The sequence below is a fragment of the Lolium rigidum genome, chromosome 2 (genome assembly GCF_022539505.1).
Source record: "Lolium rigidum isolate FL_2022 chromosome 2, APGP_CSIRO_Lrig_0.1, whole genome shotgun sequence".
Classification (NCBI taxonomy): Eukaryota; Viridiplantae; Streptophyta; class Magnoliopsida; order Poales; family Poaceae; genus Lolium; species Lolium rigidum.
The window spans coordinates 289,932,489-290,004,577 of record NC_061509.1 but is presented as its reverse complement, the minus strand read 5'-3'; the positions used below and the strand labels follow the sequence as shown (position 1 = coordinate 290,004,577).

Genomic DNA, 72,089 nt, shown 5'->3' with positions numbered 1-72,089 from the left:
CTTATAAGCAGCTTGAGGAGCTGGGATAGGCATCGCTGTTGCATCGATCAAGCGCCACGATAGGGCGCTACGTGTGAGTTGGTAGGCGGAAAGCCTGTGACTGCTGACTCGCCCACGACGAGAAGCCGGGCGTGTGCAGATAGTCGGCGCGTCGGACGAAGTCGCCACGTCTCGGCTCCTTCTGGAAGCATGGACAGGTGACCGATAGCTCGCATGCATCGATTATCCAATACAAGACTGATATTCGTCCATCGTCTGTTAAACTAGCACGGTGGCGAGATGGGCAATATTCTATATATCAGTTTTGATAATTTTAAGTATCGGAACTTTTAACAAGTATTAGTTGACTTTGTAGCCATTGGATTTGTCTCTTGATTCATGTTAATCTTACACAGTTACTCAGAAAATTTTCATCCAGTACAAAATAATTTTTCATTCAATACAGAACAATTGTTTATGGGTAAAAATGTTTATCTACTAGTACAAAACTTATTTTGTTCACACCCCATTGCCCATCTCACAAAGAATTCACGTCCCACAAATACTAGGATGAGTGGGTGACATCCTGACATCAGCATGTGCGTCCATTATATTATGCCGTCTATCATTACGGGAAAAAAGCTCAATGCCGTGCCGGGCTCTTTGCCGTGTGCTGTCAGCGCCCTTTGCCATGCAAAACTTCTTTCCCGTGTGTCTCGTGCACGGCAATGAATTCTTTGCCGTACAGCTCTGGGACGACGCACGGCAAACAATACGCGCACGGCAAAGCGCCAGCTCAGCGCTCGGCAAAGGCAGCATCCCACGGCAAAGAAATAAAAGGCACACGGCAAAGAACGCTTCACGGCAAAGATAGAGCCAAGGCGCACGGCAAAGACGTGGACACGGCAACGATGCCTTTGCCGTGCGGGCCAACCCATTGCCGTGGACACGGCAACGATGCCTTTGCCGTGCGGGCCAACCCATTGCCGTGCATTTTTGCACGGCACAGAGGGAAATTTTATTTATTTTCCTTCTATTGTATTATATTTATATTAATACTTATATTTGTTTTAAAATTAGTTTTAACTTTTTGTAGAATATTTGTTAGTGTTACTTAATACAATCTGTATACCGATAAAACAAGTAATCTACATCTTCATCGACCCCCTCCCCAACATATCAGGGTTTCGGAGCAAAACGGGGTTCGGTGAATCTGCTAAGTGTTATCGCCCCCACATATTTGGTGCAATTTCTTGCAGCCTTACACCTTACACCACACTTTCAAACATACTCTGGGTCCACATGCAAATTTGGTTGGGATTCAAGTGCTTCGGAGGTCACCCCCCCCCCCGAAAACAGCGGTCTATGGGCTCCGATGGTCTACCCCCCTAGATTTCTCCGTGCGAGGTTTCACCAATGTACTTATTCATAGGTTTAGGTTTGTTTAGTCCATGTACACATGGAAAACCAGGTTTGGCACCCTTTGGCACATTCTAGCTTCCGGTATAGCCGCAACGGGACACTTCACCCTACACGTCCACGAATCATTCGAGTGTTATCGCCCGAAAGAGAGGAAAGTCACACATGGAAAGCTAGGTTTGTTTAGGTCCACGAATCATTCATAGTTTTAGTTTTGTTTAGGCCATATATACATGTAAAGCTAGGTTTTGCACACTTTGGCACATTATATACACATGGAAAGCTAGGTTTTGTTTATTTCCGCATTTTCATGTAGTTTATGTTCTAATAATGGGTCTATCTTGTGTATGTAGAACCCTCCTCCGTACGTCGGGGAAGACAATGCGTGCTTTCTTGCGATGGTCATATGGTGGACATCCCCCGAGTACGCCCGTAAGCACGAGGAGGGCAAGCAGAAGCGTTTAGAGATGGGAGGTGGATCACATGTCCAGGGCAGCAAGAACTTGGCCCTTACCTTGCAGGAAGAGGTGAGCAAATGGTTTCTTCATTCTTTCGTTTCATGTTATTGTTAGCCCCGCAAGGGTGTCCCTCTTCACTTACTTGCATGTACTCTTTTGCAGGAAGTGAAGACAGGCGCGACACCAAACTTATTTGGGCTTTTCCAAAGGTCGAAGACCAGGAGGGAGCCGCATCCTGAAACGGGGTCCGTGTGGGTCAACGAGCTAGCGGAGGCCCAGTGTGGCACGTACCGCTCGAAGTTCAAGGAGAAGCACGGCGAAGACGCTGACCCAACCACCGAAGACTTTGACGTTGAGGTTGCGGTGCTTGCGGGACAAGGCAAGAAGGGTGGCCGCCTATGGATTGCTGACGGGTTAGTCGATCCAAGGACCATTCCATCTCTACGCCAGATCCATCGTGGGCGTACGAGCGAGCAGCCTCGGGTAGAGACCCGCCCACGGGCTTCGGACCTAGCTGTCGAGAAGTTACGGGTAAGTTGTTCGTCGATCCTCTACGCTTCATTACATGTTTTCCATTGCAATCTTACTGACATCGCGGCAACACAACGTAGGCGGAGATGGAAGAAAGGGAACGGAGGAACCAAGAGGAGAAGATGCAGATGCAGCAGCAGCTTAGGGAGAGCATGCAGATGCAGCAGCAGATGTTGCGACGAGATGCAACAACAGCGGCAGATGTTCCAACGAGATGTTCATGAACCAGGCCGTGCTGACTTCCCCACCGGGGAGTAGTGCTCCTAGCACGTCGTGTCCTCCTATATTTCCCAACTGGGTAAGTGGTTAACTTAATATCTCCGTTTCAATCTTGTTTGTTGTCTAACCGAATTTTGGATATTGCAGCCCGTGCCTGATCTGCACATGTTGGCGCTCCTCCAGCGACCGCCAAGTGAGAGCCCACTGACACTTGGGTTGACCGTCAACAATACGGGCATCATCCGGAGCCTGCAGCAGTTTCTAGGTGAGTTCTCCTACACTTCTAATTATTCCATACCATGTCACTTGTGAATTTTAGCCATTCAACCATGTCAATTTTAGCCATTATGTTCAATTTTCGCTATTCCATGTTAATTTTAGCCATTCCATGTCATTTTTAGCCATTATGTTGAATTTTAGCCATTTCATGTCAATTCTAGCGATTATGTTCAATTTTAGCCATTCCATGTCAATTCTAGTTGTTCCATGTCAATTCTAGTTCTTCCATATCAATTCTAGTTCTTACATGCCACTTATGCATAATATGTTGATGTTGCTTGTATGAACTTTGTTGATGTTGCTTGTATGCCACTTATGCATAATAGGAGGTGGAGAAGTACAAGGAGGTGGAGAAGGACAAGGAAGTGGAGAAGGACAAGGAAGTGGCCACGGAAATGGCGAAGGTTGATGTTGCTTGTATGAACTTTGTTGTGCGACTTGGAACATTCTATGTATGAATTTGTTGTTGGACTTTGTTGTTGAACTATTGTATGGAATATTCTATGTATGGACTTTGTTGGACTATTAGTGGTTGAACTTTGTTGTTGATGATGTGCAAATGTCTATATATTGTGCTAAATATGTCTCTGGAAATATATGTCTATTTGTGAATTATATGTGCAGGGATTAAATGGAAACAGCAAAAAGCTGGAATTTTTTCAGCACCTTTGTCGTGCGTATGCACATGGCAAAGACAAAAGCACACGGCAAAGACAGCCTTTGCCGTGCACATACACACGGCAAAGGGTGCCCAGCTGTGCACTGCGCTGCCACCTGGTGATGCTGATGAGTTCTTTGCCGTGCGGGGTGTGGCTGAAGCACACGACAAAGCCCACCCTTTGCCCTGCGGGATGGAGGCGGAGCGCACGGCAACCTTTCCAGCCGCACGGCAAAGAAAGGCGCACGGCAAAGCTTGGTCGCACAGCAAAGGCGTTGCCGTGCGATCTGCCTGCGACGCACGGCAAAGGCGTCTTTGCCGGGCGGGTCGTTGCCGTGCAATCTTTGTCGTGCACGCCCGCACGGCAAAGGCGTTGCCGAGCTGATTTTCGCCTTTGCCGTGCGTTTCGGCTGCATGGCAACGCTCTGTTCTGCCGTAGTGTATAATTTTCAGAAAATATAGTTGTCCTCTCTCGTAGAACTTAAATGCATATATAATATTTGGCTTTAGTTCAAACTACCAAAAATAGCGCGTACAAATTTCATGGAATTTGTGCTAATAAAACTATATTTTTCTACATAAGAAAAGTAATATTTACTTACACACGAAGTTCAGAGGAAACACAATTAGACAGAAATTACAGGTGAGTATTTCTTTGCTTTGTTATCCCTCTTTTGCCTTGACCTCAGGCATCCTAGTTGTAATTTTACCTCATGTATCTCTTGTTGCTAAGAACAACTACAACTTACAATTGACATCCATCACTCGATGCGTTGCTAGATTTAAAGCTTTTTTACTTGGCAATGCATAGAGCTAAACCTAGCCTTAAAGAAGGCATGCAGTCATGGATAGATACTCTATGAGCTTGTAAGAACTATGAATGTTATGTACATATTTATCCATTATATAAAATGAAAATATCATAGTACGGAGCCTTTCCATATTGTAAATGTGTCAAAAGAAACTGAAAGAACATCTCTCACAATATGTTTTGTGTGTTTGATGTCAATATATGTGATACACTAATGTTTGTTTAAGTGGTACAGGGATTACATAGTTATTTATTCATGTGTGTTGGATTTGATCGTCTGTCAAAAGAAATCAGAAAAAGTTGGCCAGGCCGGATAATCCGGGCCGGATATTGTTGAAATATCCGGCCCCCCTGTTTTTGGCTAAGTCTTCGAGGAAAAGCTTCTCTGGCATAGGGCCGGACATTTGCCCGGATAATGTCCCGGTATTGTACCAGGGCCGGATTATCCGGGCCGGATATTTTGGAAATATCCGGCCCCCTCGTTTTTGGCTAAGGACTGGAAGAAAAGCTTCTCTGGCATAGGGCCGGACATTTGGCCGGATAATGTCACACTTTTGTCCCGATGGCCGGATTATCCGGGGGCGGATTATCCGGCCCTTACTTAGGCCGGAATATCCGGCCCCCGGAAGCGACAACGGCTCTTTTTGAGAGGGGGTATAAATACCCCCTTCTCCTACCTTGGTTGCTTGCTCAATCATTACACAAGAAATCTGCCAAGCCACCTCCATTAGAGCCACCTCAAGAAACTCAAGATTTGCAAGATCTCCTTCCTCCCCCAACCAAAGCTCTTGATCTTTGGAGATTCGAAGGAGAAGACACCGATCTACATCCTCACCGAAGCGTTCTTCATTTCCCCCTCTCTTGTTTGAGGGATCTCATGCTAGTGTTCCTATTTGGTTCCCTAGTTGATTTGTGTTGATGTATTGTTGTTGATTGTTGTGTTGTAACAGATTTGGGAGCCTCCAATTTGGTTGTGGATGTGTGCCCCAAGAACCTTGTAAAGGACCGGTTTCCGCCTCGAGGAAATCCCTTAGTGGAAGTGGGCTAGGCCTTCGTGGCGTTGCTCACCGGAGATCCGAGTGAAGCCTTCGTGGCTGTTGGTTTGGCTTTCGTAGCAACCACACTCCTCCAAACGTAGACGTACCTTCTTGCAAAGGAAGGGAACTACGGGAATCATCTCCGTGTCATCGCGTGCTCCACTCTCGGTTACCTCTATCCTATTCTATCTCTCTATTGCTTAGATATATCTTGCCTAGTTGTTAGTCTTGTCATATAGGTAAATTCACTTAGTTGCATATCTAGAGAATTTACCTTTTGTGTCAAGCCTAAATTGAAAAAGAACTAAAAATTGGTTAGCACCTATTCACCCCCCCTCTAGGTGCGGCATACGATCCTTTCAATTGGTATCGAGCCTCGGCTCTTATTTCGGAGCTTAACCGCCTAAGAGTATGCCGGACGAGGAGTCCTCGGAAGGGGCCGCCAAGATGGTCTCCGTGGAAGACTTCAATTCGTTGAAGTCCTTCGTGGAAGCCCAAATGGAAAGCATGAAAAAGATGATTGCCGAGCTTTTGGCTCCGGCCCGTCCCAAGGCTCCTAGTGTAGAGGTAAAAGACACGGGTGCGTTAGATAAGGGAGAGGCTTCGGACTTACCCTCATCTACCAAACCCGTGGAAGGTGATAACTTAAACACTATCAAATCCCCCATTGCATCTCCCAAGGGAACTAGTGAAAGTGAGAGCTACAATCGAGTACCTCCACCTTTCCAATCACCCGATATACCGGTTCCCCATCCTCATTTGAACATTCGGGCGACCCACCTAAGTTTTCTATTGAGAATTTCGATACTTGGCGATTTGAGTTCCGCTCTCATGTTTGTAGTGCCTCCAATGAATTATGGAGAATCATCTTGGAGGGCTTCAAGCCATACAACCCCGACAAGTTGACTAGAAGAGAAGCGGTTGATAGTCAACTCAACAACACCGCCTTGCACATGATTCAAACTAGTGTGGGGACAAAGAAATTGCATCGTGTCCGGAACTACACCACCGCCAAGGAAGCTTGGGATGGTTTGACCGCTAGTTGCATTGGAAGTGAGAGCACAAGGAGGAACAAGTATAATGCTCTCAAGAATAAAGCCGAAGGGTTCATGAGGCTACCGGATGAAGATCATGAAGACATGTATGGAAGACTTCTCACCGTTGCCGATGCCTTCCGGCTTATTGGTGCCACCCACATCAATGATTCTTGGATCAAGGAGAAGTACATTGAATGCATGATGCCATTTGTACCCATTGATGTCAAGACTCTTGTGGGAAGGGAATGCTATTCCTCTCTCACCTCTCAACAAGTCGTGCACGAGTTGCAAGCTCTCAAGGTGCTTGAGGAAACCTCTCATGATTCTCGCAATCGTGCTCTTGGGATGGCAAAAGGTTCCAACCTTGCCTTGGTGGTCAACTCCGTTGAAGAAGTGATTCCTCAAGAATCTTATAGGGCATCTTGGAGTATGACCTATCCGGAAGACTTGCAATGCCACTACCATGATCACATGGCCTTCCATGCAAAATCCTTTTGGGTTGATCCCTCCAAGGCCAAGGAAGACAACATCAAGAGGAACAACAAAAGTGGGTTCACTAGCTTTGGTCCAAAGACAAGATCATGCTACAATTGTGATGACAAGCGCCACTTCATTGCCGAATGCCCCTATGAGAATAGAGAGCTTCATAATGGGAGGCTCATTCCCAAGGACAAGAGCAAAGACTCAAAGGGCAAATATTCAAAGCCCCTCAACAAGAAGTTCTACAACAACAAGACCAAGAAGGGCAAGAGGCCCTCAAGAGTTGTGCTAGTAACAAGGGAAGAATATTCTTCCGATGAAGTTGAAAGTTCTAGTGGTGATGAAAATGAAGAAAGCTCAAAGGAATTGGCCGCCATCGTCACCACCAACACACCCTCTTCATCTCTCTTTGAATCTCCCAATGAGAACCCTCATATCAAGAATGCACATTGCTTCATGGCAAGGTCCTCCTTGGACACACCTATTGTGCTATCAACTCAAGAAGAGTATACCTCCGGAGATGATGATGTTGATGATGAAGAAGATGCAACCTCTAATGGATTGGTCGCTCTTGCCTCCCTCTCCACTAACTCTTCATCACCAAGTGAATCCCCCAATGAGGTCATTCATGTGGAGGAAGAAAGTTGCCTTATGGCTAAATCTTCCGAGGTATCATCTCCTAACCCCTCTATGCCTAACATTGCTAATGATCTAGGGGTTGACCCCGCTAGTCTAAAAGTGAAACAAGAGATGCTAGAGTTTGATGAATTCATTAGTAACCTAGAAGGTAACACTAAGAAGCATGTTTCTAGCCTCATGGTTCGTATAGCTCAACAAAGTGATATGCTTGAGAAAAAGGGTCAAATAGAGAGAGAAGACTCTCTTGAAATCGATGCCCTTAAAAATGCTCTTGAGGAAAGTCAAGAAACTATAGCTTCTCTTGAGGAGAGGCTAGAGACTCTTGAAGAGCCTCAAGATAAAATTAACAAGCTCACTAAAGCTAGAGATCTTGCTAGAGCTAAGACTAAAGTGCTTATAAAGGAAAAGGCCAAATTTGGTGTTGATCATGAGAAACTTGCGAAGGATCTAGATGAACTAGACAAGGCTCACAAAGCCTTGAAGAGTGAATACTCTCTCCTCTCCGAGTCTTATGAGCAACTTCAAATTAGGCTTGCTTCATATGACATACCTAGTACCTCTACTCCTTCATGTGATCATGCAAATATAATTGAGGAAAATACTAGGTTGAAAGATGAACTTGCTAGGACCTCCTCTCCCCAAAGTAAACTTTCCTTGGATGATCTTTTGAGTAAGCAAAGGTCAAACAATGGGAAGGAGGGACTTGGTTTTAATACCAAGGCTAAAAAGGCAAACAAGAAAAAGACCAAGCCCGCACATGAGAAAGTTAATGGTGAACCCCGAAAGGGCAACACCATTAATGATGATGGTGCGGGAATAGATAACCCTCACTATGTTCTATTTAAAGATTATTATGGTGATGTTTATGCTAAATATGTTGGTCCATATGATGGTTATGTTGCTTGGTCTATTTGGGTTCCAAAGACCCTTGTTGCTAACAAAAGAGGATCCATTGAAAAATGGGTACCTAAATCCAAGAATTGATCTCATGTAGGACTATGCCACGGAGGTTCAAAATGGGTACTTGATAGTGGATGTACAAGTCATATGACCGGCGGCAAGAACCTCGTCAAGGAGTTGAGGCCTAACATAAATGATATCACCGTCTCCTTTGGCGATAATTCTACATCCGAGGTATTGGGTTTTGGCAAGGTTGTGGTTGCACACAACATTACTCTTGTGGATGTCATGCTTGTCAAAACCCTTGGTTACAATTTGCTTTCCGTTTCCACCCTTGGCAAGATGGGTTTCGCCGTCTTTATTGATAATGATATTGTGGTCCTCTTGTGGAGCAAGACTCTAAAAGTCGCATTCGTTGGGTATCGCCAACACAACTTGTATGTGGTGGACTTTTCGGGGACCACCACGTCAAGTGCGATGTGCCTATTCGGAAAGGCGGACGTGGGTTGGTTGTGGCATCGCCGCCTAGCCCATGTCAACATGAGAACTTTGCAAAGTCTTCACAAGGGGAACCATATTGTGGGACTAATGGAAAATGTGTCTTTTGCCAAAGATCGTGTTTGTAGGGCTTATGTTGAAGGCAAAATGCATGACTCTCCGCATCCAAGCAAGACCATCATCTCTTCCAAGAGGATCTTGGAGCTCCTTCATGTGGATCTCTTTGGTCCCGTTACTCATGCAAGTCTTGGTGCGAAGAAACATTGCTTGGTGATTGTCGATGACTACTCAAGATACACTTGGGTCTACTTTCTCAAGACGAAAGATGAGACTCAACAAATATTCATTGACTTTGCTACCGAGGTGCAACGCCAACACAACCTCCTCATTATGGCAATAAGAAGTGACAACGGCTCCGAGTTCAAGAACTACACACTCAATGATTTTCTTAGTGATGAGGGGATTCGTCATCAATATTCCGTTGCTTACACCCCTCAACAAAATGGTGTTGCGGAGAGGAAGAACCGGACTCTTATGGATATGGCAAGGTCTATGATGGCGGAGTATAAATCCCGCTATAACTTTTGGGCCGAAGCCATCTCCACCGCTTGTCACTCCTCCAACCGGCTCTATCTCCGCAAGGGCTTGAACAAGACTCCATATGAAATACTCACCGGGAACAAGCCTAATATCTCATACTTCAAGGTGTTCGGGTGTAAGTGTTTCTACAAAATCAAAGGGGTTCGTTTGTCTAAATTTGCTCCTAAAGCTTTGGAGGGTATATTTGTTGGTTACGGTGCCGAATCTCACACTTATAGAATCTTTGATGTATCCTCCGGGATTATCATTGAATCTTGTAGTGTGAAGTTCGAAGAAAATGATGGCTCCCAAGTGGGGCAAGTTGATGTTTGTGCAGGTGATGAAATACCTCAAGATGCCATGGTAAGAATGGGTGTGGGATTTTTCCGCCCCATTGAGGGACACGGTGTGGCGTCTCGGGAAGGACTATGCTCTACCACGGTGGAGCCCTCATCTTCTCAACATCAACAAACCCCATCAAGTGAAGCAAATGATGCACCAACCCAAGAACAAGAACAACACCCTCTCTCTAGTGTGCAAGATCAAGGACAAGATCAAGGTCATGATCAACCAAGGATTCATGATGGTTCCGACGAGTATCCATTTGATATTTGCTCCGCACCAAATGATGTCCAAGATCAACCACATGATGTTGAGCACTCACAAGAAATTGTGGTTGCTCAAGTGGAAGGCCAAGACGGGGACCCAAATGATCAAGTTGATCAAGTGACACCTCCAAGGCCAAGAAGAACCAAGGAGGAGATCGAGGCCCGTCGTCTAGCAAGAAGAGAAAGGCAACTTGAGCGTCTTGAACACACACACGACAAGGTTCTTGGTGATGTAAGGGCAAAGGTTTCCACAAGAAGGCAATTGGCTAATTTTAGCAACCATCATGCTTATATCTCCTTAGTGGAACCCAAGAAAGTATTTGAAGCCCTTGAAGATTCGGATTGGTTGGAAGCTATGCACGAAGAACTCAACAACTTCAAGCGCAACAAAGTGTGGACTTTAGTAGAGAAGCCAAAGGGGTGCCGCAATGTTATTGGCACTAAATGGATATTCAAGAACAAGCAAGATGAGTTTGGGAATGTTGTGAGGAACAAGGCAAGATTGGTGGCTCAAGGGTTCTCTCAAGTTGAGGGAATTGACTTTGGAGAAACCTATGCTCCCGTGGCTCGTCTTGAGTCCATCCGTATCCTTCTTGCTTATGCATCACATCATAACTTTAAGTTACAACAATTGGATGTGAAAAGTGCATTTCTTAATGGTCCTATTCATGAAGAGGTTTATGTTAAGCAACCCCCGGGGTTCGAGGATCTCAACTTCCCTAACCATGTCTACAAGCTCGATAAAGCTCTTTATGGTCTCAAACAAGCTCCTAGAGCTTGGTATGAGCACCTTAAGGAATTATTGGTAGACCGTGGGTTTGATGTTGGGCTAATCGATCCCACTCTTTTTACTAAGAGGGTCAATGGGGAGCTTTTCTTTTGCCAATTATATGTTGATGTTATTATCTTTGGCTCTACTAACAAAGCTTTCAATGATGAATTCTCAAAGCTTATGACCGATAGGTTTGAGATGTCTATGATGGGAGAGATGAAGTTCTTCCTTGGTTTTGAGATCAAGCAATTGAGAGGAGGAACCTTCATCAACCAAGCAAAATATCTCCAAGACATGCTCAAGAGGTTCAAGATGACCGAGATGAAAGGTGTTGCCACTCCTATGGTTACCAAATGTCATCTTGCACTTGATCCCAATGGTAAAGAGGTGGATCAAAAGGTATATCGCTCCATGATTGGATCCTTGCTTTACCTTTGTGCATCTAGACCGGACATAGTGTTGAGTGTTGGTGTGTGTGCAAGGTATCAAGCTTCTCCTAAGGAGAGCCACATGATAGCTCTCAAGAGAATCTTTCGATATTTGGTTGATACCCCAAGATATGGTATTTGGTACCCCAAAGGCTCAAGTTTTATTCTCAATGGGTACACCGATGCGGATTGGGCGGGAGACAAGGATGATAGGAAATCAACCTCCGGGGCTTGCCAATTTCTTGGTAGGTCCTTGGTGTGTTGGTCATCTAAGAAGCAAAATTGTATATCTCTCTCCACCGCCGAAGCCGAATATGTTGCCGCCGCAAGTGGATGCACTCAATTGTTATGGATGAGGCAAACTTTAAAGGAATACGGTGTCATTTGTGACAAAGTGCCTCTATTATGTGACAATGAAAGTGCTATCAAGATTGCCTATAATCCGGTGCAACATTCAAGAACGAAGCATATTGAGATCCGGAATCATTTCACTAGGGATCATGTTGCCCGTGGTGATATTGAGCTCATCTATGCTCCTACCAAAGATCAACTTGCCGATATATTCACGAAGCCTCTTGATGAAGCAAGATTCACTTATTTGAGGAATGAGCTAAATATCATCGATTCAAGGAGTATAGCTTGACCATCTTGCAAACACACCTTCGTCTCAAAACTTTATTTGGTTTAGATGTGGGCATGGAAATAGGGGAGTGCGGTTTAAATTATTGAGCTATCCCTCCCCCCATAATGCCAACATTAAAGATTTCATTCTCGTTATATCACATGTTGATATGTGAGCTTAAATGATGAGTATTGGTTTGGACCCAAGATATATCTTCGCGGTGCCATACCATAACACTCATATATGGTGGCCTAGGCCACCACACTCTTCTTCGTGAAGAGTTGGAGTTGTTTGGATTTTCATTGGATTTTATTGACATCTCCATGTTCTTATGGGAAATCACTCTAGTTTGGCCTTATTTGCTCATATCTTGCAAACTTGAGTGACCATGTACCATTAATAGTTTGTATCTTCTAAAACCTAAGCCTACTCTCTCCTATAAGCCACTTCCATCTTGCTCATTTGTCATGTTTGGTAAAAAACTTGGAGTTTGAGGTTTTTCGGTCGGATGATCTAGGTTGCTCCATCTTATTGGTAAATTTGCACCTTATATGTGACGTGATACATTATTGCATCGCATATGGGTCATGCAAATAACCAACAAAAGATGGGCCGGATTCACGGCGATTCTGGAATTTTCCAGAACCCCGGATAATCCGGCCCCAGGAGACCCCGCAAAATCCGGCCCGGCCGGATTATCCGCCCTAAGCTAGGGCCGGAATATCCGGCCTGGGCAGATCTTGAAAGGGTTGAGGTCGAGGCCGCGGGGGGCCAAACGGTTCACACCTCCTCCCCCACGCGCCTCTCTCCTCTTTCTCCTCTCAAGACCGCCGGATCTCCTCCTCCTCGCCGGAGACGCTCCGTCCGCCCCCTCTCGGAGTTCTTGGGTGGATCGGGTGCATCTCCTCCCTAGCTACCTTCTCCTCCAAGCGGTTTCCACAATGGATGTGGGTATGATTCACAATCTCTAACCCTAGATGTTGTGTTTTATATGTGCTATTTTCTTGGTGGAATTGGTGTCTAGTTGTTCCAAATCACGTGTAGTGTACTCCTCTTGCATGCTATGAGGCTGATCTAGTCTTAGACAAGTTTTTGATTGAAAAACTGCACATCTCGCAGGGCCGGATTATCCGCCCCCCGAGCAGGCCGGATTATCCGGCCAGGCCGGATTATCCGCCCCCAGGGGACACCGGATTATCCGGCCTGGAGCTTCATCGCCGCTGCAGTTTTTGCTTCAATCTATCATGTCTAGATTTGTACCGACTTATAGCATGTTTCTCGAGTATATTACTGTATCTTACATGACTTATGAGCATTACCTTCTCTTTGCTACCCGCCTTTGCTTCTCACAGGTGGTGCTTCTCGGGGTGGTCGGAGACGCTCAAGGCATGATCGATCTAGTGACGAGTTTACACCCAATGCACCTCGCAAGTCCGTCACTTCAAGGCGGAAGAACAAGGAAGTGAGGGAGAACTACAAGGCCATGGATCCAGTCTCTTATTCCGCTATTCGCTTGAAGAACTGGTATGAAGATGTTCCAAGGGATGAAGAGATAGAGGACAGGAGATTCTGGTGCATGGAGCAGGAGTTCATCTACAAGGATGTCTATGAGCCCATGAAGAATCTGAGACCCATGCAAGCTATCGATGTGGACATTCTGGCAGTCAACAATCACTTTGAAGATGCAATCTGGGTAGCTGGAAGGCTGGGCTTGCATGATATCATGAAGATTCAATGTGACTATAGCCCAGATTTGGTGAAGCAATTCTTTGCCACTTTGGCAATCAAGAAAGATGAGGAACGCACTATGGAATGGATGACTGGCTCCACTCACTGCAGTGCCACTCTGCGCCGATTTGCTGGTATTCTTGGAGTTCCCGTTGATGAGGGTCGTCGCCTTCATGGACCACACCAGACAGATAAGAATGCTCTTGTGCATCTCTATACTGCAGCGGGAAAAGTTGGTTTTACCAAGGGGCTGCTTTCCATATACAGTCAGTTGCTCCGGTTCTTTCGAGCAACCATTTGCCCAAGTGGTGGTAACAATGACGCTCTCCGGGGAGTCCTTGTGGACCTTATGCACCTCAGCTATAAGTGTGCTCGTGAGCCTAATGAGGATCGGGACTTCACTCTTGATATCATGGACTTTATCTTCCATGAGATCCATGATGCCATGGTCTCCCGGACCACCATACCCTATGCACCTTACATTCAGCTTCTCATCAACAACACTGTGGCTGTGACTGATGAAGATTTGAGTGGGTATCCTCTTGTGAAGCACCATGTCAAGAAGGCCTACAAGCTTAAACCAGTCTCTTCAGCTGCATCGCACCTCGACACTTTCATGGGTGCTGCTCGTTCTAGTGGTTTTGCTCCTCGCTCGTCATCCCGATGTCCCGGCTATGAGGAAGCAAGTGACCCGGCTTAGTTGGTTTCGGCGTCACATCCTTTGCATGAACATTGAGATCCATAAGGAGAACTATGCAGCTAGCCGAGAGCGTTCTGAGATTAAGCATACTCAGGCGGTTATTCTACACAAGCTCAGTGGTGATCAAGGTCCCCCGCCTCAACCTCCAGCTCACCAGGGTTACAGTGGATGGCACTCTGCACAGGTTCCTTGGAGTGATCTTGATGATTGCCTTCAAAGGTCCAACACCTCTCGTCGTTCTCCGGATGCACCTGACACTGATGAAGAAGAAGAAGAGGCGCAAGAGTCCGATGATGATTATGCCTCCGAGTGATTCCCATGGGACGTGTAGCATCGCGCTTGTCCCCTTTTTGGCGTCTCGATGCCAAAGGGGGAGAAGTGTTCTATTAGGATTCTCCGGGATTTGCATGGTTTGGGCACAAGCATATGCGTTTATCATTCTTATATTGCTTGTGTTCCCTCTTATTTGAACTATTTGGTTTGTTTGTGTGCCGTTCAAAACTATGTGCTATGTGGTGTGAGACATTGTTATGGTTTTCGGATTTCTATTTGTTGAGATCAAGGATGTTACATTATGTGTGATGCTATATCTCCGCATTATATATCTACACATGGGTATGATTTCTTGCATCCTATCTCAACTTCATATGTGTCAATGTCTATTGTTAGAGCTCATGTTGGATATCTCTTGTGTTGAGGCACCATACTCCTATGTGTTGTGTATTTGTATTCAAATGCAAATTACTTATATGCACACATGTAGGGGGAGTGCCTCTATGTTTTGCCATCATGCTTGTCTCTATAGTGATTCCCTTGCAAATCCGTATATTGTCATCAAACACCAAAAAGGGGAGATTGAAAGAACATCTCTCACATTATGTTTTGTGTGTTTGATGTCAATATATGTGATACACTAATGTTTGTTTAAGTGGTACAGGGATTACATAGTTATTTATTCATGTGTGTTGGATTTGATCGTCTGTCAAAAGAAATCAGAAAAAGTTGGCCAGGCCGGATAATCCGGGCCGGATATTGTTGAAATATCCAGCCCCCCTGTTTTTGGCTAAGTCTTCGAGGAAAAGCTTCTCTGGCATAGGGCCGGACATTTGCCCGAATAATGTCCCGGTATTGTACCAGGGCCGGATTATCCGGGCCGGATATTTTGGAAATATCCGGCCCCCTCGTTTTTGGCTAAGGACTGGAAGAAAAGCTTCTCTGGCATAGGGCCGGACATTTGGCCGGATAATGTCACACTTTTGTCCCGATGGCCGGATTATCCGGGGGGGCGGATTATCCGGCCCTTACTTAGGCCGGAATATCCGGCCCCCGGAGCAAGCAACGGCTCTTTTTGAGAGGGGGTATAAATACCCCCTTCTCCTACCTTGGTTGCTTGCTCAATCATTACACAAGAAATCTGCCAAGCCACCTCCATTAGAGCCACCTCAAGAAACTCAAGATTTGCAAGATCTCCTTCCTCCCCCAACCAAAGCTCTTGATCTTTGGAGATTCGAAGGAGAAGACACCGATCTACATCCTCACCGAAGCGTTCTTCATTTCCCCTCTCTTGTTTGAGGGATCTCATGCTAGTGTTCCTATTTGGTTCCCTAGTTGATTTGTGTTGATGTATTATTGTTGATTGTTGTGTTGTAACAGATTTGGGAGCCTCCAATTTGGTTGTGGATGTGTGCCCCAAGAACCTTGTAAAGGCCCGGTTTCCGCCTCGAGGAAATCCCTTAGTGGAAGTGGGCTAGGCCTTCGTGGCGTTGCTCACCGGAGATCTGAGTGAAGCCTTCGTGGCTGTTGGTTTGGCTTTCGTAGCAACCACACTCCTCCAAACGTAGACGTACCTTCTTGCAAAGGAAGGGAACTACGGGAATCATCTCCGTGTCATCGCGTGCTCCACTCTCGGTTACCTCTATCCTATTCTATCTCTCTATTGCTTAGATATATCTTGCCTAGTTGTTAGTCTTGTCATATAGGTAAATTCATTTAGTTGCATATCTAGAGAATTTACCTTTTGTGTCAAGCCTAAATTGAAAAAGAACTAAAAATTGGTTAGCACCTATTCACCCCCCCCCCCCTCTAGGTGCGGCATACGATCCTTTCAGAAACACATTACAATTGAATCTTGTTAAATGAGGTGATCTAAGCCATACAAATGAATCCAACAAAATGTGGCAAAATTCAAAGTTATCATCTAGAGGAAAAAAGATAAGGAACTTCTTTGGATGGATACGCTCCTTTTATTTGAAGTGAATTTTAAACATTTTTTGAAACATATATCTCCGTATCCTACATGCTCACATAGTCGTTTCAAGAAAAAATGACTTTTTTGCAACTTGTGTACAAAAGACAATTTGATACCAAAATATGGTTTTTCACGAGACTTTTTTTGTCTTTTCGCACATTATAGTTTTTTCCGTGAAATATTATGTGCCCACATAGAATGATATATGGGCACATATTTTCCTAAATTTTTCACCATTATGAAAAATTGGGAAAAGGGAGCATATGCACGTGGATCAAAAGTGAATTCCCGTAAAACACTAGATATATTGATATCTAAAAGACTATCTTACGTGGTAATTGCGCGATAACTAAAAGTAAATTAATAGTAATATTGTGGTACAACTAGGAAGAATAATGCCATTCAATACTGAGTCCCAATGCATATATTTTACTTATGTTATACATTTTTAATCCACCTGATATTCTTCACCGATGGAATATTTTTAAAATATAATATAATCATTGGTTCATAGGGATTTAAGACCACACTTTTGGCTACATGCACTTTCAAGCTTTCGCAGTTTGGCATTGAAGATAATCTCAATAAGAGGGTTAATAAAATTAATTTTCAAAAAGTGTGTAGTTTATTTGAGAGTATATTTTATACTTGAGGTTGTTTTAAATGCATCAAATTTCAACAAAGATACTTAACGTTATCAAAACCGGTTGCATTAGCATTAAATACTACTAAATCATTTGATGTGAGTAGATTCATAGCCTACTTCTTCACGGTATATGCATTCGTGAATGAACTTACATTTAATTTCATATATTAGTAAGTACAAATATCATGAGAGCACCCCCACACCCACCCCCCATGTATTCATACATGCAACCATAATCAATGATACAAACAATTATTATAAACCCTCTACCCCTTCCCATGGGTATAAAGTGCAAAACGTGAGAAAAATCTTGAAGAAAAATATTCCTTAGTTGCTTGGACTTCAAGTAGTTTACCTTTAATTGTGTTAATAGTCTCACATTATTGTATTGGTTTATAGAGAATCAAATATGTATGTGTTCGTAATTAATTTGTGCATTTAGCATGATATGAGTGAATAAAATACACAAATTTAATGCATGTACCTAGAAAATGGTATATAAGTACTAAAATGGATATTTAAGTACTACTATAACTTTGCAGTTCATATATAAAGTATTGATAAGAGAAAATTTTGGTTGGGAATATCTGAAACTAAATATGCACCCTATAGTTTTTTTTATAAAATCTAAATATGGTTTGATATATATTTAAACTAGCATGAATTATGTTATGATCTAGATATGATGTTCATAAAATGGTAGAAAATTTAAAACACTTGGATGTGCATTGCTTTGTAGATAGTGAATCATCACTAGGAAACACCATACCAGGAATGAGGCCCACAAGCAGTCCATTCTTATGGGCATTAATGATCATCTTTGTTGTACACTTATGAGCCAAATTAAACGGATCAGCGGACAAAGGGTCACCCTCTCGTACCGTCTTCTAGCTTTTGAAATATGGTCCACACTTTTTGCTCAACTTCACACAAATGGTCCCATCATAGAGAATTGTTTTTCATCCATCCACACCAAATATCACAAAAACCCTTAATTATATGGCAACTCATCATGAAGTCCCACCTCACCTTATTGTATGCCTTCTTGGAGTCCAACTTCAACATGATCGCAGCATATTTTTTCACATGAGTATGATGCCAAATTTCTTGCAAAGATAAGATCCATCCATAATGTTCATTTTCTTAATAAATGCATTTTAATTAGCATTGAAAAGATTGTGAGCATAAGGTTCTAACCTGATTTCCAAAGTACCGAGTAATTTTATCTACTCCGGATGCATTTGGTAACAAACGTATAATTCCATAGTTGAGCCTATTAGCTTCAAAGGTTCCGACATGAAATACACCAAAAATCCTGGCAATGTCATGGTTAACCACTTCCCAGCAATGTTGATTTAATATAATAGGAATATTTTTTGGACCAAGATCAAGATTCACATTCATCGAAAACAAAGCATTTTTTCATCTCCTCTATAGAAAAAAGTTTGCATAGATTTTTATTATTCTCTATCCAAAGTTACCGAAATGGGCCTATTATGGGTAATTTTATCTGCTCCAAATACTTTTGGTAACAACGTTGTAATACCATAGTTGAGCCTTTTAACATCCAAGGTTCCAACATGAAAGGCAACAAAATTCATAACAATGTCATATTTAACCACTTCCCAATAATATTGATCGAATTCAGTAGAGATACTATAATTAAAGTTTCTCAGTGTCATCCCACATATCATTAGAGATTTCCATTTCCATTATATTACCAAGATCTGGATTAGATTTTATAAATGATCTTGCATGTGCCAAGAGATTATGAGTTCTTTCAATATTTACCTCTCTATCCTTCAACAATAAAACTCTTTTTTTTTCTTTTTCTACCATTACACACCCTATGAAATTAGCTGGTATTTTGATCACCTTCCAAAAACCATCTTTCATCGGATTTTTATAATCATTGTCGTTCTTCTTCGGAATAACTTTTGCAACTCCACTGCTATGAGTTTTCCTAGTAAACATTTCATGAGATAAATCATTCCCTCCCCGTACTCCCTCCAAGCATGCAAGTTCTTCCTTCAGCTCATTTTTTCTCTTCCTATTATTTCCAATTAAGTTTTACCCTGGCCATTTTAAATACTTCTTAAACCTCTTATACTTAATATTCAGAATATCAATCGGATCATTGCTGTACATAGTTATTTCCGAAATATTATCCATCGAAGGAAAAAAAAATGTTCATTTTTAAACCAATATACAACATATAGTGTGTCGTCTTGTTAAAAAAACCAATGTTAAAGAAATCGGTAACCGTCAACTGCTCGGTCGACTTGGGAGTAGTGACTAATCGAAATTTGGATGATTAACTGATTTAATCGGTCAACTATTAACCGACGCAACCTACATAAATTAACACTTAAAACAGTTTATACAAGAAAAATAATAGTATATGAACCTCTAATATGTCTTTCCCTACTTTTCTAGAGCCTAAAATTTCAGAAAAACATGTACGCTCCTCCTCCGTGATCTAATTAGCTGAAGCCGCGTTCCTTCCTTCAACTTCTTCTTCTCTCACCTTTGAAGTTCATTTTCTCCCACCACCTACCTACCTAGGGTACAACTTTGATCATCTAACTTATTAAAGACGCGTCAAGCTCATGAGCTCCTAGATGAGCTTCTCACGGCGATAGTGTAAATCGATCTGCTGGAGCCTGCAATTAAGCGGGAGCTTCGCAAAACCCACTTTATTGGGAAGGGTAGCGCATGTACAAGTAATATTCATTGAAAATTTTATAACATTTTAAAAAAAGTGTAGTAGCTAATCGGAAACATAATCAAGCTAAAGGATTAATGTAAGAGATTAACGAAGATTAATGGTAATTAACACGGTTAGGCCCCTAATAGACATTAATCGGCCTAGTAATCGCTGAATCGGCCTAGTTCAGCCTAGTTTGTTTTTAAACAGTGAAAAAAAACAAAAAAAACAACACGTTGTCTCATGTGACATTATAAGAGCATGTCTAACAGGCCCCTCAAAACGCACGCCGGTACCCGTATTATTTCGGCGGGATAGGGGGTGAGGGTGAAATGGACCGTCTAGCAGGCTCCGTATTCGGGTCGGCCCGTATCGGCAGAATACGAGGCCCGTCAAACCCACCCCGCCGCCCCCTACAAATAGAGGGTGAAGGTGCGAGTGGGGGTCCAACCCCTCACTCGCAACCCTAGCCCCGCCGTGCGCCGCAACCACTCCGGTGAGCAATTCCCACGCGCACGCCGCCGTATTTCCACCGTCGCCAGCCATGAGCACAGCCCGTAGGAGCAGCCTCTCGCCCTCCGCCGGATCGAAGCGTTCCCGCGAGCCGGCCACGGTGGAGGCGTGGCGCCGCCACTGCAAAAACTCCTCACCGGGAGTCGGCGTGCGACGTGCAAGTTCGTCGGGTCCGAGTGGATGCCGCCGAAGCTCCGGGACTTCGCGGTGGGCGGCCGCTACCACAAGGTCGACCCGCCGTTGAAGCCGATGAGCGGCGGCGAATTCGAGAAGTGGCGGAGCGCAGGAGCGTGCGTGAAAGGCCGTGTGGGGAGCTCCAACAGAGGAGGCGGGTGAGGGGAGTTCCAGCGGAGGAGCGCCGCCATCCGGCAACGAGGAAGAGGGGGCGAAGGAAGGGGAGGACCCCCTCTTGTTGGAGGCGGTGGCCGCGTCCAAGAAGGATGCCGCCAACAAGGCGCAGGCGGACGCGGAGGAGGTGGCGCAGGCCATCGCCGCCGCCGTGGAGGAGCTGAAGGCTCGGGAGGCCACCAACAGGCCACCAACAATGCCATCGTCATCATCCTTGACGACTGACGACTAGGTGGTAACGGCGGTAGCCATGGCGCATCCCTAGCATTGTAAAAGTTGTGATCCAGTATCTATGATCTATGAAGAAAATTCTCCCGCGTTTTGCATTTTTTAAAATAGAGGGGTGAAATAATGACAGGCACGTTTGGAACCTGGGTACGCGCGTACCCAGTTTTCCAAAAAATGAAAAAACGATATTTAAAAGTTTCAAAAAAATGTGAAGTAAAATTTTTCATGTACATATTATATTGATACTTACTCGTGTGCGTTGTCACGAAAAAATATCATTGTATGTGGCCTACACAAAAATGACAAAATGCCCTAATGACAATAGTGAATAGGAATTTGTACTATTCACAGGATCCGAAAAATGCATTTTATCATTTTTGTGTAGGCCACATACAATGGTATTTCTTCGTGAAAACGCACACGGGTAGGTATCAACATTGAACATGCAAAATTTTACTTCACATTTTTTTGAAACTTTTAAATATCATTTTTTTGAATTTTTCATAACTGGGTGCGTGCGTACCTAGGTTCCGTTTGGTATTTTCGGGTGAAATAAGGGATTACTAAATGGAAGGTTCAGTGGAATGGTCCGTGTGTGGCAAAATTTTAATTTTTAATACAGGATCCTATATTCGCTCGATACGAGATGAGCGAATACAGGTCGACATGCTCTAACTCGGTACTGCACAACCCTTAGGTAGAAGGACGATATAATACGGAGTATAAGAACTTTAACAAGAGAGCATATACATAGAGCCAATACCACGTGATTTACGTATTACATATATGTAGACTGTGATTTCCGATTACATACAGAATTCAACCAAAGTAATACGTACAGGTACAGGTTGTAAACGGGACCCTGGATACTAGCTTCCACACACACACCCGAGCAAGTGAACCAGCTCACCTGCTTCCGAGGAAATTTTATTGTTTCGCTTACATCTTATTATTCTTATTGTTCTACACATGTTGGCCGACTGGCACCTCAACTCTGAGAAGTAACGGCCGCGGGTCTAGCTCATCAGTGCTGGCCAGGCAGCTTCTCCTTGATCTTGTCCATAACACCCTTCTTCTCGCCGGTGCCGTGCGCTCCCGTGCCGGTCATTCCGGTGTGTCCCTGCTGGCCGTAGGTGCCGCCCGTAGCCCCGGTGCCAGCCATCCCAGTGTGCCCTTGCTGTCCGTATGTCCCACCGGCCGCCGTGGTCTGCTGCTGGTCACGGTGGTCACCACCGGGCAGCTTCTCCTTGATCTTCTCCTTGATGCCCTTCTTCCTCCTCCCGCCCATGCCATCATCCTCAGACTACATATATACCGGGAGAGCAAATTATCAGCGTTGTTACTTCACACAGCAGTACAAAATGATACCGAGATACATATGTATACAAGTACGCGACTATGCAAGTACTGTATTTTGGAGAAGTATATATACGCGTACCGAGCTGGAGCTGGAGCTGCCGGAGCGGTGCAGGATCCCGCCGGCCTTGTGCTCGTCCCTCATGGGCTGGAAATGCCCGCCGGCGCCGGCGCCTCCGCCGTGCCCTCCAATGACGCCACCGTGTCCGGCGACCGGGTTGCCGTACTCGTCGACGCGGTTGGTCGCCTGACCCTGCTGTCCCTGGTACTCCATCTTTGCACAGGCGATGAGCTGATCTTAACAAAGGAAACCTAGTTGTGTTTAGTGTGCTTGCAACTCTTGGTTGTGTTTGTGTAAGCTGGTGATGGCGGAAGGCCATCTTATAAGCGGTTCGATGCGAGAGGATAGGGATTGATCAGGTGCCACGGTAGGGTGCTAGTGCTACGTGTGCTTGCATGAGCAGTTTGGTCGGCGGAAGCTGGTGACTACTAGTGACTAGCCCATGAAGAGAAGCCGAACGTGTGTAGGTACTGGACGCGTCGGCGGTGCCACGTCTCAGCTCTTTCCCGAAGCATGGGCAGCTGACGGATAGCTCGGATCGATTATCCAAAACAAGTCTGATCGTCGGTGTAATGTTTTCAATTTCATATATGTATTTTCTTGCATTTATAAGAAATGTCTATACTTTCTCATTAGAGCATATCCTGTGGTGGTCTTGATTCTTGAAACATGCCCCACAAAAGTCATGTAGCATCTGCTTTCTGTGTAAGTCCTTCTGTTTGGGCTTCTAGGCATAGTTTTCAAAACCGAAAAACCTAAACCCACGGTATCATCGATTTTTCAAGAGGCATCGGTCTAAATAGCAAAAAAGAAAAGTAAAAATAGATGTCACAAGAAGAATTGAACTCTAGACCTTCAGTTAGGGAGAAATAGCACCACATAACACCCTATACCACTTGAACTCACCATGTTTTCTGATAACATAATAGAATATACTCCATACATTTCATTTTGGTCTTTTTTTAAAAAAATAATAGTTTTTTGTCGCTATCGAACCACATGAACCCACATGAACCAATGGTCTGACCAGTGAACCAGTAGCCTCATCGGTTCACTCACCGGTCCGATTTTTTTAAACTATGCTTCTAGGTGCTTTCCACCCACAAAAAATAGGAGAATGAAACAAAGAGGGTGGCGTTTTTCTAGAAGTAGGTCCTTCTCCCGCATACGAGGAAAGCACCTACCTGGGGTGCTTCCCGAGTTTTTCTCGTCCAACCGAAGAGGTGTGTTTGTTTGCTCCTTTTGTTGCATGGAAATACTAGAAAACTACCCCCATAGATGCTCGACCCAGACCGCACAGATGCCCGACTCGCAGCGTTACAAAAAGAAAATGAGGAAAATAGAAAAGGAGAAAAAAAAGGAAAAACACCCCGTGTCCCCCACCCAAGCGGAGAAGAGGCGAAACGCGGGCGAAGGTAGGGTTTCACCGCAGCCACTCTCCTCCGGCGTGTCCTCCTCGGCACACTGACCTCGTCCTCCCGTCCATATTCTCCGTCCCCTATCCACGGATCGACTCGCTGCCCATCCGTGGAGCCTTTCCTCTCCTGCCGCAGAGCTCGTCCTCGTATGCCGCCGGAGTAGATCCCCATCGCATATCCTCATCAGTCGACCATCCTCATCGGCCGCAGTCGGTCGTCCACGACCTACTGTGAGGTGAGCTCGTGTCTCCTACCATGTATTTTTTTTGGCTGATGATGATGTGATAATTGATGTGCATTGTTGTGATGTCGGTAGCTGCCATTGCTAGTACAATTTGATGCAGTACATGAGGTTGATCCTAATGAAATAAGCCATGCCACATATGTATGGAAATGGAATAACCTACTGGTTTCTATGCTATATGTTTGTATATATGTAGATGCTTGAGAATGTGGTGTACCATGGTAATGAAATGCTCCGTGCAGTAATTATGTAGTGTTTGTTTTTTGTTTAGCTTGTTATAACTTTGCAATGGAGAAGGTTGTTTGGGATGCATACCATACTAGAGTTATGTGACATATGCATGGATGAAGTGAATGCAAACCATAGGGATGGATATTGCTTGAGTAGAAAGGGGTACAAGAATCTTGTGAAAAAATTGCCGAGAAAACAAGAAAAACTTTAACTAAGAAGCAATTCAAGAACAAATGGGATGCTTTAAAGAAGGATTACATGGGTTGGATGGAGCTATAAAATGCAACTGGACTAGGTTGGGATCCGGAAACAAAGATTATGGATGCGGATGATGAATGATGGAAGATACACCTAGCAGTAAATTCTTATATGCTTATCACTTGTCTTGTCTTTTTGTCTATTGTGTTGTATGCAAACTTTGAACTATTTTTGTATTTTTTTATTTTGCAGTACCGTCCTGGCCATGCAAAGTTCATTAGTGGGCCACCACCCAACTTGGAACAAGAGGATCTTATGTTTAGGAAGGCTCATGTCACTGGAGAATCAGTGATCATTCCAGGGGAACAATAAGCAGGAGATAACAGGGAATGTACAATATCGTTGGATGATGATGGTGATGATGCAATGAAAACAACACTAGGAAAGTGTAAGGTGGGTGCTAGAGAGAAGGAAACTTTTAACTATGCGCACACTCAGATTCGAAACGCTATCGAGCGTAATTTTGGTATCTTGAAAAATAAGTGACGCATATTGAAGGGTATTCCTTGTTATGACTTGGTTACACATAAGAGAATTATCCTAGCTTGTGTTGCTCTTCACAATTTCATCAGAGACTCCAACTTACGTGAAAAGCAATTTGATTCACTACGGGAGAAAAAGCCTTTGCCGTGCAACTATTTGCACAGCAAAGGGCGCTATATGCACGGAAAAGGCTTTGCCGTGCGATACCGCACGGCAAAGGTCGCACGGTAATGCCATTGACGGCAAAGGCTTCTTTGCCGTGCGTCTCGCCAATGTTGCATGGCAAAGGCTTTGTCGTGCGACACCGCACGGGAAAGGTCGCTTCTTTGCCGTGTGTCAAACATGTTTTATCTAAAAAAAGACTCAAATTGGTCGGTCTGGGATTCGAACCTAGGGACACAGAGTAGGGAAAGTGTGTAACCTTGCCACTGGGCTAAGTGTTCGTTTGCTGATAACTATACCATACCATGCTTTTGAGCTGAGAAGATATCCAGTTTTAACATCTTTATCGTGCACTTACACTAGGCAAAGACTTGCTTTGTCGTGCGTTTGTTAAAAACACTAGGCAAAGGCTGCTTTGCCGTGCGTTTGTTAAAAACACTAGGCAAAGGCTGCTTTCCCGTGCAACACAGTTGCGTGCACGACAAAGGGTGAGGCACGGCAATACCCAACGCCTTTGCCGTGCACTGAATCTTTGTCATGCGGTGTGTTGGGACATTGTCGTGCACCTTTCTTTGCCGTGCGGCCTCTTCCGTCGTTGCCGTGAATCCTATCTTTGTCGTGCGCTTGTGTCTGTCTTTGCCATGGCCATGATCTTTGCCGTGCGCTTTTCTCCGTGCGCACGGCAAAGAAATCTTCGTCGTGCGGGGACACACATCAAAGATAGGCTGCACGGCAAAGACAGTTTTTCCCGTAATGATTGATGTGATTCAGATGTGAATTACATCCCTAAAGTGCAAAGGCAAGCAGTAACTTTGCCCGTGATACGCTCTAGGCCGTGGACAACACACGCGAACGATGAACTCAAAACGTGACGAAATTGCTAACTCATTGTTCAATGCTAGAGCAAATTAGTATTAGTTGTGCTTCCTAGTATAATCTCATGTGTATATATTTTGGATTAACCGATACGTATGATGGATATGTATTCGATGAGTAATTTATGTGAATATCGATGCATACTTATGGTATTATATAGTGATTATTTGAATTATAGTGATCGATATATTGTTAATACACGTAAATTAGCAAAAATATACATTCACATGGCTCTGAGGGTACTTCAGATAAATCCCTAGTGTACATCCAGACAGCCAGACAGCTCAAGAGTAAAACTCAAAACAACAGTTTTCCCTTGACAATAGGTCTCTGTGCACAACCGTACAACCAGCCATAACCAGCCCAAACAAAAGGTCCTAATTCCTTTTTGTTTCATAATCAGTGACGTAGAGCCCATTCGTCGCTACGACACATGCGGCATATGCGGCAACAAAGTAGGCGGGATTGTGGTGACGAGGCCGAGGCCGAGGATCGTGGGAGGAACACAGAAGGAGAAGAGATCGAGAAGGAGAGAACACATAGGGTGGAGGTTGTGATTGTGAGCCCGGTATGACGAAGATGGTGCTCCAAACCAAAGGTTGGTATTTTCGATGTTGCCTATGTCCATTCAGCAAGTGACAATGTTTGCTGTAAATACAAAAACAACATGTTGCGATGTCCTCGAGTGTTATTACAAAAGGTAAATGTTTTTTGTGTTTGTCGCAAGCATTTTCTCTATGTTGCATACATGTGATGATTTTATCAAACGATTTGTTGTAAGCAATGGAGATTTTGTTGCAGTCGTGGAAAATTTCATGGGCTAGTATTTTCAAATTTTTGCAAAGTTTTTTCATGACTTTGACACACCACGAAAAGAAAGGTTTGTATGATGTTGCAAATGTAAAATAATATACTAGCCCGGAAGAAGTCATACAACATTTATGAACGATCCGAGGGATCGCGCTTAAGTGTGATTGGACGGCTGGATGATCGGTATAATGCCCCAAATGAGGTTACACACTTGCTTCAATCCATTGAACTTCCAAAAATATAAGGGAAGAGTGAACAATGTTACCTACTTAGGTTAGCATATCCTATTTGACGCCTAGCTGCGACGCTCACGTGTCTGTTACGGCAAGCCACCCAGCTGAGGGTCTTTCTCTTTTTCTTTTTCTTTTTTCCTTTTTTGGTTTCTTCACTTTTTTTGTGTCTTCTTTCTTTTCGAAATTTATTTTTTTGTTTTTTTGTTCAAGTATATTCTTTTTTACTTTTTAAAATTAATTATCCTATAAGTGAGCATTTTTTAAACGATTATTTTGAATTCTCCAAACAATTTATCATCCCATATTATGATTTTTGTAACTTAGGAAACAATTTATTCGAATTGTGCAAATACTTTTATCGTCTCATTTGAAAATATTTTGAACTCGTCAACAACTTTGACACTTGAGAAAAAAAATTATCAACATCCTAAATATAATTTGTCAAAAGAAAAAAGAACATTTAACATAAACTTTCAAGAACTGTTAAAAAAATGGTGCCGCGTAATGGGTCTTCGTCGGATGTGGTCCAGGTCGGGGTTCCTATAGGAGCTCCCAGGCTCCCGAGGGCACGCCTCTTCATCGCTTAAGCGGCGATCGGGAAAGCTTCCGCTCAGAAAATCAGATGGTCCGGAGTACGATGGGCCCGGCCCATGTTACGTACATGAACCAGTTTATGTACGTTCCAGAGTTCATCACGTTGGTATTTGTTTGCTCCGGTTCTCTGGAGTTTTTTCTAAAAAAAATATTCGAATTTTGAAGAAGTGTTTAAATTTGTAAACTGCTTAACATTTGAAAAAATATCAGATTTTGAAAAGTTTAAATTCGAAAAATGTTCAAACATAAAAATTGTTCAGATCTAAAAAATATTCAAAATAAAAATTCTTTAAATTTAGAAATTGTTCAAATGTGAAAAATGTTAAATTTATAAAATTTTGAAAATTTGAAAATCGTTCAAACTTCAAAATAAATATGAAAATAGTTAAAACTAAAAAAATCAGCTTTAAATTGTTCAAAATAAAAAATGTTCAAAGTTTAAAATTGTTCAAATTCAAAAAAATCAAATCTAAAAAATTTCAAACTTGGAAAAAAGTTAAATTCTAAAAGTTGAGAATTTAAAAAGTTCAAACAAAAAAACGTTTGACACAACCAGTAACTGGAGTGGAAAAACTAGTTGAACAAAAAAAAAGGAAAAACAGAAGAAAATCCGCAGGGAAACTCCTACCCTCGCTAATGGGCCGGCCAATCCTACCGTGCTCTGAGCGGAGCGAAGAATAGCTCCCTCTCTGAGCGGGAAATAGGTTTCGCCGGTTCTAACCCTAGGCGACCATAGGCAACGCCTAGGGGCTCACGCCTAAAGGGCCATGAGCGCATCTCTCCTATATACTTGCTTTTCTTATTGGGCTAAAGAAAATCTTGAAAAGGGCAAAAGGCTCACTCGATGGAAGGAACGTAGCCCCACTATGCCGGGTGCGCCTATTGACCGCTTTAAGCGCACCGTACGATCGGCTCCGCGTACCTGTAGTACGAAGGATAGGTTTAAATGGGCCGAGCCCATTGAAGCATACCGTTTCGCACGTAAGGTTTCGCACGTACCATTTCGTCGTATCGCGTTACTGATTCGTGAAAAGGCTGGTGCACGTAATTCTCCTTCATTCTCGCCGCCATTCTCCGTTTCACTTTTGTTTGCTTTCTTTCATCGTGTCAGTTGTTTGTAGCTGCTTCTTTTTGTTTTTACTGCTTCTTGATGCACTCTTTTTTCAGTTCCAGTTCTTTCCTCACTGCTAGTGTCTCGAGAAAATGCGGAGTATTTTTCATACTGTCATTTCTGAAAACATTATGTAAAAAGTGCCAAAAACTCAGTACTAAGTAGCAGTGCGAAAATCAAAGTACGAAAGTCAGAGTTTCAACATATGTATATTACACGAAAGAATTTCAACTATGAACGGTTTCCTCCTTAAACGGTTTCGTCTTCAAACAAATTTTATTAAATGAACGCATTCCCACCTTAAACATTTTTGAAAAAAGAACGGATTATCAAACGGTTTCCAACTAAAAAAAATTCAAAACACGGTCAACGAACTCATACTAATGCAAGGACTGCTCGCAAGCAAATTAGGAAATGAAAGAAGGCTACCGAAAGAACAAGCAACAGATTTCCAAAGGTTGGTTACATGAACGGTTTTCTTCTTTAAACATTTTTTGGAGAACATAATTTCAATTGCGAACGGATTTTTCTCCTTGAACAATTTCTGTGTCCAAACAAAATTTGAAAATGAACGCATTCCCACCTTGCACATTTTTGAAAATTGAAACAGATTACCACGTTGAACGTTTTCCAACTTAAACAATTTTCATAGTTGAACGGATTTTACAAAAGGTTGTTTACATCAATGGATTTCCATGATGAACAAATTACAAGCATAAACGGTTTCCTTCTTTAAAACATTTTTTGAAGAAAATAATTTCAACTACAAACGGATTTTCACCTTGGACATTTATATTACATGAATGAAAATTCAGCTATGAAGGGTTTCCGCCTTGAATGGTTTTCATCGTCAAATAAATTTGGAAATGTACGCATCCCCATGTTGGACATTTTTGAAAAATGAAACGGTTTTCCGTGTAGAACGGTTTCGAACTTAAACAATTTCTAAAAATGAAAGTTTTTTTCCAGGTTGGTTACATGAACGGATTTCCATGATGAACAAAATTCCTAGCATGAACGGTGAAACATTCCTATTACATGAATGAATTTCAACTACGAACGGTTTCCTCCTTGAACATTCCTAAATGAATTTCAACTACGAACAGTTTCCGTTTTTGAACAAATTTGAAAATGAACGCACTCCCACCTTTATTTTTGAAAAATGAACGGATTACCACGTTGAACAGTTTCCAACTTAAACAATTTTGAAAAAAGATGAACGGATTTTCCAAAAGACATGAACATATTTCCATGATGAACAAATTGCAAACATGAATGGTTTTCTTCTTTAAACAATTTTCAAAGATGAACGGATTTCACAGGTTGGTTACGTGAACGGATTTCCATGATGAACGAACTTCAACTATGAACATTTCCTATTACATGAACGAATTTCAACTATGAACGGTTTCCGTCTTTAACAATTACCATCTTTGAACAAATTTGAAAATGTACGAAGTCCCACATTGAACATTTTTGAAAAAACGAACGGATTACCACCGCGAACAATTTCTAACTTAAACAAATTCTAAAAATGAACGTTTTTTCCCAAGGCTGGTTACATGAACGGATTTCGATGATGAACAAAATGTTCGAATCTCAAAAAATCAAAATTCAAAAAAGTTCGAATTAAAAAATGTTCAAATCTCAAAAAGTTCGAAATTAAAAAATGTTCAAATATAAAAAATGTTCAGATCTAAAAAAGTTCAAATTTTAAAAAATGTTCCAGAATTTTAAAAAGCATTTTTCAAAATCGAACAAAAAACAGCAAACCAAAAAAAATCGTTAAAAACCAACACACACAGAAGACAGAACTAGTTGACAGCCAAAAACCGAGAAAACCGGAGAAAAAAAGTTGCGTTGCTAAGCTTGCTACTAACGGGCCGGCCCATAAAATCGCTCCCTGAGCGGAGTGCCAGATATGTCCCGCAATGAGCGGGGAATAGGATTCGCGGGCTCCCGACCAGTGGAAAGATCCAAAAGGGCGCACATCGGCATATGGCTGTATGGCCCAATACAATATACAGATAAAGCCCACTAAATATTTACTTACAACTTATGTGGAAAAAAATCTTTGCACTGAACTTCACAGGCAAAATATGTGAATCGGAACACTTCAAGATGTATCGTATGCCACATATCTATGTAAGTTTGATTTGAATTAATTCTATGCGTTCCATGATTTTCAGCAGAAACAACGATCAGCAGTAATGAAAACAATCAGGCTTCATAGTTACGTGATCGCCACTCAATTTTTGTTTGTCAACTTTTGCAATTCATTGAACTTAGATAGGAAACATCCTTCATCTCAGAAACAAAAATGAGAATCCAGCAGATACTGAGGTGAAAATACCAAGAAGGGAAGGAGGTAATAATATTCAACTGAATTTATATAACTTCCAACACAAAGATATTGTCTGGCGAACATACATTCTGTCTCTCGCCAAATGCTTACGCACACAAGCCCAACAGTTTCAACAAACACCATTAGACCTGGACCAAGCCCTCAAAAAAAAAGACAAGTTCTTATCTGAAACAATGGTCTTCCCCTGTCAACACAGGCAAGTACAGAACTCTACACAAAGAACCGAGTAACAAACCAACGGAAGAAAACAATCAAAGCTGCACAGAAACGTGTAACCTCTAACACTACGACACAGAGTGATAAGACCACTAGGGTCAGCGCCTGCCTGCAACGCTGAAGGAGCTGACTTTCATCGGGGTGGCGACCACCAGAGGAGCATCTGGGGAGTCGCTTGTCGCGAAATTTTCGTGCATGAAGCGACTGTCGACGATGGATTCCTCCTTGAGGACGACCTTGTAACAGTAACAGCTTTTGAGCCCCTCCTGGTCGCGGTAGCAGTGATGGTTGCTGTCCTTCACTGTGTGGAAGTTCCAGATGAGACTGAATTTGCCAACTGTCGCAACCAAATGCTTTTCTTGCTTTCCATTCTCTGTAACCTGTAAAATATCACAGCACGTGGAGGATCAAGCATCAGAGATATGTTTACCGACAATATAAAGATTTAAGGAACATGTAAGAACCATTTGCATGCGAATGAACATTTTCAGGAAATAAGCAACAAGAGCTGACGGATATAACTTCTGAAGCACACAATGGACATGAGAAACAAACTACTGCATTTAGGTTTCACAAAGGAAAAAACAATTCGTACACTGCAAAAATTGCTATTTCCAGAACATTATAGACCCTGTTTCCAATTGAAGGAACATATTTATAATCCGTGAAAACGAGAGAAGTACGGACAAATTTCAGACTATATACAGTGGCGATCAAGTCACAAATTAGTTTCATGAAAAAACGGAGAGGAGATTTCACGACTGATTTGTTTGGGGTTTATTCTGAATAGGGATTTCTGCTACGAACTGTAATTGGTTCTACTCATTAGCCACTGTCAAAGAAAATAGTTCTACTCATTAATCCATTCATGTTCTATGAATTGGCGATTGTAACTTTCCAAGGTGAAGTCAGGCATCAAGTCTTCTTTCTGTACGTTCAAAGGACAAATTTCCGGAAGGCAGGCATCAAGTGTTCTATGAATTGGCGATTGTAACTTTCCAAGGTGAAGTCAAGTCAGGCATCAAGTCTCCTTCTGTACGTTCAAAGGGCAAATTTCCGGAAGGCAGGCATCAAGTGTTCTATGAATTGGCGATTGTAACTTTCCAAGGTGAAGTCAGGCATCAAGTCTACTTCTGTACGTTCAAAGGACAAATTTCCGGAAGGCAGGCATCAAGTGTTCTATGAATTGGCGATTGTAACTTTCCAAGGTGACAGGCAGTTTTCTTTCTGTACTGTCGAAGGACAAATTTAACTTAAATTTTACCAGCTACATGACCCATCACCAAAAGTTATGTAGGCTAAATTGCGATGGACAGAAAATTGTCTGTTATCGTAGAAACCTTCACGCTACCACATCGAATCAACATACTCCTAGTGTGCATGATTAGTATTATAGTCATTGTTACCTAAAATAGATAGTGTGCCTGAATCGTCCTGTAAACTGGTACTTAAATGATTACAGATTTCCCAGGTAGCCAGTTCCTAGATTAATGCAGTCATAATCCATTGAAGCTATAAGAAATTAGTTAATTCATGGATAGCAAACACTTGCACTAACTGATTACTTGCATAGTACCTTCACTCTGGATTTTTCGTTTAACCAGGACTACATAAAAGTCTAGATGATAGCTAATTATTTGTACATTCAAAACATTAATTCTGCATAGCAAACAGGAGTAGGAGTACTGAAGGTTCTGTGACTGAATAAGAATTTGACACTTACCCATGAGAACTGTCCACCATGGAATTTGTTGTCATTCCCAGCCAAGATGGAATCCAGTGGACTGAGCTTGAGCAACCTTGGCGCGGCGATCCTGTTTCCCATACGGCCACTGAAGCCGGTCTTGTCTTTGCCATCCTTGTCCTTGAAGACGGTGCAGATCAAAATCAAGTACGTGTCCGTGGTGCCCAAAATCCACTTCCCATCATAAGTAACATCCACATGCGTAATCGGCGATCCAAGCCCCGGGAACGCAGTCTTGGCCATCCGCATGGAGCTCTTGGAGTAGAGCCTGATCTTGCCATCGATGGAACCAACGACGATGGAACCATCCCCAGTACTCGCGAAGCAGTTGAAGTTGGTGCCCCGCGAGAACTGATGGCCCTGCGACCAGTGCAGCACCGGCGACTCCGTTGAGGAGCTGCCGATGGTCTGCACCCTGCCCCTCGCGTCCCGCATGTCCCACCTGCAGAGCCGGTTGTCGTCCAGCCCCAGGAAGGTCGACCCGGACGGCTCGAGCTGCGAGCTCTTGCTGTCGTTGGCGATGTCGCGCATGGCGATGTCGGTGCCGTCCTTCTCGAAGCGCCACTCGGTGACCACCTTGCCGGTCTCGATGTCGACGTGGTGGACGCCGTTGGAGCGGGCGTCGCCGGGGCTCATGAGCAGCATGTTGGTCTCGCCGCGCATCAGGAGGGCCTTCTTGGGCGTGGAGTAGGTGGTGGTGGTGGTGCGACCGCGGCCGCCGGAGATGTTGACGGAGACGCCCTTCCCGTGCACGCCGTGGCTGAAGTTCTTGACGACCTGGATGCCCGCGGCGCCGACGAGGAAGCTGTTGTCGAGCGCGCCGAGCGCGAGGCTCTGGATGCCGGTGCCGTCGCCGGCCTCCTCCTCGAACTCCTCGAGCAGGTCCCTGGCGGGGGGAGGCGGAGGGGTGAGGCCGTCCTCGGCGTCGGCCCAGACGGCGTCGTCGGCCTCGGCGGGGCGGGCCCAGGCGGCGAAGTCGGCGCCGAAGACCTCCCTGCGGCCGTCGTCCGTGGCGTCGACCCCGTAGGTGTTCTCGAAGAGGCAGCGGTCGTACTCGTCCCGGAAGCGGCGGAAGGCGGCGTCGTCGGGGAGGCGCAGCGCCCAGACGGAGCCCGACGCGGCGAAGTCGGCCCGGCGCTGGGCCGGGAGCGCCTTGAGCTGGAGCTCGGGCCCCACGGGCGCCGAGACGCGCCGGCCCGGGCCCACCTCGAGGACCCACCTGGGCCGGTCGCTGTCGGAGTTGTCGACGAAGGCGTAGACGGCGCGGCGCAGGGCGGGCACCCAGCGCGCGTCGGCGGAGGCGCCGCCGACGTGGAGGTAGAGCCTGGCGGCGTTGTCGGGCTTCTTGTACTTGAGATCGAGGGCCTTGAGCTTGGCGTCGAGGAACTCGATGGAGGCGGGGGTGGTGGTCCGGAGCGGGTCGTCCGCCCGCAGCCGCTGACTGGCCCCGGAGGCGGGGGAGCGCGGGTCGTACTCCTCGTCCTGGTACTCGTCGTCGTCCTCCTCGCCGGAGGAGGAGGTGAGGTCGAGGTCCTCGCGGCTGTTGGCGCCGCCCATGGCTGGGATCAGTGGAGCGAGGGGAATTGGGGTGCGAGCTGATCGGGGAAGGAAGGAATTGAGGAGAGGAAAGTGATGAATCAATCGATCAGGGCGGTCCCCGTGCCGCGATATATGTATGGTGATGCGATGGTGTGGAGATAGACGTGGGCGGAGAGGTCGGTGCGGGTGCGTGGGACTGACGCGACGCGCTCCACGCGGCAGTGGGACGGGTTTGATGGGCGTGTCATTGGTTGCTTCATCGATAGGGTGAAATGGGGCATTTTGGTCGCCATCGATCGTGCCGACTAGCTATATATTGATTTGAAATAGAAAAAAAACATACGTAGAAATATTATGATTGACATATTGACGTGTACATGAATTGAAAGCACACAAAAAGATTGGTTGGGTTGCACGAAAAGCACATTTTTTACCTCAAAGATTGTGTGTTTGGGAAATACTTTTCTACTTAGTTGTTAAAACAAAACAATAGAAAAAATCATGAAAATGGACCTAAGGGCTATTTTCATATGAAATTGCATGGAGAGTAGGCCAAAGGAAACATTCCTATGGATTCAAATCATACAAACTAAACAAGCTCACAAAATTGCTTTAAACCAAACAAGTCCTAAATAAGCCAATGTTTATTTAACTTTCCAATATCTCTACGACGAGCTCTGAAAAGGAAAACGTACGGTGATGAAAGCATATTTTGGGAAGACTCTCTCCACTGCTAGAAAATCACGTGGCTATATATATATCCACCAGCACAACCATTTCTATTGTGTTGACCTCCTTTCCCACCACTAGGTGCATGATGGAACTTTAAGCGAGGATCATACCGGTCTAGACCGTATTCTCAAATGGAGCACACACAAAGGGGTCAGGTGTTCCACCTTTATGTTGTTAGAGCATATCCAAGAGATTCTTTATAATTTTGGATGGCAAAGTGGTCTCTCGAAAAGGAGAGAGGAGGTTTAGGAAGACAAAAAAAAATCTGCCTTGCAAACCTTCCTACAGATAGGTCCCTAAAACTATATTACCAAGTTTCGATCATTTCCTTGTCTCTTATTTCTCTCCTACATATTTCATATATGATTTGAAATAACTAAAAAAATTATACACATGGTAATTAGAATCATCATCATGTCGAACATTCAAAGGAACACACAACTCAATAATATTTTGAATTCAAGTTCAACTCCGAGCATAGAACCGCAAACAAAGTGCATCATCAACACATAGTAAAACTTCATCATGGGTGTATAGAACACCATGACAAATCAAAAGTCCATAAATGGTCTCTCTCAAATGGCACCACCATCATCGCTTCGCGACCACCATTGCTTGGCTCGAAACCTTTTGACATCAAGGTTTGGCCATAGATATAATCTAAATGAGCTCACGCATTCTAATCAAGACTACTTGGGTACATGAACATGATCATCTGCTCATTCTCCATTATTTTGATCATTTCTTAGGTCCCCACCTTCATCTTGTTGATCTCGGTCAACCTCTCCTCTAACACTGCCCACTTTCCTTAGTTGTCGTCCTCCTCTCTTCAATTGCCACCTTCCTCTCCTTAGCCTCCCTCCACTCCTCCAATTCATTGTTCTTCAATTACCTCCCTTTTAAGGTAGTGTACTTCCTCACCTCAATCATTTTTTCCAACGGCTCTTTGTAGTCTCCCCTGTCTCCTCCATTCGCCCTCTTATTATTTGTTTTCTTCCCCCATCGAGTCTATATCTATTGATCGGGGAGACATGAGTGGGGCTACGTGATCCATAGTCATTGGTGTCAAAAGCCTCTTGTTGTAGGAATAGGTAACTCCTTCCCAATGGGAACCCCAAGCGTACTAGGTGCCTACGTGGGCAAAATTCTATCAAAGTCAAGACAAGAACTGCTCAACAAGGACCCTGGTTTGTAGCATGGTCAACAATTCAAATATCAAGTTAAGTGATAAAATAATGCAAAGTATGAGATGAAGCTATGAAGCTAGAAGCCCACAAAGGTGGAGGCTTAGATAGGAGACAACGAACAAGTAGGTGGTGTGGCGCAGGGCGGGCACCCAGCGCGCGTCGGCGGAGGCTGGCGGCGTTGTGGGGATTCTTGTACTTGAGATCGAGGGCCTTGAGCTTGGCGTCGAGGAACACATTTCAACAAACACGTCTAGTGCATACTAGTAAAAAAAGACAAGCACAAAGCCACACTCCTCCACCAGGAAAAAAACAAGAGATTGGGGAGGGGGCTGCCATATATATAGGGCTCGACCATTTGCCCGGTTTGAGATACAAACCAAGACTAAAAGGGGTAGCATCTGGCTACAGCGGGCCGCAGAACCCTTTAGTCCCGGTTTGTATATCAAACCGAGACAAATGGGTCCTAACGGACCGGGACCAATGGGTGCCGTACGCTTGGGAGATTTCGGGGCGACGTGGCCAGCACTTGGGATCCATCCCAGGACACGGCCGGGACTAAAGGTGCCTGACCAAAGGCTTGTTTTCTACTAGTTTCGGTTCTCGCCGCGTGGGAGAGCAGGATCGTAGTCGGGGTAGGCTCTGGCGCGCACTTGTCGCCTATTTTGGGGCCAATGTTTGCCGGTTGCGCCGCCCGGCCTCGCCGCCCATGACCTGTTTGGTCAATTGCGTCGGTATGTTTATTACTCGTGTTTTCGACGGTATTGTGTGCGGTCATTGATCCGCAGTTCGTACCCACACAGATGGACATGTGGCAGATGCTGGACAAGTTCCGCGCGGAGGTCGTTGACTCCTCTTCCGACGAGGAGTCCGATCAGTCGACGCAGGCATTGGCTACTACTACGGCCTCCATCCTCCGTGAGTACAATTCAAACGAGGCGCCGGTGCACCGGGGCTCTGTCAAGGGCCGCTCAAAAAACCTGCCGCGGAACAAAGTGGAAGGGCACCTCCGGCTCTACAAGGACTACTTCCACCGAACAGATCCGGTGTTCAAGGAGAAAATGTTTCGGCGCCGGTATAGGATGTCAAGGGACCTGTTCATGGTCATTCTACGGGGCGTCAGAAAGATGCAAAAGGTGCGCTAGGCTTCACCTCATACGAAAAATGCTCAACAGCTATTCACATGCTATCATATGGAATGGCTGCTGATATATTCGATGAGCATCTTCGAATGGGTGATAGCACCTGCCTTGAGTCCATGTACCGGTTTTCCCGAGCCGTGATTGCCGTGTTCGGACAACATTACTATAGGGAGCCAAATGTTGAGGATACAAGGCGGCTGTTGTGTATCAACGAGTCTAAAGGGTTTGCAGGAATGATTGGCAGCATAGATTGCATGCACTGGGAGTGGAAGAACTGTCCATTTGGATAGCAGAGTCAGTATAGCGGGCATGCGGAGGGACGGACTGTCATTCTTGAAGCTGTCATATCTCAAGATTTATGTATTTGCCATTCATTCTTTGGCATGGCCGATTCCAATAATAACATCAATGTGTTGCACCGATCACCGGTTTTCAACAGGCTTATGCAAGGCAAAGCTCCCCGGGTGAGCTACGAGCTCAATGGAAATGCATATGACAAGCCATATTATCTTGCTGATGGCATCTACCCTGACTGGGCCACACTGGTGAAGAGTGTCCGCAATCCAAACTCGGAGAAGACGAGGAGGTTTGACAAGATGCAAGAGGCTTGCAGGAAAGATGTGGAGCGAGGATTTGGTGTGCTCCAAGCTTGGTGGGAAATTGTCCGTCACCCCGCAAGAACATGGTCGCTCAAGACCATGCATGAGGTGATGACATGTTGCGTGATCATGCACAACATGATCGTTGAGAACGAGCGTCCTGATGGCCGCAATGAGCACCACTGGGATTTCCAAGATGAGCTGGTTGCGCCAATCCCTGGGCATTATCTTGGGAGGACTATCTGCATATGAATGTAGAAGTCACTGACGAGGCCGTGTGCAAACGCCTGCATACGGATCTAGTTGAGCATCAGTGGGCATTGGCTGGCCATGAAGATAATGCCTAGAGGAATACCATCTTATTTTTATGTAGACTTTTTAAATTTTGGATGTACTACTATGACTTTGTTGAAATTGGTTATTTTGTTGTTTTCAAACATCCTAATTCATGCCGACGCGGAAATGCGTTGGGCCGCTGGAAGCACCCCAGGTGCAAATAGACGCGCGGACAAAAACGGTTATTTTCGCTCCGCGGGGCGACGCAAACGGACAATTTGGCCGTCCGATTTGCGTCGCCCCGTTGGACATGCCCTTAGAAGAGGAATTAGAGCATCTCCACTCGCGTCCCCCAGACCGTCCCCCAAAGGGATTTGGGGCGCGCCGGACAAAAAAACATTCCCAGCCGCGTCCCCCAAAGCCGCGTTTTGTCCGGCGTGGCCCGTACGGTGTCCGGCGCCCTGAGCCCGTCCCCGCTACATAGGGGATGCTCCGGGGACGCCGGACACACCGAAAAGCGAGGCGGTGAGTGGCGGGACCGACGCGTCAGCGGCACATTTTATTTTAACCTAACTGTCGCCTACCTCGCGACGGAAGTTATTGGCACTCAACGACGGTGCCCGCAGAGGCGCGGCGAAGCGTCTCGTCGCGCCTAGCTCTGTGTGCCGGCGTTAATGAGCGCCACCGCTCCCCCACCTCCCTCCGGCCTATAAAAAGGTCCGCCTCTCATCGTCCCTCTCACACAAACCCTAGCGCTTGTCTCCCCAAGCCTAGCCACCACCATCTCAAGAGTCGATGCCATGGCTGGTAGAGGCGCAGGCCGAGCTCGCGGCCGTGGTCGTGGTCGTGGGCGCGACAGAGCTGCACGCTAGCCGTCGCCTGCGACGCCGTCATCTTCATCATCGGACATGCAGGACGAGGAGGGCCCCGTGCTGATCGAGTTCGTTATCGTCCTCAAGGGCGACCCACACGCCATCCAGAGGCTGCCGGACACCTTCGCCGACTTCGCCGGTGACGGGCGCCCGGGCTTGCTGCATCTGCGGGAGGCTGCCTGCGGCTACTACCGGTGGATCGTCGACGTGATCTACGAGGCTCGCGGCAAGATGTACCTCCACATCGGCCGGGAGAAGTTCGCGCGCTACCACTGCCTCCAAGCCGGCTTCGTGCTCATGTTCTCCTACTTTGGCGAGAGTGACATGGGCGTCAAGGTGTTCAACGAGACGCGCTGCCGTTGGTACTACAACGGCGACAACGCCGAGGAGGACGATGACTGAAGTGTTGTTTCTTCGCAGCGAAAATAGTCACGGATGTTTCTAGCTGTTCTTCCCCGAAAGAACCAACAGGGGTACCGTCAACAGCTGGATTTTCCAGTTTGGGTGACTGGGTGTGCCCTCGAGTGTTCTTTCTTGGCAGCGAGCACATGAAACATTCGATGCCCGGCCTAGTTAGGTTTAGTTATTTTGCAATGTTTTATATTTGTGTCAACCATGGTTCAAACTATGTATTAGTATGTGGAAAACCATGTTCCAAATTATGTCTTCATGTAAACCACGTTCCCAACTATGTATTAGTTTTTGGAATATTTCTTCTCTTTATTAAAATAAAAGTGCAAAAAAATAAAAAAGAGTATTTTTATGTTTGGGGGCGGCGTTTAGCGCTCGATCCGACATTGTTTGGGGACGCGACTGGAGATGCTCTTAGGGCATCTCTAGCGGCACGACGCACTTTATTGTCCGCGAGCGTCCGTTTGCGTCGCGCCGCGGACGCTAAAATGTCCGTTTTTTTGTCCGCGCGTCCGTTTGCGTCTGGGGTGGCTCCAGCGGGGCGACGGATTTAATTTTCTTATTTTTTTATCTTCTTCATTTAAACATAGTTCCAAATATTATATATTGAAACATGATTTTACACAAGCTAATACATAGTTTTGAACATGGTTTACACAAACTAGTACATAGTTTGAACCATGGTTGACATAAATAAAACATTGCAAAATGAGGAAAACCAGTTGTGTTGATTACCGTATGTTCGCTGCAAAGAAAGAACATTCGAGGGCACACCCAGTCACCCAAACTGGAAAATCCAGCTGGTCTCGGTGGCCCTGTTGGTTCTTTCGAGAACGAACATCTAGAAACCTCGACTACTGGCTTCGTCTAGCCCGTAGCCATATTCGCTGCAAAGAAAGAACACTCTAAAGATCTAACTATCGGTGTCCGAGCCGGATTCGCCGGTGTGGTAGTGCCTGCGGCACGCCGTGTCGTCGAACACCTTGACGATCATCTCGCCATCAACCTCGTTGAGGAAGGTGAGCTGGCAGCCGCGCTCGAGCTCGAGGTCGCGGGCGAACTTGTCCCACCCGGGGGCGCCCAGGGCCGCGGCCTCGACCTCCTCGCTGGCCACCATGTCCGGCCATGGACTTCCTCGCGGGCCTGGCTGCGTCGCGGGAAGAGCTAGGCGGCGCTACGGCGGAGCTTGTGGCGGCTAGGGTTTGTTTGGAGGAGTGGATGAGGAGGAAGAAGAAGGCGCGTCCTCTTTATATAGGCGGAGGCAGGAGACGGCCGCAGGACGCGTGGCGTCGCCATTAACTTCGTTGGCGGAGGTGGCGGCGGCCGCTCGGCAGCGGAGGCATCACCATTAACGTGGCGCAGACTACCAAAGCGACGCAGCGGCGGCGCCAGTCGCTGGCGCGTCTGAGAAGACGCATCGACGCAGGATCGCTGCCAGGTGGGCCCGACGAAACGTCCGCTAGACGCGAGCGGACATTTTCGCGTCTGCGCAGCGTCCGCATAGACGCATCCGAGGCGCATATTTGAGCCAGGTTTGCGTCACCGTGGCGACCCGATCACTTTGCGTCGCCCCGCTGGAGGAGGGCCCAAACGCGTTTCCGATCACGGCGGACGAAAATAGTCGCTCAGTGTCCATTTGCGTCGCGCCGCTGGAGATGGTGATCCCGGAGCTCTACGTGGGCGGTGACGTGTGTCCGGGAGCGTCTCCGTAGGGGTAATTTACCGGAGTTTGCAACGCACATGTCTGGACATCCGTATGACGTGACGTAGCAGCAGACTATACAAAGGGAGCCCATGGTCAACCAGGTCTTCCCACCTCTATCCGATCCCTCGCCCTTCCTCCACTCCTCTCCTCTCCTCTCCTCCCCGTCCGACCACCAGCGCGCTCACCGTGCCCGGAGGAGGAAGACGCGCGGCGCAGGCTTCGATCGCCGCCCGGCCACTCCCCGGCGAGAGGTACGGTAAACTTCCCCAATCCCCGGCGAGGCCTCGACACGAGCCACTGACAAAGGGCCCCACCGAACGAGCCTCTGACAGCAGGGGTCCAGTGGAGTAAGAAAAAAAAACAGGGTGGAGTCGCGCCGCCGCCCGTTTGTCCTTTTAAACACGCCGAGCGAACAGGGTGGGGGGGGAGAAATCGAGCCGAGTTCGTGGGTTCGTGCTGCTGCTGCTGCTGCTGCCTCAGAGTCCGTCGATCGATCGCTCGCTCAGCCGGGCTCGAGTAAGCGCGCAATCCCGTCTCTCTGCATACGCTTCGATCTGCTTTCCTTAGATCGTGTTCTTGTTCGTCCTTGTTCGATTCGATTGGGGACAGGACCACTTCTTGATTCGGTTGCGGCGCCGGCCCCTCTAGATCGGTTCCGGGCGAAGTTCCCTCTGCGCGGGCCGGTCGATTCGGTAGATCTCTGTCCTCTATCGGGGGAGAGGATTCAGGGGGGGGGCATCTGGTTGCCCCTGCGCTCGTTTTCTTCGTCCATTTCTGGTACTAGGATTCTCCAGCTTCGCCCCCCTTGTAGGGCTGCTAGGATTTCTTCCTTGCTTTGTTATTTTGCGGTGATTGATTCGGCTACCGGGTTCGCTAGGTTTGTGCCCGATAGTAGGATTATCTTTTTTTTTTCTGCCATTCTGGTCAAGGGTGTTTTTGTTTTTATTATACTCTTCATATTACCAAATGGTTTTGACAAGCTGGTCTAAAGTTCTTGATGGTGCTACTGGTATATTAAGATGCTAGGGCTGGGTTCCTGCAATGCAGAATATAATAATTATATGACATTGGATTGAGCCATACACTCTTGAAATTCAGGCTGACTCTGGAGCTGAAGGGAGTTCAGGTGAGTATAAGCATCAGAGACACATAGCATGAGTACTACCAGCAGTGCGCGGCGTGCCGCAAGGAGGCAGTCGCAAGATGGGTCTGCTGACAAGGTTGTTGTCAACTTGGATGCAAGCTCGCCGGTGGCGGGGAGCGGTCCTGGGCTGACAGTCTCCCCTGGCGCACGCACATCACCTATTGATGTGGAAGCCCTCGATGATGAAGTGCAGGCGGTATCGCCTTCACAAGTGCCTCCCCCGGTAAATTGCTTCTTCTTGCTTGTGGATGAAAGATCTTGTACTTCACGTTTCAGGAATTAATGTTATGCCATTGGGTCCATACTGATGTTCAAGAAGCAGAGTTCATCTTACTTACCTCAGATTTTCCTGTTAAAGGAGGTATCTACAATCATGCTTCATTTCTGGTACTTATATCAAATTACCTTGCATTTTGCAGAGGGTGATTCGGAGAACAAGGCCATATGTGACAATAGTTGATCTGGAGGTAGATGCTACCCCTGAAGGTTAGTATGCTACTTGCTACATATGTTGCTTTTCATAGAAATGTTTGGCTTCTAACGTAATAGAATTTGGGTGATAAGACTTTTCATCAGTCTGGTCTGAGTTGTGTGGTAGCACTGTCTACTTTCTGAACAACACAGAAGATTTTGGGTTCTTACTCATATATCATCGTGCTGCTAAGATGACTGCAGTTTCTGATTATAGCATGAGGACATCTATTTTTAATTGTGGCAGCAACCATATAAGCTACATATGTTGCATTTCATAGAAATGTTTGGCTTCTAACGTAATAGAATTTGGGTGATACACTTTTCATCAGTCTAATATGAGTTGTGTTGGTAAATTCGTTTAGCACCATCTAATTTGTGAACAACACAGAAGATTTTGGGTTCTTACCCGTAAATCATCGTGCTGCCAAGATGACTGTAGGTGCTGATTATAGTATGAGAACATCATTTTTTCAATTGTGGCAGCAACCATATAAGCCCCCGCAAATATAAAGAAGCTATTCTCAGAATTGGACTAGTTATCTTGCTTGTCTGACCTTTTCTTCTAATTTCCCATTGTAATTGTGTGCTGTAAGATACTGCATGTGTGTCAAATGCTGCATCTGGGAAGCTTAAGTAAAAGATGTAAAAATGTTCATCATATGGTATCGTATTCCCAGTTGATTGAGGTTCCTTGTGACCTTATTATATCTGCTTTATGGTTTATTCAGTCAGTAGTGTTTCATGATGATAATGGAGCTGTGCCTTCTCATACCGCAGTGAACAAACGGCCAAGGATTACACCTCTGATGCATCTCTTCCCAGAAAGGGGAGAAGGGTCCAGCCTGCAGGTAAAGTTTGTAATTTGAAGGGAATAATTTTCCATCTTTAAACCAGCCTTTGATTACTGCTTAGTTGCGGCTATCTACTTTGTCGTCTATGTATTCTGGGTATTCTGTTACAAACATTGTCTTTTATATTGAGTTGTGAACTATGCTCCCTTTTTTTGGATTACAGGTGAAATAGTTTGTTATAAGAAAAGAATATCTTTCTTGTTTTGTTTTAAGCTGTAAATAATAGGACGCTCATACTTGCAATATTCTGATAGTGCCATGTAGATGTCTTCAGCATGTTCTTGGAAGCTTTTGCTGACCATTAAAGATTCTAGTTTTGAACTGGCAACTTGACAATCGCTAAATTTCAAGGACCATCTTACCTTTTGTAGTATAGATAGATGCCATGCATTGATATGATTATCCAATATGCTAGAGGATATGTTGGAACAAAGTGGGAGGAATTCTCCATTTCTTTCTGCATACATTGAAATCTTGCATCCAGTTATTATAGGCCTTATTACCACTGCCTCATTATTTTTGTTCAACCGTAACTGTATGCTTCCATCCTGCAGTCGAGCAATGCTGCAAAAATTAGCGAAGAGCCTGCTAAAGCAGTGGTTCCAAAGGAACCGAGTTTTGATTGCCCGGTGTGCTGGAACAAGTTGGTGGAGCCTTCCACGACAAACTGTGGCCATATTTTCTGCACCGAGTGCATCAAGCAAGCTATCCAGTATCAGAAGAAATGTCCTACTTGCCGCAAAGCCCTCAGGAAGAACAATTTCCATCGTATTTACCTTCCGAACTCTCATGCTTAAGGTGAGTCGGTTTCACTTCTACCTATCCATTAGCTTCTCCTTTTCCTGGTGAACCTAGGTTTCATCAAATACATGTCCCATGGACTAATATCTTGCTGTGTAATTTATTTTCAGGTCAGCAGCGGATCAGTCTACTGAAGTGTACCCTCACCTAGATGAATTATTACTTAGAAAACTAGGGTGAACAGTTGGTTAATTTGACTGGTGTATGTATTAGATGGTTGATCTATGTAACTGGAATTGGCCTTAAGCTGAGATGATAACGGTGGATGGCATTTTTAGTATCTGTGTTCTTTACAAGGGCCCAGTCAAGTATGTTTTGATGAAGTTTTAACCAGCTCCTAGGCTATCACACAGGCTGGAGTCGGCATGGTTCAGCTCATCTTCTGGAGTGCTGGAGATGCAGAGTTAGAGTACCTCTAACAGTTGATGTATTTACATCATATTGCCAAAATATACAACATGAAAACTGATGTATTTTACATCACTGGTATTGCAACAGGCGATGTAAAATACATTACATCACATCTACAGCAAATTGTTCTTCTTTGACAGTTTAAACTTAAATTGAAACTCAAATTTCAGTTCGGAAATATCAATTGTTAGGAAATATCAAATTCCAGTTACTTTTGACATTACATCACATCTAAAGTTAGGAAATATAAAAAAGAAATAACAGGACACATGAAAATGTCAAAAGTTACACTTTAAGTTGCATAATGCGTCTAGTTAGGAAATATCAAATTTCAGTTGCAGCAGATGAAAATACCGATTGGTTACGTATCCACTTGTTATTCCAAGATTGAAATATGGTATCATAGCAAAGCCGGGAAATCATCAATGTTTATTTCCCTCGTCTGATATACATCTGTGAAGAAAGACCAACATACAAGAACAATTCACAGTGAGATAAATTAACCAAAGGAATGTGTGCATTTCCAAATACTTTCAGGTATTCTAAATGTGTACCTCTAAGCAAAGAAGGTACTCTTCCTTTGCATTATCTTGATTTCATTTTCATAGGACATACCCAAAACATATTGACAGAACTAAATCAGTGGCACTTTGTACCTATTATATTAGTAAAAATGGTTGGAAAATCAAGGCAGATGACTATACTTAAGTCATTTTGTTAAATAGTGTATATTCCAACTTACTTGATACGAGTAAAGAGATATATGATACACCTATTATACAATCAGAGAAAGAGAATCAACACCAGAAATTCAATTCGGCTCCCGGGAAGCCAGTTAGAAAATGGATTCCTATTTGAAGAGCGCCTAACCGCATGGATAAGCTCACATTAACCCGTCAATTTTGGATCCAATTCGGGATTTTTCTTGGGAAGTGTCGGGAAGAAATTGGAATGAAATAATATAGATTCATACAGAGGAAAAGGTTCTCTATTGATGCAAACGCTGTACCTAGAGGATAGAGGAAGAGGGAAAAATCGAAATGAAATAAATAAAGAATAAAGCAAAAAAAAAAAAGTCGAAGATAGAAGAGCCCAGATTCCAAATGAAGAAATGGAAACTCGAAAAAGATCCTTCTGATTCTCAAAGAATGAGGGGCAAGGGGATTGATACCGAGAAATATTTCTTCTTATTATAAGACGTTATTTGATCCGCATGTGTTTGGTAAAAGAACAATCTTCTCCTTTATCATATGGAAAGTATTCAATTAGAACATGAAAACGTGATTCAATTGGTCTTAGTTAGTCTTCGGGACGGAGTGGAAGAAGGTATGCTCCCTCTACTAAAAAATTATGTTTCGAAATGTCGAAAAATTACATGTACATCTTCATAATATACGTGCATTCGTCAAGTTTCACGAAAAACCAATATTTTGTGTGGTCTATATAAAAAAGAGAAAGTTTATCTTGTGAAAAGCATTATTTTTAGCACTGAATTTTTTCTTTTTTACACACGTCACATGATAAATCGATTTTTTATGAAACGACTTTGTGAGCACGTAGCACGTGAAGATGTACATGCGAACTTTTAGTTTCATTTTTTTAAAATTTAAAATGTATGTAAGATGCATTTCGAAATATAAATAGCATATGGACCCATGTTCCAAAACACCGCTCCCTTGTTAGTCAAAATGCTAAACTGAATTTAATAACATGCACCTCTAAATAGAGCCTGTGAATTTGGTCGTTGGCTATAGCAGGACCCTTACGGCATCAGCTCCTCCAGATCCACGATTCCTTGCACCGCCATCTCCCACGCTGGGTCTGCAGGATTCTTGAGATCCAACATCGTTTATGCCGCTGCAATTTTCTCCTCCAGCCCCTGCCCTGACAATTGCGGACGCCAACCCTTTGCCATATGCTTGATTGCCCATGACGAGGCCAAGCAGATTTGCAGCTTCCGCCGCAGTTTCACCTCTCTCCGCTCCTCCAACATCTTTTCCTCCTTGCAACACCTTGCACGCTCGCATGCGATCCTCGTTAGCTCTTCGTATGAGATGAACTCCCTGAACGACCACTTCCGCTCTGACATCTCCGCGCTCCGAGAACCTCACCGGCGAGTAACAGCGGTGGAGGGAGGTGGAGTTGTAGGTGGAGGTGGTTGGGGATCGCCTATATGTTAGGTCGAGACGGACGAGGCTAGACGTGTCACAGCCTCACTCAGAGAAACGAGGTCACATATAATTGAAGCCCATGTCTTGGGCCGATACTACACCTGGGCAAAGTTCGAGCCGGGCTTAAAAAAGTCCGCGGGTAAAAAGTCGGGTCTGAGCCCGGCCCGGCCAGCCCGACCGTCAGGCCTATAATTTAAGCCCAAACCCAGCCCGAACAAGCAAAAAGCCCGGCCCAGCCCGAGAAGCCCAGCTCGGCCAGATGAAAATGCGCAAAAAATGAAGGCCCGAGCCCGGCCCGGTGAAACGTCTCCGACGTATCGATAATTTCTTATGTTCCATGCCACATTATTGATGATACCTACATGTTTTATGCGTATTTTATGTCATATTTATGCATTTTCCGGCACTAACCTATTAACGAGATGCCGAAGAGCCAGTTGCTGTTTTCTGATGTTTTTGGTTTCAGAAATCCTAGTAAGGAAATATTCTCGGAATTGGACGAAATCAACGCCCAGGGGCCTATTTTGCCACGAAGCTTCCAGAAGACCGAAGAGGAGACGAAGTGGAGCCACGAGCTAGCGACACACTAGGGCGGCGCGGCCCAGCCCTTGGCCGCGCCGACCTACTGTGTGGGGCCCTCGTGTGGCCCCCTGACCTGCCCTTCCGCCTACATATAGTCTTCGTCGCGAAACCCCCAGTACCGAGAGCCACGATACGGAAAACCTTCCAGAGACGCCGCCGCCAATCCCATCTCGGGGGATTCAGGAGATCGCCTCCGGCACCCTGCCGGAGAGGGGAATCATCTCCCGGAGGACTCTTCACCGCCATGGTCTCCTCCGGAGTGATGAGTGAGTAGTTCACCCCTGGACTATGGGTCCATAGCAGTAGCTAGATGGTCGTCTTCTCCTTATGTGCTTCATTGTCGGGTCTTGTGAGCTGCCTAACATGATCAAGATCATCTATCTGTAATGCTATATGTTGTGTTTGTTGGGATCCGATGGATAGAGAATACTATGTTATATTGATTATCAATCTATTACCTATGTGTTGTTTATGATCTTGCATGCTCTCCGTTATTAGTAGAGGCTCTGGCCAAGTTTTTACTCTTAACTCCAAGAGGGAGTATTTATGCTCGATAGTGGGTTCATGCCTCCATTAAATGCGGGACGAGTGACGGAAAGTTCTAAGGTTGTGGATGTGCTGTTGCCACTAGGGATAAAACATTGATGCTATGTCCGAGGATGTAGTTATTGATTACATTACGCACCATACTTAATGCAATTGTCTCGTTGTTTGCAACTTAATACTGGAAGGGGTTCGGATGATAACCTGAAGGTGGACTTTTTAGGCATAGATGCATGCTAGATAGCGGTCTATGTACTTTGTCGTAATGCCCAATTAAATCTCACTATACTCATCATATCATGTATGTGCATGGTCATGTCCTCTCTATTTGTCAATTGCCCAACTGTAATTTGTTCACCCAACATGCTATTTATCTTATGGGAGAGACACCTCTAGTGAACTGTGGACCCCGGTCCATTCTTTTAATCGAATACAATCTCATCGCAATACTTGTTCTACTGTTTTCTCGTAAACAATAATCATCCACACTATACATCTAATCCTTTGTTACAGCAAGCCGGTGAGATTGACAACCTCGCTTGTTTCGTTGGGGCAAAGTACTTTGGTTGTGTTGTGCAGGTTCCACGTTGGCGTCGGAATCCCTGGTGTTGCGCCGCACTACATCTCGCCGCCATCAACCTTCAACGTGCTTCTTGGCTCCTACTGGTTCGATAACCTTGGTTTCTTACTGAGGGAAAACTTGCCGATGTACGCATCACACCTTCCTCTTGGGGTTCCCAACGGACGCGTGTTGTACGCGTATCAAGCTCTTTTTCTGGCGCCGTTGACGGGGAGATCAAGACACGCTGCAAGGGGAGTCTCCACATCCCAATCTCTTTACTTTGTTTTTGTCTTGCTTTATTTTATTTACTACTTTGTTTGCTGCATTATATCAAAACACAAAAAAATTAGTTGCTAGCTTTATTTTATTTACTGTCTTGTTTGCACGCTATATCAAAAATACAAAAAAAATTAGTTACTTGCATTTATTTTATCTAGTTTGCTTTATTTATTGTTGCTAAAATGGGTACTCCTGAAAATACTAAGTTGTGTGACTTCACAACCATAAATAATAATGATTTCTTATGCACACCTATTGCTCCACCTGCTACTACAGCAGAATTCTTTGAAATTAAACCCGCTTTACTGAATCTTGTTATGCGAGAGCAATTTTCTGGTGTTAGTTCTGATGATGCTGCTGCCCATCTCAATAATTTTGTTGAATTATGTGAAATGCAAAAGTATAAGGATGTAGATAGCGACATTATAAAATTAAAATTATTCCCTTTCTCATTAAGAGGAAGAGCTAAAGATTGGTTGCTATCTCCGCCTAAGAATAGTATTGATTCATGGACTAAATGCAAGGATACTTTTATTGGTAGATATTATCCCCCTGCTAAAATTATATCTTTGAGGAGTAGCATAATGAATTTTAAACAATTGGATAATGAGCATGTTGCACAAGCTTGGGAAAGAATGAAATCTTTGGTTAAAAATTGCCCAACCCATGGATCGACTACCTGGATGATCATCCAAACCTTTTATGCAGGACTGAATTTTTCTTCGCGGAACCTATTGGATTCAGCTGCTGGAGGTACCTTTATGTCCATCACTCTTGGCGAATCAACAAAATTTCTTGATAATATGATGATTAATTACTCCGAATGGCATACGGAAAGAGCTCCACAAGGTAAGAAGGTAAATTCTGTCGAAGAAACCTCTTCCTTGAGTGATAAGATTGATGCTATTATGTCTATGCTTGTGAATGATAGCACTAATGTTGATCCTAATAATGTTCCGTTAGCTTCATTGGTTGCCCAAGAAGAACATGTTGATGTTAACTTCATTAAAAATAATAATTTCAACAACAATGCTTATCAGAACAATTCTAGTAACAACTATAGGCCATATCCTTATAATAACGGCAACGGCTATGGTAATTCTTATGGGAATTCTTACAACAATAATAGGAACACACCCCCTGGACTTGAAGCTATGCTTAAAGAATTTATTAGTACACAAACTGCTTTTAATAAATCTGTTGAAGAAAAGCTTGGGAAAATTGATATACTTGCTTCTAAAGTCGATAGTCTTGCTGCTGATGTTGATCTTTTGAAATCGAAAGTTATGCCTAATGAAAATCATAATAATAAAATTGTTACTACAACAAATGCCATTCAAGTTAGAATTAATGAGAATATAAGATTGATGGCCGAATTGCGTGCTAGGTGGGAAATAGAAGAAAATGAAAAAGAAGATAATATAGCTAAAGTTTGGACTATTACCACTACTAGCAATGCTAATGCTCCACATGTTGCTGCACCTCCTACTAATAATGGTAAAAGAATTGGTGTTGGCAATGTTTCCACTTCTAATGCAAAGCGCGAAAAACTGCCCGAAACTGCTAAAACTGCTGAAACCGCTCGTGATAAAACTCGCTGAAATTTTTTCCAACATTGGGGATGATGATCCCATTGCTTTAGATTATAATGGTTTGGATTTTGATGATTGCCACATCTCTGAAGTTATAAAGTTCTTACAAAAACTTGCTAAGAGTCCTAATGCTAGTGCTATAAAATTGGCTTTCACGAAACATATTACAAATGCTCTCATAAAAGCTAGAGAAGAGAAACTAGAACGCGAAACTTCTATTCCTAGGAAGCTAGAGGATGGTTGGGAGCCCATCATTAAGATGATGGTCAATGACTTTGATTGCAATGCTTTATGTGATCTTGGTGCAAGTATTTCCGTTATGCCTAAGAAAATTTATAATATGCTTGACTTGCCACCATTGAAAAATTGTTATTTAAATGTTAATCTTGCTGATAACTCTACAAAGAAACCTTTGGGGAGAGTTGATAATGTTCGCATTACTGTTAACAATAATCTTGTCCCCGTTGATTTTGTTGTCTTGGATATTGAATGCAATGCATCTTGTCCCATTATATTGGGAAGACCTTTTCTTCGAACTGTTGGTGCTATCATTGATATAAAGGAAGGTAATATTAAATATCAATTTCCTCTCAAGAAAGGTATGGAACACTTCCCTATAAAGAGAATGAAGTTACCTTTTGATTCTATTATTAGAACAAATTATGATGTTGACACTTTGTCTCTTGACAATACTTGATATACACTTTCTGCGCCTAGCTGAAAGGCGTTAAAGAAAAGCGCTTATGGGAGACAACCCATGTTTTTACTACAGTACTTTCATTTTATATTTGAGTCTTGGAAGTTTTTACTACTGTAGCAACCTTTCCTTATCTTAGTTTTGTGCATTGTTGTGCCAAGTAAAGTCGTTGATAGTAAGGTTCATACCAGATTTGGATTACTGCGCAGAAACAGAATTCTTTGCTGTCACGAATCTGGGCCTAATTCTCTGTAGGTAACTCAGAAAATTATGCCAATTTACGTGAGTGATCCTCAGATATGTACGCAACTTTCATTCAATTTGAGCATTTTCATTTGAGCAAGTCTGGTGCCTCTTAGAAATTCGTCTTTATGAACTGTTCTGTTTTGACAGATTCTGCCTTTTATTTCGCATTGCCTGTTTTGCTATGCTTGATGGATTTTTCTATTCCATTGACTTTCAGTAGCTTTGTGCAATGTCCAGAAGTGTTAAGAATGATTATGTCACCTCTGAACATGTAAATTTTAATTGTGCACTAACCCTCTAATGAGTTTTTTTGAGTTTGGTGTGGAGGAAGTTTTCAAGGATCAAGAGAGGAGGATGATACAACATGATCAAGGAGAGTGAAAGCTCTAAGCTTGGGGATGCCCCGGTGGTTCATCCCTGCATATTTCAAGAAGACTCAAGCGTCTAAGCTTGGGGATGCCCAAGGCATCCCCTTCTTCATCAACAACATTATCAGGTTCCTCCCCTGAAACTATATTTTTATTCCATCACATCTTATGTGCTTTGCTTGGAGCGTCGGTTTGTTTTTGTTTTTTGTTTTTATTTAACTAAAATGGATCCTAGAATTCTTTGTGTGGGAGAGAGACACGCTCCGCTGTTGCATATGGACAAATATGTCCTTAGGCTTTACTCATAATGTTCATGGCGAAGGTTGAATCTTCTTCGTTAAATTGTTATATGGTTGGAATCGGAAAATGATACATGTAGTAATTGCTAAAATGTCTTGGATAATGTGATACTTGGCAATTGTTGTGCTCATGTTTAAGCTCTTGCATCATATACTTTGCACCTATTAATGAAGAAATACATAGAGCTTGCTAAATTTGGTTTGCATAATTGGTCTCTCTAAGGTCTAGATAATTTCTAGTATTGGGTTGAACAACAAGGAAGACGGTGTAGAGTCTTATAATGTTTACAATATGTCTTTTATGTGAGTTTTGCTGCACCGGTTTATCCTTGTGTTTGTTTCAAATAACCTTGCTAGCCTAAACCTTGTATCGAGAGGGAATACTTCTCATGCATCCAAAATCCTTGAGCCAACCACTATGCCATTTATGTCCACCATACCTACCTACTACATGGTATTTCTCCGCCATTCCAAAGTAAATTGCTTGAGTGCTACCTTTAAAATTTCTATCCTCTACCTTTGCAATATATAGCTCATGGGACAAATAGCCTAAAAACTATTGTGGTATTGAATATGTACTTATGCACTTTATCTCTTATTAAGTTGCTTGTTGTGCGATAACCATGTTCCTGGGGACGCCATCAACTACTCTTTGTTGAATATCATGTGAGTTGCTATGCATGTCCGTCTTGTCTGAAGTAAGGGAGATTTACCACTCATTTAATGGTTAGAGCATGCATAATGTTAGAGAAGAACATTGGGCCGCTAACTAAAGCCATGAATCATGGTGGAAGTTTCAGTTTTGGACATATATCCTCAATCTCATATGAGAACATTAATTGTTGCTAAATGCTTATGCATTAAAGAGGAGTCCATTATCTGTTGTCTATGTTGTCCCGGTATGGATGTCTAAGTTGAGAATAATCAAAAGCGAGAAATCCAATGCGAGCTTTCTCCTTAGACCTTTGTACAGGCGGCATAGAGGTACCCATTTGTGACACTTGGTTAAAACATGTGTATTGCGATGATAATCCCGGTAATCCGAGCTAATTAGGACAAGGTGCGGGCACTATTAGTATACTATGCATGAGGCTTGCAACTTGTAAGATTTAATTTACATAACATATATGCTTTATTACTACCGTTGACAAAAAAAATTATTGTTTTCAAAACCAAAGCTCTAGCACAAATATAGCAATCAATGCTTCCCTCTGCGAAGGGCCTTTCTTTTACTTTTATGTTGGGTCAGTTCACCTATTTCTCTCTACCTCAAGAAGCAAACACTTGTGTGAACTGTGCATTGATTCCTACATACTTGCATATTGCACTTGTTATATTACTTTGCATTGACAACTATTCATGAGATATACATGTTACAAGTTGAAAGCAACCGCTGAAACTTAATCTTCCTTTTGTGTTGCTTCAATACCTCTACTTTGAATTATTGCTTTATGAGTTAACTCTTATGCAAGACTTATTGATGCTTGTCTTGAAAGTACTATTCATGAAAAGTCTTTGCTTTATGATTCAGTTGTTTACTCATGTCATATACATTGTTTTGATCGCTGCATTCATTACATATGCTTACAATAGTATGATCAAGGTTATGATGGCATGTCACTCTAGAAATTATCTTTGTTATCGTTTACCTGCTCGGGACGAGCAGAAACTAAGCTTGGAGATGCTGATACGTCTCCGACGTATCGATAATTTATTATGTTCCATGCCACATTATTGATGATACCTACATGTTTTATGCGTACTTTATGTCATATTTATGCATTTTCCGGCACTAACCTATTAACGAGATGCCGAAGAGCCGATTGTCTGTTTTCTGCTGTTTTTGGTTTCAGAAATCCTAGTAAGGAAATTTTCTCGGAATTGGACGAAATCAACGCCCAGGGGCCTATTTTGTCACGAAGCTTCCAGAAGACCGAAGAGGAGACGAAGTGGGGCCACGAGCTGGCGACACACTAGGGCGGCGCGGCCCAGCCCTTGGCCGCGCCGACCTACTGTGTGGGGCCCTCGTGTGGCCCCCTGACCTGCCCTTCCGCCTACATATAGTCTTCGTCGCGAAACCCCCAGTACCGAGAGCCACGATACGGAAAACCTTCCAGAGACGCCGCCGCCAATCCCATCTCGGTGGATTCAGGAGATCGCCTCCGGCACCCTCGCCGGAGAGGGGAATCATCTCCCGGAGGACTCTTCACCGCCATGGTCGCCTCCGGAGTGATGAGTGAGTAGTTCACCCCTGGACTATGGGTCCATAGCAGTAGCTAGATGGTCGCCTTCTCCTTATGTGCTTCATTGTCGGGTCTTGTGAGCTGCCTAACATGATCAAGATCATCTATCTGTAATGCTATATGTTGTGTTTGTTGGGATCCGATGGATAGAGAATACTATGTTATGTTGATTATCAATCTATTACCTATGTGTTGTTTATGATCTTGCATGCTCTCCGTTATTAGTAGAGGCTCGGCCAAATTTTTACTCTTAACTCCAAGAGGGAGTATTTATGCTCGATAGTGGGTTCATGCCTCCATTAAATCCGGGACGGTGACGTAAAGTTCTAAGGTTGTGGATGTCTTGTTGCCACTAGGGATAAAACATTGATGCTATGTCCGAGGATGTAGTTATTGATTACATTACGCACCATACTTAATGCAATTGTCTCGTTGTTTGCAACTTAATACTCGGAAGGGGTTCGGATGATAACCTGAAGGTGGACTTTTTAGGCATAGATGCATGCTGGATAGCGGTCTATGTACTTTATCGTAATGCCAAATTAAATCTCACTATACTCATCATATCATGTATGTGCATGGTCATGCCCTCTCTATTTGTCAATTTCCCAACAGTAATTTGTTCACCCAACATGCTATTTATCTTATGGGAGAGACACCTCTAGTGAACTGTGGACCCCGATCCATTCTTTTAATCGAATACAATCTACTGCAATACTTGTTCTACTGTTTTCTCGCAAACAATCATCATCCACACTATACATCTAATCCTTTGTTACAGCAAGCCGGTGAGATTGACAACCTCGCTGTTTCGTTGGGGCAAAGTACTTTGGTTGTGTTGTGCAGGTTCCACGTTGGCGCCGAAATCCCTGGTGTTGCGCCGCACTACATCTCGCCGCCATCAACCTTCAACGTGCTTCTTGGCTCCTACTGGTTCGATAAACCTTGGTTTCTTACTGAGGGAAAACTTGCCGCTGTACGCATCACACCTTCCTCTTGGGGTTCCCAACGGACACGTGATGTACGCGTATCACCCGGCCCGACGTTCGGGCTTAGATTTCAGGCCCAAGCCCGGCCCGAAGTGCAAGCCCAACCCAGCTCGGCCCGAGATTTTTGGGCCGGGTCAGGCTGGGCCTGTCCGGGCCGGGATGCCCATGCCCAGCTGTAGCCGAGACGATCCAATTAAATATAAAACCGTAGTCCACAAGACAATTTCCTATTTAACAACGTGTACCCTAACTCATCGTTAGGGTTTGTCTGCTGGTGGCTATGTCTCGTCGCGTGGGTGATCAGCAGCTGCACGCGCGAACTCTTCGGCTGGAGCGGATTCGATGGACGACGATGATGGATGGGCGAAGCTTACATTTGTTGTGTATTACAACAGCAGGAATCTTCTCTTTCTTAATAGATGGTCTCATTTTGCTGGTCTCACAGCGAGCCACATCACCTGAATAAGAATCTTCACCTTTCCCTCATTGTTCTCAGGCGCAGGCCACGTTTTTTATACCTAGACCAACACCGCAACACAAGCTTCGTCGCGATACCCACGGGAGGAGCCGAACGGCAGTACCTTCGTGGCTAGACCCACGCGCCTCCATAAGATGTGGCTCTTTAATCACCAGCACCTTTTCCTCATCGGTCGCGACGCACGGCCTCCGGCGATTCCTCTCACCACGATCGATGGGCTCCTCGCAACAAATGCTCACGAAGTCGTCCGATGTGTTCCGCCATTCATCGAGTAGAAAACTAGAAACCGATCGATCAATTCAATCGTTGCTGCATGTTAAAAGCCTGATGGCATCACATCTCTGGCACCAGTCTCCACTCTGGTATGGCCGCTCATGATTTGCATTCTTCCCTTTTACTTTTCAATCCCCTCTCTCAATTTGACAGATTGCGCTCCGGCAGGGCTTGAAATCTGCTCAGCATTTTCTCATCCCCGTCTGATTGGATTGGATTGTGTTGCTCGGTCAAGCCCCTCAGAATTTGGTTGTATTATCCATAGCCGTGACTCTCCTCCGATCGGAAACAGAACAGCCTAGAGTCGCCCCTTCTATTCTCTACAAGCTGAACAGGACGGATCTGGTGCCGCCGTCGTCGCCTTCGTCATATCCGTTACTGTAGAAGGTTAGCCCATAACTCAAGACCACCACAATATTATATGGCCGCCCTGTTATTATTTTTTCCATGTCTCCATGAGTATTTTCATATACCTTTGCACTTCCTTTTGATGGGTAGTTTGAGGTCGATATGCAAAAAAGATCATTATGTGCTCGGGTGAGTTGCATGATTTCCTTTATCTGTTTCAGCAATCAAGCTTTACACCAGCAACAAATAGTACTTTACTGTAATTGATGTTCATGGTCCAGTTTTAGTCTTTATGCGTTTGACTTGCGATTTATAGAAATCTTAGGGCACATTCAGCAAGCATGTTCATCTTGGTTGCATGTTATCCAAAAAAATTGCAGGTTTAAACCACATTGAAGGTTGCATGTTATCCAAAAGACTGGCACTACCCCATAAGATCTTATACATTTGTACAGGCTTACAGACATGCACTAAACCAACTGTTATACGTAACATATTCTTCTTGATTTTTCTCTGCAGCAACATAGATCCCTTGAGATTCAACAAGAAAAAAAAAGGTATTATACACTAGCATTAAATTATCCAGCATCATCAAGTTATCTTATTTTAGACTGTTTATTCTATGTATCTTTTCACCAAAATCTCGGCGTTGTTGAATCTCAAGTACCAGGATAGGTAATTCTAACTTCATGATGGTATTGTATTTTTATTTTCGCTAACATTAATATTTCAGTTGCTGTGAATAAAGCTTCTTGCTTTGTAGTTCCTCTTGTGATATTTTTTCATGACCACTCAATCCTCATCCAAAGAAGTATTACATCAAGTCTAACATCAATATCGACTAAAGATGTGCATATGATAGTTAAGCCTCTTTATTGAATTCTGTAGGGGAAAACTGATTCTGATGATATATGTTGATCCTCTGGCTTCTAACTTGATCTCCAGTGCAGAAGTGGTATTGTATAAATAGTATTCAGTTCAAACGAATAGATCAAATTGACAATGCAACCTGGTGTACGTAGTTTTCCACCACAATTTCATATTTGAATGTATCGTATTATTCATCATTAACATATTCTTTGTTTATATATATATGAAGTGTTGTAAGGCATGATTTGTTTTCAGGCAAAATGTACATCATCCACTAACATGCATGATGTATAAAGTCCACTTAAACTACTGATAACTTCTGGTTGATCTCTTTATTTGCCTTCTACACATATGTAAAAGTATACCTCTCACCACCAATTGTAAAATCGAGTAACAATGTGTCATTTGATATTGAAACACTTTTGTAATAATTTATTGTCCAAACATGATATTTTGCTTATTGTGTTTTTTCTTGAGCTTATATGTCATGTTTATGTTTCCTCCTGGTCTTCCTGGCAAGTCCAGTAGTTTTTGGAACATCCATAAGTAAATTCATAATGTTGGGTGATTCATATCGAGTGCAGTTTGAGCTTAGAAGTGGTGTACCTCCCGTGTAAGCTATTCATAGTTAATATAATAGGAACTCATTTGGGAGTTCGGTAGAAAAGTTATTATAAGGCAAGTCCACCAACGTTCGCAATGTAAGATGTCAGCTATTTAGTTTTATTTCTAAGTGATATTATGGTATTGTAACAATTTTTTATGTTATTATTGTAATTTTTTTTATCTTTGGCACGCTAATGTCCCGCAGAAATGGACCTCATGTTATTAATTATATAAGTGATGCTTCTAGATGTCAAAAGAAATTTCCGCAGCAACGCGCGGGGTATCATCTAGTATAAAGAATGCGGCAGCACATAGCCTAGTTGAGCCAGTTAGTATGTAAACATTTGGTGTTTCTTTAAATGTTCTTAAATTTGCCATGGTCTGATATGATGAAATATAGGATGATGAAGGCATGCCTCAGTTTATTGATGTGTTGCCGCAATATAAGTATTATTCATTTTACAACGATATTGAGCACAACACAAAGGATAGGTGTGGCCACTCGGTGTACTCTGCTCGGCGTGTTTGCAAATATGGTTGCGACGCTGGAAGATGGTTTTTGGGTTGTCCATATGAGTTTTATTTTCAAACCATTTATTATGTACATAAATCAGAAAATTATTTGATATCGTACAAATAATCTGACTTGTGCTATGTTTTCTTTCAGGGAATCCATACATGCGCATATGTAGAATGGGTTGACGGTGAATGAAAAGGAAAAGAAAGATACATGATAGATCTCCTATTCGAGAAGAACAACAAGTTATTGAACGAAATTGAAGAGAAACTACTTTGAAGATATAATTGAAATGCAGAGAAAACCCAAACCCAATGTAGAAAAAATAATGAAGATACCATGAAAAACACAACCCACCGGAAAAACCCAATGTAGAAAGGGTGTGCCATGCCACCATGCACAAGTGTGCCAAATATTACCCCATTCAATGGTGTTTTGCTATATTTTTTTTAGCAAAGTTAGACCCTTTTACCCCAGAAACCCTTGTTTCGACAGGTTTTTTATAGCACGCATACAAAATAATAAGGTGCAAATTCCATAAGCAAACCAAAGGGCTCATCAGATTCTGAAAAAAAAATTGACACTTGTGAAGAGATAATTTTACATGCTACCTGAGACCAAGTATTTGTTTTAACAAAAGGTAGCACGGAACACTTGATATTTATTACAAAAAAAATAACCTTTTCTAGACTAATTAAATTTAAGTCGTTTTTTTACATTGAGCTTTGTGTAACCGAGTCAACTGGAAATATTATTGGACAATTCATATGCCCATCTCTCTACTACTCTAATAAACTTGATTATGCTGAATTGACATGACACATGAGGTTTTACCTTCTTAGCTACAGAGTATGACTCCTTTATAACCTTAGAGCATCTCCAGCCGTTGGAGGGTCCGGGGCACAATCCAGATGGAAATTGGTTCGAATTGGATCTATTTTTGCCATGGGGAGCAACGATTTTCCAGCCGTCCTGGGGAATTTGCGCGGGCCAGAGCGCGGAATCTTCACTGACACGCGGGCCAGGGCGTGGAATTTGCTCCATCCGGAGTCCCCGGCAGCACCCCGGGAAACCGAGGATGGCCTGGAAAGTCCGGACTGATTTAGGCCTAAATCCGGACGAAAACGAGAAGCTGGGGGCGTGAGAGCATCTCTAGCCGTCTCCCCAACGAGGCCCCCAGGACGCCTTTTTTCATCCGGATGGACGAAAACGGCCCAGTCACGCCCCCGGCTCCTCGATTTCGTCCGGATTAGGCCTTTCATCCGTCCGAAGAGCCCAGGACATCCCCGGCCCCCCGGGGAGCGCTCGGGGACTCCGAACGAGAGAAAAGCGCGGAAACCGTCTGGTGGCCCCGACCTGTCGGTGACAATGGCCTGGGTTTCTACGGCAATACCCTCGTGTTCCCGATCTACGGCAATACCCTCGTCGAACGAAAGCTTTGAACTCTCAAGTGGTGCAACATAGACAAATTATATATAATTCGAATAAACATAAACATTATATATAAAAACTTTAAAACAAACTTAAACTACTTCTTCCTAGATGGCCCCGCCTCATCGTCGTGGCGGCGATGCTTCCGACTCGTCACCTCCTCGTCAGAGGAAGTTGAGTCGTCCTCATCGTCAGCCTCTTCCTCCTCCTCCTCCTCATCGGCCTGTTCCTCGGCCTGCTCCTCGGCCTCTTCGTCCTCCTCCTCGTCTGTCATCCCATCCGTCCTCACTGGTCGGGGGGGGGGGGGGGGAATCGTCGCTGTTGGACGATGCAGCTTGATCCCACCAATGGCGCCATCCAGGCGGCTTCCCCTCGATGTCGGTGTTCGATGGCCAAGAGAGATCGCTCATGGTTGACAGAGGATGGTGAGGAGAGAATAGATGAATGGCGTCGGCCATCGGAAACCGTATATGTAGGTCTCTCGACGAAGAGAGCGGCGGTTGCTCTTCCGCAGAGTTCGTGCTCCATTACGGCGGTTCTCGCGTCAAGGCCACTTCGACCGTTCCCGACGAGGCGTTTGGGCTCGCCGGACCACTTCGCGGACCATTACGACGGTTCAATGCGTCGAGGGCGCTCCGACGGTTGCCCTTCCCGGCGACTGCACCGTCGCTATGCACGCGGTGGGTGCGCGTCAGAAGGCAACCATGGGCTCGCCGCTGGGAAAATGGGCCTCCCCAAGCCAAAAAAAAATACATCCATCTGGCGCTAAATACCGCCGGATTTCGGTCTGGGGAGCCCCAACGGCTAGAGATGCTCTGACTGAACCGTTTTCATCCGTTCGGATGAAAAAAAAAATCCTTAGGGTCTTCCCGGGGACATGGCTGGAGATGCTCTTAGGCACATATCGCTTTAGTCTTTACTAATATACTAGGAACCAATAGGCGCGTCGGCACGCCGTGCCCGTGGATGTATGCTAGCCTTTGCTAACAATTTAGCATGTATATGGTAAATAGCTTTATATTGTAACTGGGGGGCGGAAGTTTGTGGCAGCGATAGTGGTGACACAAAATAAAAGATAGTTCTTGTAGACAAAACATGGCAAAATAATTCAAGTCGGTTCGCACTGATAAAAAAATTAGTATACATTTCAGTTATCATTGCAGATATGGATATCTATTCTTCATTACAAATGTAAAAGTTATGCAACACCATATGGATGGACTATTATATATGTTTTCTTTTGTTTTCTTAAAGATAAGATGAGTGGATGCAAACAAACGGTAGTGCACATTCCAAAGAAAAAAAAATATATAGCATATTTGCTTATAGGCATGCAGCTTAATGTGTACCAAGCCACGAAGAGCGCAACATATATGAACCTACTACAAAAAAAAGTATGCATTGTTTGCAACTATTATCTTTCATCTGGCTACATAAATGCCCTACGTCCACGAAGAATTAACATGCCAATATTAGTTGATAGCAACGGTATTACTATTGATTCCATTGTTTTCCTCTGGTCTCAAAAGGCATTGTCATTTTCCACATCCTGCATGAAGGCGGTTACATTTCAAAAAATCATTTCGGATGGACAAAGGGCATAACTGAAATTTTGAAACAAACCCAACATGAACATAGCTGAAACATGTACGTACCAAATACAACTGACTCCCACTGCAAGACAACAATTCGCATAAAATAGGGAAAAAAGTAAGCCAAACATTTCCATGGTAGGTGGACTGCCTATGCTATTGCTAATGTGCAAAGAAGAATATTTTTGTTTTCAGCGGTAGTAGTGTAACAGTGGTCATATTGACTTCTCTTACTAATGACTATTTTGAAAGGGATTAGAAAACCGAAATGTTGAGTCCTAAGATCAGATGAAGGGTACATTCAACATAACTCGTTGAACATTAAATTCATTTAAGGAAATTGGACAGTAATGATGTATTGTATTTATTTAAGGAGACCTGGACCAGAGCACAAACACATATAAGTTCTCAAAATCAAAATTGCAGGGCCTGATATTCAGTCATTTGCTTCTTTATAGTCGTTGTGTAAACCAGAAGTTGCGCATCCTTTCATATTTATAGAGTAAGCAGGGAGATACAACAAAAGGTAAGATAATTTAACAACAAACCAAAGAACATATTCATGCTACTCATATGAATCTGGTATAAATACAACTATGGGGCAATAGCACCAGCAAGAGAAGTTAAGAAAATAACTGTCAAGAGATCTAACTTCAGTAACCAAGATCTGTAAGTCAAATATAGTGCAATAGGAACAAAAAATAGGCAAACGCTTGTGGTGCCTGCTAAGCCACCTCACTTTCACCTGCCTTCAAAACCTCGACAACAATATCATCGAAAGTTGCAAGGAGATGCATAGAATGAAATAAAAAAATAAACATGATATGTCATGCTCAGTCTACAGTTGCAAATATTAGCATTCAAGCTACTGGTAAATCATGATATATTGACACATAAATCATTTCACTGGATAGGCTCTAAATTGTTGATGGATAGCTACATTTTAAGTACCCTTTGTTAGAATAGAGAAAAATGAGATATAACAATACGGAACGTCAACTCACTGTTTTCGATATCTTCGTATGTACATAAACTAATGAATCATCTAGAACTGTCACTGTTCACTTACTTGGCCATTGTGTTTATCTTGACAGACAATAGTGGCTATCCATATATGTCCATTAGACCAATTGCTTCACTGACACACAATCCATAGATAGCCCAATGAGGCGGTGAAGAGGGTTTCTAAGATTCTAGTCATGACTCGGATGGTGGCGAAGGCATCAGATGACAATTTTGTTCTAGCCATTAAGTAAACCTAGAAGATTCAAATCTTTGTGACCTGCAAGAGTTTCATCCAGGTGTTAGTTCACATGGCTCTGTAATAGAGTATAGGATTATGAGATACCAATTAAAGCAGTAACAAATCAATTAACACATGACTCTGTTGTAAACCAGAACAATGAATAATCAGTTAACTTGTTTTCCAATATGATCATCAGAAGTATTTCTCTACACTCTTATCATTAAAAAGGTATCTGCTCATAGAATTCTATAATAGCGGTGAAACATATTACCGAAAAAACAATAAGGTTTAATCGGTAAATACCACACCTGCTCTGAAAATGTAAAATCTCCGGTAGGCATTCGTAAGAAGTGAGCGCATATCATTACCTTGCGTGCAACATTAAACTTGAGCAACACGCTTGTTCTTCAACTGATATGCATCGCCTTGGAACCATGGAAAGAGCTGAACATGATCTAAGAAATAATAGCAAAACAAACCATGGAGTTCTCTGGAAGAAAACAATGCTTTAGTTGATTGTTGTTCTGATCAGCTAAAGACACAATGAGCTCTCGTATATTCTCAACTTAGGAGTGGCGTCATGAGTGGTGTCGCTGAACTGATCACACTAAATTAGAGGCAAAAATAAGTTGCCATTTTCTTGCAGCAATTGGTGTTAACAGCAAGACAACCTGAAAATAGAACAATCTATTAGCACCCACAGGGTTTGAATTTGTTTATGTTATTCAATGAATTATTCTGCCCCCCAAGCAAATGAAAGCGAAAGAATGAAAAAAAGAGATAACGGAAACCAAAACCACGAAATGTGCGTGTACTCCCTCAAGCTCCCATATAATCTAGCGATACATCCTCCATATTAGGAAAATCACTATAACAGGCCCTTTTTGCTAGCCCAAAATCATGGAAACTTCTTAAAGGTGTAATTTCTGTAGAAATTAGCAACCAATTTGAAAGTTCCAGACATGCTTGGTTTCAGGAAAATCCATCTAATTATGCCTGCACAAATTATAGATCTTATAGCTAAGAGCAACCATCTAATTTCAGCTACTGACACAGAAATTTCTTTTATGGAATCAGAGATATGTCGTCTAAATAATACTTGATATTAGAACACACCTCCGGTTTCTCTTTGGCTAGGTTCGGAAGTAGTATTCAAAACCAGCCAGTAGCTTTGTATTTTCGAACATCCAGAAGCTGTTGAGGAGACTGACGGAATAATTTGCATACATCTTGCTTGCCAAGACCTCTAAATTAGCATCGCAACACTATAAATCTCAGCTGTGATTTTCCATCACGTCCGGCCTCTGAATTCATGCACCTTGAAGTTTTTGGAAGCAATATTTGTCATAAATATTCGTAATTAGTATTGAAATCAAATATGTTTGATGTTCACGGTGTTTACCTGCTGATGGCTATGAACATTTGATCTACATGAACTTGGTGGCAGTAGATGATCTTGGAAGTGTTATTTCCTAATTAATTTACTGATGTTGAAGCCCGTAGTCCCCTTTTTGGTAGAGTACTTAAAATTTCATAACCATGCTGCAGCTATTAGGCTATACGTTCATAGCTGACAATGCATACCATCCAAACTGTCGACTCTCAGTACACTGCAATGCAAATGTAGAGTGACAGGTCAGGTCTACTCTATTGCTTGTCAAAGAACATGCAAGAGGCAAAAACCTAACGTTCAAGCATAGCATGTCCAGTGGCAGATGATGAACAGTAAAGTGCAGATTTCAGAAAGAAAAGTGCAATACACCGCCTAGTTGTAACTTGTAACTATATACTTGGAAATAACAAAATACCATATACTACTTGCTAGAACCTGACTTCTGCATGAACAACCATTTAATTGGGCGACCTCCACATTGACTAAAATGTATCGATAAGTAAATCGAACGGAAGCATTAAGACCATACACACATATGAGGAAAGAGAGAGAGGTTACAGCTCGTGGAGGTACCTGTCGCTGCAGACGGGGACTGTCTAGTGCCACTAATCCACCAATCGTTGACGAAAAGCATCACAACCACCAGGTAAGGGCGAACCAACCCGTGAGCATGAACTCCGCTGCTCCCCCGCCGTGCTTTCCTGCAGCCGCTCCATGGTGGACATCAAGCGCGACATCAGGGACCTCCATCCGCGTCGGGTCCTGTCCCATCTCCATCACCGGCGCAGTCGAATCCCCAAGCGTCCGCCCAGGAGATTTGATGGTGCAGTTGTCCAGGAGGCCCATCGAGAACGGCACGCCTTCAGGGATCCGCCATTGAGCAGCTCGCCATCGTCGTCATGAAACGACACACCCTCACAGGTGCACGCCATGGTGAGGATATCCTCGAGGAGGCCGACCACGGGGGCGTAGCGAACCAGCGCACGGTCAAGGAGCTTCTGGATGAACTCGATGGGGATTTGGCCCGTCCGCCAAGGAGCAGCATCGATTCCTGCTGAGAGGAGGCCGGTGCCTCAATTTTGATGGAGTGTGTCATAGAAGGCACGGCGGAGTACCTGGTTGAGATAGGGGTGGAGATCAGGAGGAGGGTCAGAGGAGAAAGCCAATCAACCAAGAATGCTCCGTCTCCAAGATCCAAATCGAGAGAGGGGGAGGAGAAGGCGGCGGCGACCTCCCGTGATGGCGGCAGCGATGACGGACGATGGCGTGGAGCTGCCATGGCATCTCGGGGGGGGGGGGAGGGAGGGGCCTCCACGCCATGGCATCTCGGGGGGGGGGGGAGGGGCTCCACGCCATGGCATCTCGGGGGGGGGGGGGGCCCTGGAGAAGAAGCTGGGCACACCGAAGGAAAGTGAAGAAGAAACGTCTCGGTCGACTCGCCGGTTAAGCGGCGACCGCTTCTTCGCGATGTGTCAGGCTACAAAGAAAAAATAAAAAAGGTAAGAGGCCTTGTTACCGGGAAGGAAGCCTCATAGCCGGTATCCGGTTGCTCATCTAGGAAAAAAACAAAAGAAAATGTAAATGAAACAGCAATCTATGTTACCTGGAGGTGCACGCGTCGGTATAATATTGGAAAAAATTACGCATCAACAGGACCCAAATTACTATCAGGTTAGCTAAACTGTTTAGCAATTATATAGGGTATAATATACTATAACTGTATGAGCTAATCACCAATCTCAGACTGCATAATTCATAAAAGTGTAGGCACCAGTGAATTCAACGATTTTTTCGAGAAAACGCAAAGGACCTTTGCGCTTCATTTCATTGAAAAGAAAGAGTTGTAATTACAAATCTCCTAGGAGACGGTGATACAGGGTAGGGGATGGTATGCCTAGTGCACATCCCAGCTGGTTGGAAGGACGGCTCTCGGTCCTAGAGCACCACGCCCTTGCCCGAGAGACAAGCTTCTTCCTTGATGTTGGCGAGCGGTGTACTGCGTCGATGGGCTGGGCCCTGTCAAACACGCGATCGTTTACGTGTTTCCAGAGCATCCATGGTATGAGCAAGGAGGCTGATGCGAACCCTTTCCGAGCGGCTTTGGGAGTGCGAGCTTGACCTTTGCCATCCAGATCCAGCGAGCGAGGCGTCCTCGGCGCCGGGGATCCTACATGTCATCCGAAGCCGGGAGAGCACCTCATGCCAAACTTGCTTGGCAAACGGGCACTCCGGCGAGAAGATGATGCATAGTCTCGAGCGGCTGGTCGCAAGCGGGCATGCGGGGTGGTGCTTGCAGCCCTCTTCGAGCAAGCCTTTCCGCGGTCCAGCAGCGATCTTGGAGGGCCAGCCGGAGGAAGAATTTGACCTTCCGGGGCGCCCGGGTGCGCCGGATGAAATTGGCCGCGGGGCACACCGTGGACCCGTGGAAAGTGGCCATGTAGGCGGATTTGGCGGAATATACTCCCGAGGCAGTCCGCTTCCGGTTGAGCCGATCCGGCTCACCGGCGAGCATCGTGCCCTCGATCCTTCGCCAAAGGAGTAGGTATTCGCCGATCTCTTGGATACCCAGGTTGCCGTGTATGTCTGAGGCCCAAGTGTTTCCCTGCAGTCCATCGGCGACGGTGCGGGATTTGCGGCGTCTTTTTGGTATGCACTTGAACAGCGATGGCGCGATCTCACGCACCGAGCGGCCCTCAATCCATCGGTCGTCCCAGAACTTGGCGTCGCGGCCATTGCCGAGGATCATAGTCGTGGAAGCGAAGAACAGGGCCTGTTCTTGATCGGAGAATTGAAGCTCCAGGCCATGCCAGGCACGCCCGGCCGTCCGTTCTGCTCGGCCAAAGCCGGCGTAAGCGCAGGGACATGCTGGTTCTCTCCGGGTCATGGACCCCCGGGCCACCGTAGGCTAGGGGACGGGCGACGCGCTGCCAATTGACATGGCGGTGCCCGCCGTTGGCGGCCGCGCGTCCCGACCGGAGGAAGCCTCGCTCAATCTTGACGATGAGCTTGAGGATCTTCTTGGAAGGAGCCAGGACAAGCGAGCTGGTGAATAGGGATCGCACCCGGGACGGATTTCACCAAGGCGAGGCGGCCAGCCTTGCCCATGAGGCCGGCCTTCCAGGTGGGTAATCTGCTTGCCACCTTGTCCACCATCGGCTGCAGTTGTCCGCTCGTGGGCTTGCGGATGGTGAGCGGAATGCCTAGGTAAGTGATGGGCAGCTCGGCGGCAGGGCGGTCCGGCGAGGCGATGGCCGGCGCCGCCTCCTCCGGGGCACGAGCGTATGAGAGTGGCCGTGCTCTTGCCGTAATTGACGTGCGGTCCCGACGCGCGGCCAAAGAGCTCGAGCATGGCCTTGACGGCCTCGATCTCCTCCCGAAGCGGGTGGCAGAACAGAATGACGTCGTCGGCGTAGAGCGATATCGATGGTAGCACGCGACGTGGGTGTAGCCGGCGTAGCACTCCGAGCTCGGTGGCGCGGCGGAAAAGCCGTCCGAGGGTATCAACAGCGAGGACGAACAGCTGTGGGGACAGCGGGTCTCCCTGGCGTAAGCCACGGCGGTGCCAGATTGGCGGACCTGGGTCGCCGTTGACCAAGACTCTGGTGCTGGCGGAGGCTAGGAGCACGGCCAGCCACTCCAAGAAGCGATCACCGAAGCCATATTGCCGAAGCGCCTCGAAGAGGAAGGGCCATGACAGGGAGTCGAAGGCGCGGGCCAGGTCAAGTTTGATGAGCAGACGTGGGCTCCTCAGTTGGTGCAGCAGGCGAGCGCTCTGGCGAACCAGGACGAAGTTGTCGTGTAGGCTCCTGCCGGCGATGAACGCGTTCTGGATGGGGCTGACGAGCTTGTCGAGCTTGGGGGCGAGGCGCAGGGCGAGGACTTTGGCGAAGAGCTTGGCCACGAGGTGTATGAGGCTGATGGGCCGGTAGTCGCGTAGCGTGCTGGCGCCGGCATGTTTGGGCAGCAACGTGAGCAATGCCTGGTTCAGCTGGGCAAACCCGCGCCCGCGCATCTCGTAGAGCTGTTGGAATGCAGCGACAATGTCAACGATTTGGCTGCAGCTAACACCACCATTATACATCCATGCGATAAGCACAAGGTTTGTTTTGGTAAATACAGACAACATTATCATTTTTCTGCAATTTATGGCCAGAGAGAAAAACAGAGTAAATGTAGATGATGAAGTACCTCGCGTCACATGGACATGGCTCAAAATTTGTCGTAAGAAATCTACTTTGGCATTCTAATTTATGAAGGCATAGTGTATTTTGAACTATTTAAGATTCATTGGCGTTCTAATTTCTGCAAGGATAAGAAATGAAGACGTACTGAAACGACCTCACTCATTCAGAACTTCTCGTGCATGGCCCTGCAATTTAAATCGAGTCACCGTCGCCCCTCTGCATCCGTCCTCCTCCGCGGTCAGCAGCTCTGTCTTCCGTCCTCCACAAGCTCCCAGGCCCTCCTCTGGGCCGCCGCATCGCAGGTCCTAGGTCGTGATTGTAGAAGACCCCAGCTCGCTCGTGATTGATCACAGGCCCTCTGTGCCACCCCATCTTAGATCCCAACCATCCTCACAGCCCAACTCCTCCACCTGCATTGCGCCGCCGACCCTCTCCACCCGCGCTTGCCTCGCCGCGCAGCCGCCCCTCTGCGTGCCGCGAGGACCCCAGCAGCGCCGGCAGCACGGGCCATACTTCTGGTGCAGGCGCTCTGGCTCCACCTTTCGGCTCGAGGCCGCCGGCAAAGGCACCACTCAATAGCACATAGCAGAATCACCGGAGAAGAATGGCCATCTCCAGCTCCACCGGTCTCCGCCACCAGCCTCCACAGCTCCGACTTCAACATCCAGCTGCAGCCTCAAGCCAGCTCCATCTCTAGGGTCGTATCTGCATCAGCACGTGATTTAATACCAGTAGCAGCCATCAATGGCAATAATACCATCAGCAGCTATCAATAGCTAAATCAGTCAAATCAAAGATGAACCTGATGAAGGGAATGCCAAGGATGGAGCCCATGAAGCCAATCAGCCCGAACTCCACCAACAACCATTGTAGACTATTGTCAGAGAAATGTTCCTGGAGGTTTCCTGTCAATGAACTGATCTGCAGCACCAATGGAGGTTTACTGTCAGACAAAATGTTCTTGGTGGCATATTGTTGAGATAAAAAATAAATCATAATGAGTACGATCAGTTTATACATTTAACTCCATCTAGGACCTGATGACATATTAATGCAAACTTAAACTTAATTCAAACACTGAATGCAAAAGAATTCAAACAGTGCAGCTTGCACAGTGCCCAACCACCCTTCTCTCTCTCCCTCCCTCTCTCTTTCTCTCTCGGAGCATAAATTATGGATTATCTCCCCAATTTTTTGTAGTAGCAGAGAACAGGTGATTAGTATCTACGGAATGTAAGGTCTATGCATGTGCAAGTAGATAGCAGGTGCCTTGTTAAGATCAATCCAATCTTGCAGACATCATGTGGTTAGTTAATAGGATTAAAATATGCCCACAACCACCAGAGCATGGCGTATGAGCTCAAAATATATCACCCAGTAAGGCCACTGTTCGCAATTTACAGGAGTTGCATCTCAGATATATTGTCAGCTTTGAAAAATAGTAGTCCGTACAATTTTTAGATCCATGAAAAAACTTTTGTGCCCCTGGGCATAAAAAAGACATGCATTTTCAAGTAAAAGAAGTAGCTTGCATTGACATTCAACAGCAATGCAAAATCAAGGACTCATCAGTCAAATAAACAGATGTATATTCTCTCATCATCAGCTACCAATAAAGGCAGCACAAGTCCTAGCTACACAGCCACCCAAAGTGACCACACCATCATTAAGTTCATGGGAAAATTCTCAGGTTGCTGCTTAAAAAATCACTGACAATTGTGGTATGAGTCATCAATAAAGATTATCCAGTAATATTTAGACGAATGCAAATATGCATATCCAATTATTCCAGAAACAAACTACGAATGGCTAGATTCTAGTGCCACAACACTTATCGAAAAAAACTTATGCAAGGTCGGGAAGCTCTCTTGAGACATTAAGATGAAAATGAAAATTCTTGCACGTGGCAGTAAAGAGCTTGGATATCTTCTTTTAGCATATCATACAATGTACCTGCTGCAGCTTGCCTCTCTAGGGTCTTGTCTCACACATTGGTCAATGGACCCAAACGCCAGGCAAACTGTGATAAGTAAATATCCAGAAAGACATATAAGGGCACACGCCTCACACGCTTAGGCGTGTGTTCAAGAAAAAAATATCCAGAAAGACGATTTAGCCGAAACAATATATATAATAGTAACATAGTCGGCTCTTATCCAGTCTTAGGATAGTAAGTAGCCAAATACATTAAAGATGATTCTAAGATAGTTGGTCAATAGTTGAAGTCTTCGTTTGAATGTCAATAAGAGTAGTATTGTGCATATCATGTCACCTTGGAGTGAGGTTTTCGAAAATTATCTTTTGAATGAGTTGGTTCTATAAACGGTATTTATGAATTCTCCTAGGACCTGGGAACCTGTTTGAGCTGCTTGTCCTTTTGTCCAAGCTACAGATCGGCATTTTGGTACTGACCTACTAAAAGTCTTAAACAGAAGTGGTAATGCCGATTCTGTCAGAAACACTGAAAAATAGGAACAATGAGAAATAAAGAAAATCTAAAAAAGGACCACTGAAAATAGAAATAGTTAGGAAGAAAGTTAATCTGCAAAGGACCATTCCAGCCTATACTGGGATAGTATTATATGAACCTTTGATATCTTATCACAAGTATTACGTTTGGAAGAAACTACAGAGTAACCTATGACCATGATGGGCACTAAATCAAAAGTTAGCAAAATATAAATGTTCTATATTCTGATTAGAAGGTCAGTAATCATATCGCCACATATAAATATCATGAACATGATAGTCAATGATAACATAAATTGTAAAAGCAACTTGCGTTCTCAAACACTCTCTAGTTCTACTACCATGTTTCTGAGGTATGTATGTCATGAATAGATGATTGCTGCACTATTGAAGTTTTTATTCATTATTCATCTTGGATAAATGATTCCATCTTCCCAGGGAAAATAACATGAAGATGAAATTAAAGGGAACTACAGTTCAATGGAGAGATCTACTGAAATATTGGAACACCTAATGTTAGTTTGTGTCATGTATAATGTGGTTGATGATAGAGTTCTCCAAATTTTAATTTCCTGTGCATATTTAACATACGTAAGTTGACTGGAGGCTTTCAAATTTTCTACATTCTGAACTTAACCTGAATGTGTGGTAAAGAAAGTAGGTAATTGAGACACTCCTAATTGTTCAGAAAACAATGTGTTAAGAAAACAGTTACTATGTAATTGATAACATGGAA

At 44.4% G+C, this 72,089-nt stretch overlaps 3 protein-coding genes across 3 annotated transcripts; 1 reads left to right on the top strand and 2 right to left on the bottom strand.

Moving 5' to 3' along the window:
- Positions 1 to 22,096: 22,096 nt before the first annotated feature.
- LOC124689062 (dehydrin DHN3-like) lies at positions 22,097 to 22,717 on the bottom strand. The gene is made up of 2 exons (XM_047222663.1): positions 22,511 to 22,717; positions 22,097 to 22,375 (listed from the first exon to the last, which is right to left on the bottom strand). The coding sequence occupies exons 1-2, from the start codon at positions 22,700 to 22,702 to the stop codon at positions 22,097 to 22,099; spliced, it is 471 nt and encodes a 156-aa protein (XP_047078619.1). The 5' UTR covers positions 22,703 to 22,717.
- Positions 22,718 to 31,281: 8,564 nt separating this feature from the next.
- LOC124693626 (protein CYPRO4-like) lies at positions 31,282 to 34,881 on the bottom strand. Its single transcript, XM_047227109.1, has 2 exons — positions 33,214 to 34,881; positions 31,282 to 31,870 (listed from the first exon to the last, which is right to left on the bottom strand). The coding sequence occupies exons 1-2, from the start codon at positions 34,789 to 34,791 to the stop codon at positions 31,589 to 31,591; spliced, it is 1,860 nt and encodes a 619-aa protein (XP_047083065.1). The 5' UTR covers positions 34,792 to 34,881; the 3' UTR covers positions 31,282 to 31,588.
- A 7,047-nt stretch (positions 34,882 to 41,928) lies between these two features.
- Positions 41,929 to 45,244, top strand: LOC124693625 (E3 ubiquitin-protein ligase RNF4-like). The gene is made up of 6 exons (XM_047227108.1): positions 41,929 to 42,210; positions 42,793 to 43,061; positions 43,258 to 43,324; positions 44,090 to 44,160; positions 44,718 to 44,961; positions 45,075 to 45,244. Exons 2-5 carry the CDS (start codon positions 42,849 to 42,851, stop codon positions 44,958 to 44,960), a joined length of 594 nt encoding a protein of 197 aa, XP_047083064.1. The 5' UTR covers positions 41,929 to 42,210; positions 42,793 to 42,848; the 3' UTR covers position 44,961; positions 45,075 to 45,244.
- The last annotated feature ends 26,845 nt before the right edge of the window (positions 45,245 to 72,089 follow it).

Coding starts and splice junctions, on each gene's coding strand:
- LOC124693626 (XM_047227109.1), bottom strand. CDS start 34,791: ATGGGCGGCGCCAACAGCCGCGAGGACCTCGACCTCACCTCCTCCTCC. Junction 31,871..33,213: donor ATGGTGGACAGTTCTCATGG/GTAAGTGTCAAA, acceptor GATATTTTACAG/GTTACAGAGAATGGAAAGCA.
- LOC124693625 (XM_047227108.1), top strand. CDS start 42,849: ATGAGTACTACCAGCAGTGCGCGGCGTGCCGCAAGGAGGCAGTCGCAA. Junction 43,325..44,089: donor GGTAGATGCTACCCCTGAAG/GTTAGTATGCTA, acceptor CTCATACCGCAG/TGAACAAACGGCCAAGGATT. Junction 44,161..44,717: donor GAGAAGGGTCCAGCCTGCAG/GTAAAGTTTGTA, acceptor TCCATCCTGCAG/TCGAGCAATGCTGCAAAAAT.
- LOC124689062 (XM_047222663.1), bottom strand. CDS start 22,702: ATGGAGTACCAGGGACAGCAGGGTCAGGCGACCAACCGCGTCGACGAG. Junction 22,376..22,510: donor GCAGCTCCAGCTCCAGCTCG/GTACGCGTATAT, acceptor GTATATATGTAG/TCTGAGGATGATGGCATGGG.